This window comes from Bidens hawaiensis, unplaced genomic scaffold (genome assembly GCF_021521415.1).
Source record: "Bidens hawaiensis isolate Kalapana, Puna unplaced genomic scaffold, B.hawaiensis_p1.1 tig00003488_1, whole genome shotgun sequence".
Classification (NCBI taxonomy): Eukaryota; Viridiplantae; Streptophyta; class Magnoliopsida; order Asterales; family Asteraceae; genus Bidens; species Bidens hawaiensis.
Genome location: NW_027491195.1, coordinates 2,349,389 through 2,421,477, shown reverse-complemented (window position 1 = coordinate 2,421,477; position 72,089 = coordinate 2,349,389). Strand labels below are relative to the sequence as shown.

At 37.6% G+C, this 72,089-nt stretch overlaps 3 protein-coding genes and 3 pseudogenes across 4 annotated transcripts; 4 read left to right on the top strand and 2 right to left on the bottom strand.

Moving 5' to 3' along the window:
* Positions 1-2,195: 2,195 nt before the first annotated feature.
* On the top strand, positions 2,196-4,656 carry LOC143623517 (receptor-like protein kinase FERONIA pseudogene; annotated as a pseudogene).
* Positions 4,657-31,132: 26,476 nt separating this feature from the next.
* LOC143623533 (COBRA-like protein 1) lies at positions 31,133-34,831 on the top strand. The gene is made up of 6 exons (XM_077094420.1): positions 31,133-31,225; positions 31,883-31,962; positions 32,405-32,861; positions 33,541-33,700; positions 34,178-34,455; positions 34,548-34,831. The coding sequence occupies exons 1-6, from the start codon at positions 31,135-31,137 to the stop codon at positions 34,829-34,831; spliced, it is 1,350 nt and encodes a 449-aa protein (XP_076950535.1). The 5' UTR covers positions 31,133-31,134.
* Positions 34,832-34,929: 98 nt separating this feature from the next.
* Positions 34,930-36,831, bottom strand: LOC143623534 (COBRA-like protein 4). The gene is made up of 6 exons (XM_077094421.1): positions 36,706-36,831; positions 36,556-36,635; positions 36,008-36,464; positions 35,764-35,911; positions 35,410-35,687; positions 34,930-35,325 (listed from the first exon to the last, which is right to left on the bottom strand). Exons 1-6 carry the CDS (start codon positions 36,755-36,757, stop codon positions 35,048-35,050), a joined length of 1,293 nt encoding a protein of 430 aa, XP_076950536.1. The 5' UTR covers positions 36,758-36,831; the 3' UTR covers positions 34,930-35,047.
* Positions 36,832-40,240: 3,409 nt separating this feature from the next.
* LOC143623516 (uncharacterized) lies at positions 40,241-41,138 on the top strand. The gene is made up of 3 exons (XM_077094406.1): positions 40,241-40,264; positions 40,445-40,533; positions 40,810-41,138. The coding sequence occupies exons 1-3, from the start codon at positions 40,241-40,243 to the stop codon at positions 40,955-40,957; spliced, it is 261 nt and encodes an 86-aa protein (XP_076950521.1). The 3' UTR covers positions 40,958-41,138.
* A 469-nt stretch (positions 41,139-41,607) lies between these two features.
* Positions 41,608-43,757, top strand: LOC143623515 (putative UDP-arabinopyranose mutase 1; annotated as a pseudogene).
* A 202-nt stretch (positions 43,758-43,959) lies between these two features.
* Positions 43,960-48,797, bottom strand: LOC143623514 (tRNA (guanine(26)-N(2))-dimethyltransferase 2-like; annotated as a pseudogene). Its single transcript, XR_013151908.1, has 12 exons — positions 48,654-48,797; positions 47,813-48,070; positions 47,655-47,742; positions 46,830-46,951; positions 46,609-46,748; positions 46,411-46,483; positions 46,221-46,309; positions 46,041-46,146; positions 45,205-45,416; positions 44,921-45,115; positions 44,299-44,376; positions 43,960-44,196 (listed from the first exon to the last, which is right to left on the bottom strand). The product of XR_013151908.1 is annotated as a tRNA (guanine(26)-N(2))-dimethyltransferase 2-like (transcript).
* Positions 48,798-72,089: the final 23,292 nt, after the last annotated feature.

Sequence of the window (72,089 nt, the reverse complement as noted above, 5' to 3'; positions counted from 1 at the left end):
ACCCACCGTTCGCCACCACCATCGTCCCCCCACCACCGCCCACCGTCCACCACAACCCACCACCACCGTCCGCCACCCAGCGCTCACCACAACCACCGTCTAACACCACCATTGTCCGCCACCCACCACCGCCTTCTACCACCACCCACCACCGCCCACCACTACCTTCTACCACCACCACCACCCACCGTCCGTCACCACCACCCACCACTACCACTACCACTACCAAAGTTCGTACACCACCACCAGCTTATTTTAGCAATCTGAAGACGTTAAAAAATAAACAGTTTTCTTTTTGCGGACTGCAGAGGCTTGGTCCACCTCTTTTTCTACAAATGTCTGCAGATGTGGTCCATAGACCGCAAACATTTTACCTCTGAAAAAACAAACAGCACTTTAGCTCATCTAGTTCTGAGATCTTCTAAGGTCTGCAGAGGGTTAAACACCACCACCTCCCAACACCCACTGTCCACCACCACCCATGTCAGCCACCACCATCCATCACCCACCACCCACCACCCATTGTTGCTTGAAGTCGTAGCATAGAAATTAAACTTGGAGTTTCAGACGATGTTGTTGTGACCGAACCGGACCGGCCGGTCGAACCAGTCCGACCGGGATTCGGTCAACCGACCGGTCCGGTTCTATATAGTTCGCTTGGCTCTCAGAGAATCGGCCGGTCTGAACCGGTTCGGCCGGTCGGACAGGAAAACCGGCCCGGTCGAACCGGTTTTCTATTAAAAAGATATTATTATTTTTTTTTGGAAAATCATTTTTTCAACCTGACTCTTCGTCTTTTGACTAAAGTTGTTAGGCCAGTCGGACCGGTTCGACCGGTTGAACCGGTTGGCCTTCCGGTTCGATATTCGGTCCGGTTATGAAAACATTGGTTTCAGGCAAAATTAGATTTTGGTTGGAATGATAATCTAAACTAAGGTAACTGCTATGGCATGAAAGTAAATTGCAGGAAAGGGATCTTGATACTTGACTTTGTGATGATATGTAAAAACTATGATACTAAAACTCTATTAACGATATCTCTATTACTATTAGTAGTCTTAAGCCATCCTTAGCAAGTGTGTTTCTGATTGCAAATATGCTTATCATTGGTGTGATGATATGACATGTTATCACATTGAAAGCATGTAATTGCTTATCATATTGTTTTGAATCTCTAATCTATGAGTCATGTAATTGCAAACCGGTTTTATGAGAAACCCGTTTAAAACCGGTTCTAAAATCCTATTAAAATTCGAACCGACCCATATGTAAATGGTCCAGTTCTAGATTTGAAAATCTCTTCTAACCGGTTCTGGTCCGGTCGGTCCCGCTAGAGTCACCCAAAGACTTTATTTTAAAAAGGAGAAGGAATTAAGTTCAAGTCTCACATATGACAAAAAAAAAGTGATTTTAGGTTGGGCTAGGGAGTTTTCTCACAAATGGTGTGTTTCCTCTTAAGAGTGAAATGTAGATGGTCGGTTAGGTCAGTGATCCGTCAGCCGTTAGAAAAAATATGAAAGGGTATATTTCAATTTGCAGGGCCGGCCCATGGGTGTGGCTGAGTGATCGACGGCCACAGGCCCGACACCCAGCTAGGCCCGAATTTTTCTTTTTTTTTTGAAAAAAATTATATGTGTTTTATTAAAAGCAGGATGTATATTTAATGTTTAAACTAATTTACATAACAACTTGCATGGTCTAGTGGCAAATGAGTATTATTCACAATCAAAAGGTTGTGGGTTATGCACTCCCTTGAGACATGTGTAATCCTTTTTTTATATAAAAGTTTTTTACACAATTCAAATTATAGCCAATTAAGCCCATATAAAAATTAGACTGTTTAAACCCAACAAAATACTTATTTTACTTAAGGCCTAAAAAAATTTCCGTCTTTAGCCTAAAATTTTTTTTTGCTTTCTCGGAGCCGGCCGTGTCAATTTGTTTTGCTTATACTTCAATTCATTGCCAAACAATTTTGTATTATCCTCTTTAAATTATTGACTCATTCAAATGACTTTTCCTTGTGGACATCGAGTAATATAAACTATATACTCTTACCACAAGCATGTCAATTTATTTGGTATTCCTCGAAGACTTTGAACCTTCAAGTCTACTCATAGCAAATTTATGACGGGTGCCATTTATAATATATTAAAGAACAATAATCAATACTCTTCTCCAAGAATACATACTACTCAACTATGATGCTCGACTTCAGTATACCATTTTTTTTGGTACTCCTCTTCTCCACCTCCACCACCAGCACAAAACAATATATACCCACTGATCGCTTCTTCCTCAACTGCGGTTCATCCACGTCTTCAAACTCCAATTCCAAACAGAGATATTGGGTCGGTGATGAACAATCCAAATTCATGCCTTCCAACTTCCTCACCACCTCCTTCTCATCCACCCCCGATTCTTCACTCCATGATATTATCCCTTACAACACCGCTAGAATTTTTAACACTTCTCCATTTACCTATACATTTCCTGTCGTACAAGGCCCCAAATTCCTTCGTTTACATTTCTATCCTACCACTTACTCCAACCACAACACCCAACAATCTTTTCTCTCGGTATCATCCAATGGCTACTCTCTTTTAACCAATTTTAGCGCTTTCCAAGCCCTCGGAACAGATGCACGAGTCCTCAAAGAATTCCTCATCTATGTAAAAGATGCAAAAACCCTCAAAGTTACCTTTACACCCTCACCCAATTCACATGCCTTCATCAATGGTATTGAAATCGTTTCTTTGCCTGACGATCTGTATTATACGTCCAAGAGCCTGAACTACGTTCAACTAGTTAACAAGCCAGCTTTTGATAACCAAACGGCACTTGAAAATGTTTACAGGCTAAACATGGGTGGGAGACAAATATCGGTTCAAGAAGATACAGGTATGTACCGGTCATGGTATCAAGATGATAACTACATATATGGAGCTGGATTTGGGTTAGTACCTTGTTCTGTAATTCCGATCATGTATACCAAGGAGACACCTGATTATACCGCACCTGAGGCAATTTATAAAACCCAGAGGAGTATGGGCAAGCCGTCTTATCATTACAATCTGACTTGGAGACTTCCGGTTGATTCTGGGTTTCATTACATGCTCCGACTCCATTTTTGCAACATTATACCACAATATTCCAAAATGAGTCAGGTTATTTTTAAGATCTTTATCAATAATCAAACTGCAGAGCAGGAGGCTGATGTGTTCTACTGGACTAAAGGTAGCGGTTATCCTGTATTCAAGGATTACATTGTCTTTGTCAATGATCCTGATGGCACACGAAGCAAGCAAGATTTGTGGCTTGCGATGCATCCTAGTCCGAACTCTGAACTATATCGTGATGCTTATTTGAACGGTTTGGAAGTGTTCAAGCTGAGCATGAATAAAAATCTTGCTAGCCCAAACCCGGAACTTAGTTCTACAACCACACCAACAGGGCAGACACCGAGTGTAAAAGGTAACAAGAAAAAACCTCCGTATCCCAAGATAATGGGAGGAATTGGTGGAGCCTTAGTCTTGTTCTTTATTTTAATTTCTATAGTTGTCTGGCACCGAAGGGGAGCCAAAAACTATGGTTGTGCCAAGGACAGGTCATTAACTCCATGCCGTCGTTTTTCACTCAAAGAATTGAAAGAAGCTACAGATGAATTTAGTGAAAATTGTGTCATAGGCAACACAGGTTTTGCTAAGGTGTACAAAGGGAGCATGGACAATGCAGCAACCATAGTTGCAATCAAGCGGCTCTACACGTCAACCAGACAAGGTTTTCAAGAATTTCGTACAGAAATCGAGATGTTGTCTAAGCTACGCCATGCCCAACTAGTGTCCCTGATTGGATATTGTGATGACGAGGGAGAGATGATACTTGTGTATGATTACATGGTATATGGGACCCTACGAGAACTTCTCTATAACACAGACAAGCCTCCTCTGTCATGGAAAAGACGTATGAATATTTGCATTGGCATAGCCAAAGGGCTGCATTATCTTCACTCGGGTGGAATGCGTGCAATAATTCATGGTGATGTCAAGTCCACAAATATCTTGATGGATGAGAACCAGGTTTCTAAGTTGTCTAATTTTGGTCTATCAAAGCTAGTCTCCGAAGATCAATCAGAAACACATGTTAATACCGTGGTGAAGGGTAGTTTGGGGTATGTTGATCCTGAATATTGTTGGACACAACAACTCACAAAGAAGTCTGATGTGTATTCATTTGGAGTGGTTCTATTGGAAGTGTTGTGTGCAAGACCTGTTATCGATGCGGGGTTGAGCAATGAACAAGTTAGTTTGGCAGAATGGGGAAAGATTTGCTATCAAAAGGGAACCTTTCAAGAAATTATTGATCCAAGACTAAGTGGTGAGATCGCACCTGATTGTTTGAAGAAGTTCGGATATGTAGCAACTAAATGCTTGCATGAGGATGGGAATGAGCGACCTGCGATGGAGGAGGTCATTTGGCGTCTAGAGTTTGCATTGCAACTACAAGAAGATGCTGAGCAAATGGATGGTCTTGAGACAATAGCAAAAAATCAACAACTTTCGATTATTATGTAAAATTGTAGAAAGAACTTGGTAAAAAGAGTTCCAGCTTTACATAACATAACTATGTTAGTCATAGTTTATATTTATTTATTGAACCTAGTGAATCTCGGATAATAACACACACACATATATATATATATAATACTAGATTTTATCCCCCGTATTACGGGGGTTATTTTACATTATTCCTTTTCAATATTTATATATGTATATTTGGATTTTAATTTTATTTGTTGTAAGAAATTTAACAATTAATATACTTGAGGTTTGATGATGAAATGGTTTCACAAATAAATGATATGTTATAATCCGGTTTAAAAGCTATCTGGGTTTGGTGATACCCATTACCCATTTATTTTCTTTATTATAAATTTGTTTCTTAATTATAAATAATATATTTTTTTAAATAAAATAGGATATTAATTTTAGTATATCCCTATTTTATAGGATTTTCATATCAAATATTTGATGAGATTAATCTACCTATTCTAATAAAGTAAAATAAATGTGGACACTTGTCATGTTTTGGTTAGTTACATAATTTTTTCCCTCCAAAACTAATATACCCTAATATATTTAATAAATCAATAATTACTCACTTTCCTTTTACACTATATTTATATAATATCTATATATATTTATAAATATAATTATTAACATATTATTTTACTATATATTCAAAATACTTGGTGAATTTCAAAAATCAACAACAAATCATGTTTTTCAAATGAAAATTGTTGCGGGTTTTTTTGTGGAACTTAAATTTGATTTTATTGGTCAAAAGTTGGTAAATAGATTGTTTGATACAAGTTAACTACATTTGGTCAAAATCTGTTAGGGTCAAAAACGAAAATTTTGAGTATTTTAAAAGTTTGAGTATGTAAAATAGATTTATCGTCAAATTTGTTATGGGTTCAAAGTGTTGACTTAAAAATGTCAAAAGTATGAAAGTTAAAATTATAAACATGATTCGGGTTTCAAATTTATTTTAAAGGGCATTTTTTGAAATAATCAAAAGGTTCGGATTTGGCAAACTGACTATTTTCCCCTCGACTATTAAAATTTAAGAAAACATTGCGAACACTTTCGACATACCACCCCCATGCCTATCAATGCTTAACTTTTGCAAAAACATACCTAGCATCTATTGGAAATTTGATTCTCAGTATCATATATAAATATATAATTGAGAGAATTTTGATTATGAACCAATTTCAAAAAAGACTTTTCATACAATAATAGTTATAAGCTACACTATGTTCATAACCAAAATTCTTTCAATTATGCATGTATATATGACACCGAGAATGAATTTTTCAATAGAAAGAGCGTTCTCGGGTACGTTTTTGCACGGGTATTTTTTTATTAAGTTCATTTAAAAAATTCATTTTGTGATATAAATAAAATCAATTTATGTACACATTGTATAGATACAAGCATAGATGTAATACATTTTTTTTCATATACGCTATGTAATTATTTGTTTTACTTATAATTTTATAATTTGAATTATCCCGTGTGTGACACGGGCTCTAAAACTAGTTTTTAATATAATGAGATGTTATAACCCATTTAAGAGCTATATGGGTTTGGTGAGACCTTTACCCGTGAATTCGAGTCAAATGCGTGAAAAGCCTTCATTTACAAATAAAACAATCTGATGGCTTGAGAGAATGATTGTTTCACATTTTTCGTTTTTTAATATTTACTTTTTGAATTTTAATTCTCTTTATTATAAGAAAGTTAATAATATACTTAGGGTTTGATGATGAAATGGTTTCATAAAAAAATGATATGTTATAACCTGTTTAAAAGCTATCTGGATTTAGTAACCCATGACCCGCTTATGTTTTCTACTATAAAATTGTTTATTAATTACTAGCAAAGAGCCCGCACGTTGTGGCGGGGACATAGCACAGATTCAATCAGTAGGGGATTGGTTCATTATGGTACCAACATTTATGATGTAAAAATTTGTAATCAATATAATTTATCACACAAAAATAAAAAAGAAGTTTGCATAACACTATCATAATAAATAAATAAATAAAGCTAATCATAATTAAGTTTTTTTAAGTTACCAACATCAATATGTAATACTGATTAAAAAACTTGGATAAAAAACGCAACTTGCACCCTTAGGTATTATGTCACATAATCCCGTGTAGTTTCGTGGTTTCCATCCATGCTCTCCTTGATACTGGAAAAAATGGGCATGTTTATATCCATTTAAATTTCATAATATCGTATATATCCTTTCAAATGGGCATGTTTTTAAGTGAATGGAAAAAATGGGCATGTTTATATCCATTTAAAAAAATGGGCATGTTTTTAAGTTTTCAACCTGACGATCTCGCAACAAACACCAAGTGCACTCAATCCTAAACTTTTAATTCTTCTACAAACACGAGCTTGCCGGATCTGGAAAAAATGAATGGGCATGCTCTCCTTGATACTGGAAAAAATGGGCATGTTTATATCCATTTAAAAAAATGGGCATGTTTTTAAGTTTTCAACCTGACGATCTCGCAACAAACACCAAGTGCACTCAATCCTAAACTTTTAATTCTTCTACAAACACGAGCTTGCCGGATCTGCTGTCGAGCCGCCTCCTGACGCTGCGTCACCACCCACGGCCGCCGTAAAAGTCGCCGGAATTGTTGGTTCACCTTGTTGGTTTGTCTAGCTCGATTCGTTATATCTCGGTGGTCTCCCGGTTGAGCTGTATCTGCCTTCATCATCTTCACGGTATACTCGTTCCTTTCTCACTATTATTATTATTAGTATTATTATTATTATTATTATCATTAGAACATACGTGATCCGGATCTTTGGAGTTTATTTTCATTTTAAGATCTCTTGACTATTATTGTTATTGCTACACACTATTATTATTATTATTGTTATTATTATTATTAGTTTTTGTTACTAGTATTATTATTATTGATTTGGTGTTCTATTGCTTGTGTTTGTGTGATTAGTTGCAACCATAGAGCGTAGGAACCATGACTATTACTTGAGACCATGTCCTGAAACGAGGGGTGTAGGAAAGAGTAAAGATAGGGACCGTATATTGCGTTTGGCTTCTTGGAATGTAGGAACTTTAAATGGTAAGTTGCTAGAATTGGTAGATGTGCTTAAAAGACGTAGGGTTCAGATAGCATGCCTCCAGGAGACTAAGTGGAAAGGACATAGAGGGGCTGAGTGTAATGGGTATAAGTTGTGGTACTCGGGGTCTGATGGAGCTAGGAATGGAGTGGGGTTTCTAGTGGCCAAGGAAATATACACTAGTGTGGTGGAGGTGATAAGACATAATGACAGGATTATGGTGTTGAAATTAGTACAAGGAGAGGAAGTAGTGGCAGTAGTCTCCGCCTACGCGCCTCATGTAGGCCTAGGGGATCAGGAAAAGAGAGAATTTTGGGATTGCCTAGACGCAGTGGTAGGGGGCATACCTAGGGGGAGAGGATTTGCATAGGAGGTGATTTTAATGGACACATTGGTAAGGCTAACGATGGTTTTCAAGCCGTTCATGGGGGTTTCGGTTTTGGTGATAGGAATGAGACCGGAACAGATCTTCTAGAGTTTGCGGTGGCACATGACCTAGGTATTATAAATTCTTTTTTTAGGAAACAAGATTCTCTTTTAATCACTTTTAGCAGTGGCGGACGCGACACGCAAATTGACTACCTTTTGATGAGGCAAGGGGAGACCGACGTTGGTGGAAGGACTGCAAAGTCATACCTGGAGAGGCAGTTGTGACTCAACATCGACTACTAGTGACAGATATAGCCTTCAGAAATAAGGTGACTGTTCGAGAGAAGAAAGGTACACCGAGAATTCGATGGGAAAATTTGAAGGATGAAAATCTCCTACTGTTTAAGGATAAACTCATGATGCATACGCGGGCTCGACTAAATGGGGACTCAACTCATATATGGGAAGCTATGGAGACAAAGATCATCCAAGTAGCAAAGGAGACTCTCGGGGTCACAACAGGAAAGACAAGTGGGCATAAGGAGTCTTGGTGGTGGAATGACGCAGTGCAAGACAAGATAAGGGACAAACAAGGATGTTTTAGGGAGCTAATGAGATGCACGAATGAGGAGGAGCGAGTGGAATTGAGGGACAACTACAAAACGGCCAAGATAGAGGCGAAGAAGGCAGTGGCGGAAGCAAAGAAGGCGGCCTTTAAACGGATGTATGAAAGTCTAGAAACAAAAGAGGGGGAACATGCTATGTTTAAGATTGCCAAAGCCAGGGAGCGTAGAAGGCAAGATCTAGGACCGGTGAAGTTCATAAAGGATACAGATGGGCATGTACTGGTCAAAGAGCAGGACATTAAGCTAAGATGGCAAACCTACTTCCACAATCTTTTTAACAATGGGACAGCTTTCCAAGAAGAACATGACAACACAAACTTTCAACGACAACAATCGAACAACTGCTACTGTCGTCGGATCACACGAGAAGAGGTGAAGGATGCACTTAGGAGGATGGGAAGGTCTAAGGCGGTTGGCCCAGACAACATACCCATCGAGGTGTGGAAGTGTCTGGGGGAGGAAGGAGTCATGTGGTTAACTACTCTGTTCAATAGTATTCTCAAATCAGGTAAGATGCCAGACCAGTGGAGGAGCAGCGTTGTAGTTCCTATCTATAAGAACAAAGGAGACGCCCAATGTTGTGGTAACTACCGAGGAATCAAACTACTAAGTCATACTATGAAGCTATGGGAAAGAGTGATTGAGGGTAGACTTAGACGAGAAACTCAGGTTACGGTCAACCAATTTGGCTTCATGCCGGGGCGTTCCACCACAGAGGCAATACACCTTATAAGAAGATTAATGGAAAAGTATAGGGAGAAGAAGCGTGATCTACATATGGTGTTTATTGACCTAGAAAAGGCCTACGACAGTGTGCCACGACAGGTGCTCTGGGAGTGCTTGGAGGGTAGAAGAGTGCCCAGGAAATACATAGAGATAATTATGGATATGTATACCAGGAGTGAAACAAGTGTCCGTGCGCCAGTGGGGGATACTGATTTCTTTCCTGTAGAGGTAGGTCTTCACCAGGGGTCAGCGTTGAGCCCGTTTCTTTTTGCAGTAGTCTTGGATGAGTTGTCAAAGTCGATTCAGGAGACTCTCCCGTGGTGCATGATGTTCGCAGACGATATTGTGTTACTTGCTGAGAAAAAACAAGATCTAAACATGAGGCTTGAGGAGTGGCGAACAACTTTAGAGACAAAAGGTTTAAAGATTAGCCGATCTAAGACGGAGTACCTCCACTGTGATTTTGGTGGGATAAACGACAATGAAGACACACAGATCACAATTGAAGGGCAGGTGGTCCCGCAGGTAACGAAGTTCAAGTATTTAGGATCTTTTGTACAGAGCGATGGGGAATTAGACAGTGATGTGACCCACCGAGTTCAGGTAGGATGGTGTAGATGGAAAGCAGCCACAGGTATATTGTGCGACAAGAGTTTCCCGACTAAACTAAAGGGAAAATTCTATAGGGTGGCAGTTAGACCTGCAATGCTATATGGAACAGATTGTTGGGCCATCAAAAAGGCACAAGTGCGGAAGATGGAGGTAGCAGAAATGAGAATGCTACGTTGGATGTGTGGGCACACAAGGCTAGACCGAATAAGAAACGTTGTGTTTCGCGAGAGATTAGGGGTGGCGAACATAGCAGACAAGATAAGAGAGTGGAGATTGAGATGGTTTGGACATGTAAAGAGAAGACAGACGACGAATCCTGTTAGATCCGTAGAAAACATTACTATAGAGGGGAGGAGGGGTAGAGGACGACCGAAATTGACTTGGGATGAGAGGATTAGGCATGATTTGATAGACCTAAACCTCTCCGAGGACATGGTTGAGGATAGGAATTCGTGGAGAAGTAGAATTAAAGTTAAGGATTTTTAGAGAGAATTGAATACCTTAGGGCTTAGACTTAACTTATTTAGTCCACATACCATAATGGTATTTCCCTTGCATATATTATTATTATTATTATTATTATTATTAGCTTTTATATAGCTGTTAAACTGTGATCTTATTATTAATATTATATAATAATATTAATATTAATATTAATATTATTATAATTAGTAGTAGTTTTTAAATAACTGTTAAAATTTGATTTCCTTTATTTTGCTTTATTTTCCTTTATTTTGCTTCATACGCATGTTCTTAGAGCCGAGGGTCTCTCTGGAAGCCACCTCTTTATTCCTTTGGATAGAGGTACGGTGTGCCTACATCCCACCCTCCCCAGACCCTACTTATAGCTTTGCTGTCGGTGGGATTTTACTGGGCATGATTGATTGATATATTGATTGTATATATCCTTTCAAATGAATAAAAACATTGTACTTACGTATTCAAGAGTAAATAAAATAAATCAGTTGCTTGTTACAGTTTTCTTTCACTGAATAATCGAATAAGAAAACTTCATTATGCTTAGTTGTGTCACGCATGATGGCTCTTTGTGTATTCGGTGAAACATACTGTTATAAGTAACTGATTTTTTTTAAATTTATTATGAAATGGGTATCTATAAATATTCACCAACACAACATTAAAATTACGGTTTCAAAATATTAAATTACCTTAACCGCAAATTGTCCGGTCTCTCCTGCAGCAGCAGTGACAAGATCCGTCTTTCCAGGCTCCATTTGTTCTAGTAGCATAAAAAATGATTCACTCTAGTATTGTAACTAAAGCATAAAATATGTTGAGTATAACATTTTTATAATTTTTTTAAGAAACAAACCTTTTCTAGATAAATTGAAGCTGTAAGTCCATAAGTAAGCATGGCAACAACTTCGGGGTTAAGGTAAAGTTACAACTTTTCTAATAACATGGCGCCAAAGTTACATATAGATGATTAAAACATAAGATAATTAGTTCGCAAATTAGATTTAACAAAAACAAAAACTTAATTTTACATTTTTAAACAACTATGTCAGTGTGGTCCATTTTTAAACATCTATTTCTACAAACTCATTGAAACTAAACAATAAACCAAAAAAAAGAGAGTATTTTAACATAAGTTAAAATAAAAATGAGAAACACAACATGCATTCCATTCAATTCATTTCTAACCTTAGAGATGGGACCATAAGAAATATCAATTGAGTAATAATTGAATATGCCTTTGATGAATGCTGACCTGTTGCATGTATAGCTATTTTCCGCATTTCTAGTTCCTGCAACCATTATGAAAGTAAAAATGACCATTTCATGAATATATAGGCAATGAACATCTAATAAAGAATTATAGTTTTAATTGTGAAACATGGTGATGGCTTTTACTATGTTGACTATTAGTTACAAACAAGAGGTATTAACATCAACCCATGAAACCCACCTGCCCTTCCAAACCCAAAAATCCATGACTGTCACTTTTGACTAACTGGTCAAAATTAACCTGATTAGTCAACCAGTTCTAATTATTAAATCTGACCAATTAGAAGTCAAAATTGATTATTAGATCAAGTTTTCAATAAAATTCAGTTTCAGATTTCTCAACATAAACCAAATCAGCCTTATGACACTTGCAACATTCAAAATTCTTTTCACGTGTTGACCTCCCATCTTCTATTCTTGTAATACTTCCAAATGACCAAAAGTGCCCAACACACTTCCAATATGCAAAACCTCATCAACAGCCCACAAAATTTGATTGACCATATCATTTGTAGTTGGCAAGTAACATGCATTTACCAAATGCAAAATAGAAGGAAGTAAATGAAACATTTGTTGCTGCTACTTTAAAAATAAACTAATTAAGTGTCATTAATGTACCTCCACAAATAAAGTTGGCTCTATTCTTGGTTTTAATTGCTTACAAGCTTCCAAAACCACAGCCCCATTCATATTAGAGCTAACAGAACTTGCTGTGAGGGAATCACAAACTGCCAAGATCCACCCCTCGTTGCCTCATGCCTGTAAAAAGCTCCATAAGCCAGCCACAGTTAACTCCCTCATATAAAGCTCCATAAGCCGGTCAATTTCAAACTCCTTTCCACAACTTTGCTCAGTATTCTTTCCCTTCCTGAACCCTTCAAGACACCCACCTGTTTGGCATCGTGTTTTAGAAATGAGTATTTAGTTATTAGGTTTCAAGTGCATTTGCTTACAGTAAAATTGGCTTTGAAATGTAAATAAAATATGTTGTCAAATAATCAGATTAATTTGCAAAGGCTTATTTTGATCATCAGATATCTTTTTACATGTATAATGTTAAATTATAAGAATTTTCAAACACTCAAAAGAAGTAATTATCTTATTATAAGTTTATCACAAAATCAAATAGCATAAGCATATCCAAATACTATCTCCTACAACGACATTCCATTTCATTAAAATTGATTATCTGAATCTTATTGATAGGAATGCCAAACATAAATGAATGCAAGAACCAAAAACTACACCGACATGTAACTAATGGGACGAAGTAAAGGTGTAAAACGCATAGTTTTCAGTGAACCGAAACAAGGCGAAAACCAAAGCATAATTAAACCAAGTACCTGAATATGTATGATCGAGATGAACCGTAAGTATGAATCGGTAAGATCGAGATTTGCTAGATTTGAGAAACTGTTGTGGAATGGTTGGTAACAGAAACCTGAAACATTAAACCTGCAATACTGATAATTGAACCTTCGACTTTGATTTTTGAGTGGATATAGATGTTGAATTAAGATTCGATTTTGGATGTCAATAGACACATCAAAGTGAAAGTCGATTTAGATGGAAGAAATATTTACCTTTTGCGAGCTCCCCTGAATTGAATTGAAACCCTAGAGGAAAAAAACTGGTGATTCGATTGAATGACTGGTGGTGGGAGCGTTGTATTATGTAGGATTGAATGATTCATGCGTTAATTTCATTATATTCGTTCCATTGATTGCAAAACTTATCAGATTCCATAATTGATTTTAACTACCAAACGGTATTGATAGCAATTGATTAGGAATGCAGAAGGTGATACGGGCAACGGATGATGCCTTGAATATAACAATTGATTGGGGATGCAGAAGGTGATATGGGCAACGGACGATGCCTTGAATGCGCCGGAGATCAACAGTACGTCGAAGACTTTGCCGGAGATTTAATTGATTCATTCAATGTAACGGCGTCTCGGAGAGAGAAAAGAGTGGGGAGGGTGGAATTACTATTTAAATCTTTTATATGTAATATAGATAAATAATATTTTTTTCTTTTTAAATTGGATATTAAAATTTAGTATATTTCTATTTTATAGGATTTCCTTTCAAATAATTAGTAAGATTAATTTTTAATTTAATGAGATGTTATAACCCGTTTAAGAGCTATCTGGTTTTGGTAAGACCCATACCCATGAATTTGGGTTAAATCAATGAGAGACATCCATTTAAAAATCAAGCAATCTGGTGGCTTTCATAAAAAAAGAGAGCAACCATATCGCGACACGTAGGATTTTAGGGGTTTCATTTATATATATTATAGGTAGATAGATAGATATAGATATGCATTATTATTCAAAAAAAAACTTTTTGCCTGCATAACAATGGAAGAACAATATCAAAACACGGGAAAGTCAATATTCATATGCAATGTCAAAGTATTATCTGATTTCCCATGCATTACAAATTGCACTATATAGAACACCAAAGTGAAAGATTTCTATTTCGATACAAGAAATGATAATTGTGTTGATAAATTTAGTCAAAACGAAATGAATGATTGCTTCCTTGTCCCAAATTAATTTAGGTTTGTGCAGAAGATCTCCATGCGTCGATCGAATCCTAACACATGTACAATCAAAAGGATTCCGAACAAGGATAAAAACAAATCCAATAGACTACCCTAAATTCTGAAACAATTATTTCCTTAATATTAATTTCTCGCATTTAGATTATTGGAACCTAATTTAATCGCTAGATGTTTATATAATAGTAGTTCGAAAATTGTTTATGATAGAATTGGAATGATTTATAGGTAACTGGAATTTAAAGCCATTGGAATTAATTTCAGTATCACTTTGTACTATGTTTGGTTTATTAAAATACAAATGGAACTGGAATGTTAATAATATGAAATGACAAAATTACCACATATCTAGTCACTATCCCATTGCCGCTTTCAGTTTTTGTAAATATTAACTCAATTTTTTTTAACGATAAACGTTACTTCTTTACATCACATCAAGTAATACGCTCTATCCACATTTGAACTGTAACCTCCCATCTAAATGGTATGTGCCTTTAGACTATGTGTTTTGGGCGGTGTGGGGGAGCGGTTTTGGCCCTATACTGCACAGCTAACCATGCCGAGGCGGCAAGGAGGGAGGGGGGTTCGGATGACAGCCAGTTGGGGAATTTGGTGGGGGCCTTCCTTTTAACGGTTATATTACGGTTCCGAATAAAAAAATAAAATTTAATTAATTAGTTAATTAATTTAACTCACATTCTTCTTCTTCTTCAACACACATTTTCTTCTTCACATCCAACAAACAAACAATATTTTCCTCTAAAAAATCAAGTACTCAACTTTCCACAATCATGAATCCAAACTCAAACCCGAGCTTGAACTAGAACTGGATTCCAAACCCGAACCCGTGGGATCCGTCACAAATTCGGTGGTCTCAATTGCTTTCAAACAATAATGACCATACCAACCCTTTCTTTTCCAACCAACAAGGGTTTTATCAACCACTAATGCCACCTCCTCAAATGTCGCAAACATTCCTCGATATGCCGGGGAACATGTTTTATCGACCGTTAATGCCCGAATTTCCTTTCCCCAAAACCCAAGTGGACCCTGAAACCGAACAAATACCTCAAACCGAACAAACCACCTCAAAACGTACCGCCTCGAAACGAAGTCATAAAAAAACCGGCGAAGAAAAAAACAAAGAAAGATTGAAAGAGTACCGTGAACAAACGAGGAGGAGCTAGCGTTGGCACGTGCATGGATTGATTCGTCCGAAGACTCTATTCAAGGTCATTTAAAAATTATTATTTATATATGTTATTTTTAGAGAACTAAATTATGTGTTGTTTGAAGGTAATGGTAAACCTTCCCGGTGTTTAGGGCGAGTATACGTTCAAAGTTCCACGCGACAACGTATCGAGGTGAATACTGCAACAACTACTCCGTCAACAGCAAATTAAAGGCAATGCAAACAAAAGTAACCAACTTCGCTAACGCGTAAAACCGCATTGCAAACAGCGGGAGAAAAAGCGGCATGAGAGATGCCAACGTGATGGAGTTTTGCTTTAAAACAGTATAAAGCGGAACCAAAAAAAGTGATTTTGCTATGTTGGACGTTTGGAGGAAATGCACTAGCTCACCAAAATGGGCAGCCGTCCCAACACCTCTTTCTCGACCGTCCAAACGGTCAAAATCAACATCTACTTCAACCGAACGAACATCGTCTTATGGCACGTCAGATGCTCGTCGTCAACTTGACTTGAACGACTATGATCCCAAATTTGTTTTTGTTGAACCGGAGGAGCTACCACGCACGGTGGGAAGAGATAAAACCAAGGCGGCGGCGAGAGGTGAAGGATCTTCATCTAGAATGGCATCCTCAATGAGTTCCGAAGTGAGCTCGCGCTTTGACAACTTGGAGCTTAAACTTTCCGAGATTGTCATGATTAAGAAAGAAACAAAAGAACAAAATATAAGGATGCACGAAAAAAGAAAAAATAGTGCATGCGGAATACATCGCATCTAGAAACAAAATACAATTGTAACGGAAATCAGAAAAATAATTTGAAGTTCCTCGCAAAGTATCTATCGCGTCTAGATTCGGTTACACAAGCTTTTTTGGAGAAAAAAGAGGCAAAAATCCTAGCCAAATATGCGAACAAGGACGAAGATGAAGACGAGGACGACGAGTAGATTTATTTTAGTTAATTTATGTTGTTTATTAGTTTTTATGTTTTTTATATTAAATCTAATTTATGTATTGTTATATTAGTTATATATTATCATTTGTGTTAGCTAAAAATATATATATAATAAACAAAACAAAACAAAAACAAAATCGGGTCTTTAAACCACAACGGGGCAACAAGGCAAAGAGGCTTCAAAACCCCTAGTGCCCACGTGACAGTGACGTGATACTATGAAGGGACTTCGAAGCCTCATTCACAACGCATAGCCTTATCAAGTAGGCTTGCCCTATGTTAAAGACTTGTTAACCCTAATACATCTGCTCCTCCACTTAACAAAATAAATTCAAACGAAATGAAAATTGAGCGAAAAGAAGATGAAAGGCGAGAATTAAAGATACGTGGAACTATGTTGAAATCTAAACCAACAGTAATCCAATACTTTATAAGTTTATTTTGTATAATAATGTAAACCCCGTAAGATGTAATGTGTTATTGATCAATTATATATAAAAATATAATAAGATGAATACAAGAAAGCATAATCAAATAAAATCTCCTAACTACGGAAATAGAATAATAATCAAACTCTAATAATATATTCTATAATATTCTCTTTAATATCCTCCCGTAGTCAGAGGGGTAGGAAATCAGATGCTCAGACGGGAGCGCAAAACTTGTGAAGATACTCAATCGACTGTCACGTAAGCATGAACTCGATCGGTTGTAGGATCTAAGAAGATTGGTGGAGTCTTGACTATGGTCAATCGATGACTATGCATGATGACAGAAGCTTCGCATGTGACGACAAAAGCTATGACAGAGTCAGCCAAATAAACATCCTGCAGCACGTGGCGGCAAATTTTCTTTTCCAACTAAAAAATAAAACTGAATAGATAAAAAACTACTTTTAACGAACTAATGAAGGACAAAAAAATAAAATAAAAGCTAAAAAAATTACATAAGGAAAATAACTTTTTTGAATGGGAAAAAACAGAAAAAAAAAGGAAATAGCAAGTTGTAAAAATCGCAACGACGGTGTTGGTAGATCGTAATCTATGCGGCGGCAGCAAATTATAATCCACTGCGAATAATTCGAAAGCGGCGGCGATAGGGTAAAGCGTAGTAAACTATATTTGTGTGTATAAGCGTCCCCACGGTAGAATGAGAACAAGAAGAAGAGAAAGAAACATACCAGAACTTTAAGGCTTTGATATCATGAAGTATAATGAAAATCTGTTAAGATGTAATGTATTATTGATCAAATATATATAGGAATACAATGAGATAAATACAATGAAACAAAAATTAAATGCAATCTCCTAATTATGATAGCAATATAATAAGCAAACTCCAATAATATATTCTATAATATTCTCTCTAATATATTTAACTTATGTATTAAGTTTCCATATGAATTTTGCGAGTTAACACTCCTGACGTATGCATGGCTCAGCATTTCCACATCTGTTATGTGGGCAGTTTAATGCCCCTGTCGTAACGCGTATCATTATTCATATTATGATTTTTGATGTAAAACACATGTCTATTTCTTTTGTAACATAGACACATGTGTCTATATTATTATTACCGGTATTTGTTTTTAAATGTTTCGCTTGTATATACTTTATAAGTTAATTTAATTTTCTTTTACAAGTTACCGTATGTACGCGATTCAATGTTTTTACGTTTAACTTTTTGGCGGTGCGGGTCTTAAAAACTAGTTTGTTTTTAAATAAAACTAAGTCTTAGTAATATTTTGACATACTAAGGTACCATAACTAAAGATTAAAAAGTGAAAAGAAAAGAGAAAAATACGCGGAGAAAGACACATAAATCCCGAAAGGCCCACACGTAATTACCAGGGTGAGTTGGTTTTGCACTGTCCAAATAAAATAGAAAAATATTCAAAAGAAGCATGAAGCATCTCACACGCAAACAAATCTCAAAAAGGTGTGTGATGGACTAATGGTTTTTGACTTGACTAAGTTAAAAGAATTTTTTAAAGGCCATAAAAATAAGAACATTTCATTTTATTTTGTTTTTGAATCTTAAATATATATAGACAAAACCTTAAAAAGTTTTCTGGTTACTGTTATTGCATAATGCTTAATCTACCAGATTACTTTATTTGTAAATGAAGTCTTCTCATACATTTGACCTGAATTCACAGGTATGGATCGCACCAAACCCAGTAGCCCTTAAACGGGTTATAACATCTCATTAAAAATTAATTTCACCAAATATTTGATATGAAAATATTATAAAATAGTTATATATTAAAAATTAATATCCAATTCTTTTAAAAAATATATTAGTTATAATTAAGAAAAAATTTTGTAGTAAACAAATAAGCGAGTCATGGGTCTCACACAAACCCAGATAGTTTTTAAACCGGGTTATAATATCCCATTTATTTGTGAAGCCCTTTCATCGTCAAATCTTAAATATATTATTAACTTTTTTCAATAAAATAAATTAGAATCCAAAAATTATATAAATATTAAAAACGAATAATATAAAACAACCCCGTAATACAGAAAATAAAAGCTAATTATTTATATTCTAAACTTTTAAAAATTGAAAAGATCAAATATAAATTGATCAAAAGTAGATTAAAAAGAAGACCAAATAAATAAAAGTTTTATCATCTTTCTCTCTCCGCGTTTGAATCGGTAAAAGTTGTATTTATTTTGTGTTCTATTTCAGTTTTCATTGAATATCCAATTTGCTTTCTAAGCTAATTTTATATTTTATTCATTTGGTTTTCTAAATATAATTTTTATATTAAAAAGAGAGTTATATCCAAAATAATGTACGGATATAACAAGACAAAAGATATTTTACAACGCATACAGCTTAGTTTTCTGCCTTTTACATCTATATTTTATGAATTTTATGCATCTATTTTATTTTTATGTATTTATTTTATGTTTTATGAATTTTTATGTATTTATACGTACATTTTATATATTTATACTTTCATTTCATGTATTTCTATGCAAAAAAGTTGGCCCAAGTTCTGTTTTAGTTATTAATCGAATATATAACTAAAACGAACTAAAAGTCGACAAGCTGACTGAACCTTGTGTAAAAAGAACTATACTTTAAATATGTAAAAAGAACAAAAAAAAAAAACCTTTAGGGGTGTTTGGTACAGAGAATGGAATTGTAGAGAAATGGAATAGAGAAATGGAATTGCAGAGAAAGGGAACTGGTCTGGAGAATGAGAATTGACTGTTCTGTTTGGTAGTACAGAGATTTCAGTAGAGAAATATAGCTGAGAATCATTTCTCTTATTTGGTACATAGGAAATAAACTGAGAATTATAACAGTTAACGCTATGCACGAATGAGGTGATTACCAACCGAATCCAGTAAAAAGAAAGAAATAATACAAACACTTCATAAGATACTATCCACTTACAAAACTTAGTTGGTTTTGCACAATGGCAACACCAGCCCGTTTTTTTGGGCTTAGTCACTTATTATTCATTTTACAACAATGTGTTCGTTTTCAAAGAAACATGCCTGAAGATGGGAGAACAAGTCATTTTAATGACATCTATTTTTAGACAGTTACTGTGTATACACTGTATCTATGATGACAAATTGCTATTCAATCTAGATATTTCCTACCAGTCATGGAGTCGTATGTTGCAGAGCAGATGCATCAAAATTCCCTTCAGCCAGAAGCCGCATGGCCCCGTCTCTAGAGAACTTGCGAGCAAACATAAAACAGGGGACCAATATTCCATTAGTCTTACACCATTCTGTTCGGTGTTCAGTCTCATAATACAGTTTATACTAGGTGTTTGAATGGAAGTAATTATCTGATTACTTCAACTACAAGTTGCAATAATCAGTTTCGAGTATTTGGGCAACCTACGTTTGTTTATGATTTTCTGGTGTCAAATAAACTAACTAACTATTCAAAGCAGCTCGAATACTAAACAACTATCAACCTACGATTTCTAACTTCACGATTGAAATCAACATAATTAAGTACAATTAGGTCAAAATTAACAGCAATAGAACCACAAATTATGTACAGTACAATTGAATTCTGCTTTAGAAATGATCTCCAAGCTCATGTACAATCAAATTAAGCATCATAAACATAATTCAAATCCGATAATAATAACAATAATAATAGATAGAACAACCTAACGATAAGCTTTTGGATGAGTACAATGTGACATCTGCCCGATCCGACCCGACCCAGGTACCCGTTTCTCTTACCCGATCTCTTTCTTTTATGATTTAATATTTATACTTATATTTTACTTTTAATAATAATAATATACTTTTCCTTCCCGCCTCTTTCTCTCTCTTTCTTTCCGCCGTCCCGTCCCTCTCCTCTCTTTCCGCCTTCTTTTCCCTCTTGTCGCCGTCCCGCCCTTAAGCCTTGTTTCCCTCTTTTTCTTCTAACTCTTTGCTTGTCCTTTGTTCCTTCCCGCCTAAGGTTGTCTGCGCAGCTCCACGCGCCAGACCCCTTACAAGGAATCCTGCGTGAAGACCACCTGTTTCAGCGTTACGCGAGACGAACTCTTCTCGCAGCGCGCTAAGAATTGTAATTCTTCTCGCAACGCGCTAAGAACGGTAGTTCTTCCCGCGACGCGCTAAGGATTTGTAGTTCTTCTCGCAGCGCGCTAAGAATCGTAGTTCATCCCTCGACGCGCGAAGAATTATAGTTCTTCCCGCGGCGCGCTAGGAATTTTAGTTCCTCCCGCGGCGCGCTAAGAAATGTGATTCTTCCCGCGGCGCGCTTAGAAATGTAGTTCTTTCCGCGACGCGTTAAGGTTAGTTCTGTCTGCCTTCGCGCTCGCGCTCTCTTGACCTTCTGTGTCAGCCTTCTCGCGCTAAACCCTTTGAGTTTTCTTCTGTTTAATCTAGCCGTTTGCTTTTGTGTTGTCTTATCTTTTGAGCTGTTGACCTAATCTGCTTTATGTCTGAAAAGCCACTTTTGGCGCAGCATGCGCACCAACCCCATTGGTTGGCAGAAAAAGTGACTGACATTATCTTTGGAGATCTGCTTTTTCCATGCCTGACCTGCACCTTTATCTGAACCGCCCATGCCTTTTTTTTTACTGTTCCCTGTCAGCTTTATCTTGCCTCTGTAGCTGCCATATCTTTTGATATCTTTTGCTTTTGGATTCTTATGTTTTTTGATATCTTTTGCTGATCCTGTTAAGATCTTTTCCCCTTTTCTAGGGATTATGTCTCCTAGGGTTTTCCTATAAATAATAATAATATTTTAACACTACACACACAAAACACTTAATCTCTCCTGTTCTCTTGCTCCTTGCTCTCTCTGCCGTCTTCCTCTCTGCCTCCGTCTTCCTCCCTGTTCTGCCCTGCTTTTCCGGTAATATATATATATATTATATATAATAATTTACTTATTAATTATGTTAACTTATAATCAAGACTTAAAACAAATCATTAAAACAATAATCTTATTTATAGGTTAACTTGTGCTTGTTTAAAGTTGGTTCTTGCTTTATCTTACACCGCATCGTTTATCAAGTGAGTAATCTCGTACCTAATCCCTTTTTGCTTTTAATGTTTTGGGATGTTCATGTGTTCATACAAACTTAGAGTCTTAAACTGTTTATGAACTTTAGTCGCGCAGTATCCCATGTGTTGAGGACGTAGACTTGGCTGTTTATTTGTATGTGTGGATCATTAACCGTCTTGTCGGTCTATTCCGCAGTTCTCATGGTACCATTAGATGAACACGGGAGAACTATCGTTTATGATTTTCTCTTTTGTTTGCACATGCACAGTTTGTCTTGTTTGTGAGCTCAATTGTGAGCACTGGCAGTCTTATGAATCTTAGAGTTGGTCCCGATCAGATTACACCCTTGTTGAAAACCAGACATACACATGTTGCGCGCAGATTTATGGTTATCTATGTATTGTATTAAACTTGATTTCTCACCAACACGCAAGTGTTTGACGTTTATTTTAACACATGTTCAGGGTTGCAGTAGCTGTTTTGGAGCTTGTGAACACATAGGAAGTTTTCTTTATTTTGGACCTAGATTAAAATGTATCAAGACAAGTTATTGCTGTTCGAATATTATGATTTATAATATATTGATTTATGATGATTTATGTTATCTTACTTTTACTTTGCGCGTGCGCGAATGAATGTATTTATTAAATATTGACACCCAATAGTGTCACGAGTAATGAAACAATATGTGGCGCCCCGATGTATAATCCGCCTTTGGTCGGGGTGTTACAGATTGGTATCAGAGCTCATTGACTTTAGGATAGGTGGTTAGACGTAACGGCCTAGAATACCTAAGAGTCCCTTCTCGCGCATGAGAGAAATCTCATGTTTGCGCGCTTATTGTTAATTACTCGTTATTTATGAATATGCTCGCGCTTGCGCAGTATATGATTTTATGTTTTATTTCGCGATATTTCGATTTTTTTGTTGAATTTCGATTTTTATTGATTTTACTTACATATTCGTTTGTTGGGTTTGAAAATCCGAAAAGTCATGGTGATACATGAATAGTTGATTTTCAATTTTCATTTACGATTATGTTCTGAGGTTGGAGACTTGAAAAGTCATGGTGATACATGAATTGTCAACCTCCAATACTCATTTCCTTGTATATTTTATATTGAAGATTGAAAAGTCATGGTGATACATGAATCGTCAATCTCCAATACTTGTTCGCTCGTATATTTTAAATTGGGAATTCGGAAAGTCATGGTGATACATGAATTGTCGATTCTTGATTCGAATTTGCTACCTTTATTAAGTCTGCATTTAGGGTCATTTATTTTACTTTAACTTTTGATAGTATCTAACTCTGCGAAACCAAGCTTTATAAAGTTATACTTTGCGATAAAACCAAGATATTAACTAAAATTAAAACTTTTATAGAATGCCTCCGCTATCTCGCCGATTTCAGAGAAGAGAAGCCTCGCGCATGCGTAGACAGCAACGTTCCCAGGAAATGGCCGCCGCAATAGCCCAAGCTTTGAGCCAAAACAATACCAACACCTCTGGTTACAACATTAAGTCCTTTAACGCGGGTAACCCTCCAAAGTTCACAGGTCTTGAAGGAGCCACCGTGATGCTCCAGTGGCTTGAGAGAATAGAAAACGCTTTCCTCCACACCCAATGCCCCTCAGACAGACGAACCCTATATGCTTCCAGTGTCCTGGAATCTAGAGCGCTTACATGGTGGAATGGAGTAGCTCATGCGCGTGGCGCAGAAGCTGCTTCCAGCATGCTCTGGGAGGAATTTAAGGAAATTCTGACGCAAGAATTCTGCCCTCCCAACGAAGTTAAGCGCCTGGAGGAAGAATTCTGGAACTTGAAGCAATACAGCGGTGAAGCGCGCGAGTACGCGACGCGCTTCCATGAACTAAGCCTGCTTGTCCCTCACCTTGTTACCCCTTCCCGCCGAGCCATAGAGAAATTCCTTGGGGGTCTCCCCATGGAAATTCAAGATTCTGTATGGGCCAGAAACCCAGTTACCCTCTCTGACGCCATCGAGTTGGCCGCTGTGCTCAGCGACAACCATGTCAGAGCAGGAACCCTGTTCCTGCGGGGAACTGAGAAGACCAAACTCACCAAGACTGCCCCTGAACCAATAGAAACCAAACCCGAACCCTCAAACCGTAACAACCTCAAGCGCAGGCGCAAGGCCTATGCGCTTACCAACCCGCCCATTGTCCAGCAACCCATTTATCAACCTCCAGTTTACGCGCCTAACCCTCTGTCAGCCTACCCAACACCTCCTGTAGCCCACAACTATGCCTTAACCAATCCAGCACTCCCTGCCCCGCCAACTAAGAAACCTTACACAGGAAACCATCCCTTTTGCCCAACCTGTAGACTCCACCACCCACCTCAAGTCCCATGTCGACTTTGTACCCGATGTGGCCGTACTGGTCACCTTGCAGAAAACTGTAGAGTCCTTCTCGCCAATCCAATTGCGCCAACACCACCAGTCTACCCGCAGAACCCACAACTAACCTACCAAAACCCACGACCCAGATCGTGCTTTAACTGCGGTGATCCCAGTCATTTCCGGAACGCGTGCCCAAGGCTACAAGTTCAGATTACGCAAGCGAATCCGGTGAACCAGATTTCGAACCAAGTAACACGTGGACGAGCTTTTAATATAACCGCGCACCAAGCGCAAGCGAATAATGACGTAGTTAATGGTACATTTTTGCTTAACGGATTTTATGCTTCTGTACTTTTTGATACTGGCGCCGATCGAAGTTTTATCTCTCGCGCCTTCGAGCAGAAGCTTGCGCGACCGCGCAGCGATTTAAAAGAAGATTTTTCAGTTGAATTGGCTAATGGCGAAACTGTTTTAATTAACTCTGTGATCAAGGATTGTACACTTAACCTTAACGAAAACGATTTTCTGATAGACCTCATCCCCATGCCTCTTGGAAGCTTTGATGTTATTATTGGTATGGACTGGCTTTCGCATAATCGCGCCGAAGTTATTTCCGCGAAGAAGATGTTCCGAAGACTGCTTTTCGAACTCGTTATGGCCATTTTGAATTCTTGGTCATGTCCTTCGGTTTAACCAACGCACCCGCCGTTTTCATGGATCTAATGAATCGGGTGTGTAGGCCTTTCTTGGATAAATTCGTGATTGTGTTTATCGATGATGTTCTGGTGTATTCTAAGACCAAGGCCGAGCATGAGCAACATCTTCGGTTGGTGTTGCAAAAGCTTCGAACCGAGCAGCTCTTTGCCAAGCTCTCCAAGTGTGAATTTTGGTCGGATGAAGTACAGTTTCTTGGCCATGTTGTGAACAAGATGGGTATTCATGTCGACCCATCCAAAATTGAAGCAATCAAGAACTGGATTACGCCATCCACTCCTACCGAGATCCGTTCCTTTCTGGGCTTAGCTGGTTATTACCGGCGTTTCATTTCGAACTTCTCGAAAATCGCTTTGCCTTTAACAGCTCTAACGCACAAAGGTACACCATATATTTGGGGCTCGAAGCAAGAAGAAGCCTTTCTAACGCTCAAGCGTCTGTTGTGTGAAGCTCCTGTTCTTGCGCTACCTGAGGGTAATGATGATTTTGTCGTGTACTGCGATGCCTCCAACCAAGGTCTCGGTTGTGTTCTTATGCAACGAGGCAAGGTTATCGCTTACGCATCAAGGCAACTTAAGGTTCACGAAAAGAATTATACAACTCACGATCTCGAACTTGGTGCAGTTGTTTTTGCCTTGAAGATCTGGAGACACTACTTTTATGGTACTAAGTGTATCCTTTACACTGACCATAAAAGCCTTCAGCATATCTTTGATCAAAAGGAACTCAACATGAGGCAACGCCGATGGAACGAACTCATCAGCGATTACGATTGTGAGATCCGGTATCATCCTGGTAAGGCTAATGTGGTAGCCGATGCGCTCAGCCGAAAACCCTGCCAACTTAACTGTATCTTGCCGCGCACCCAGCTTCACTTCGCGCCGATTCAAAGCAACCTTGAATCGCGTATTCGTGACGCGCAGCGCGCATCCATCAGTAATGGTAACCTTCGCGCCGAGTTAGCGTGTGGCGCGGAAGCGCATTTTGTGCCCAATCTGAGTGGAATTCTCTGTTATCTTAATCGCATCTGGATTCCCTTTGATGAGAATCTTCGCGCTGATATCCTGAGTGAAGCACACAAATCTCGGTATTCTATTCATCCTGGCGCTGATAAGATGTACAAGGATTTGCGCATTACTTATTGGTGGCCCGGTATGAAAAAGGATATTGCTGTATTCGTAGCTAAATGCCTGACTTGTTCTAAGGTAAAAGCTGAACACCAACGCCCATCTGGTTTGCTCGAACAACCAGAAATTCCTACGTGGAAATGGGAATGTGTAGCGATGGACTTTATTACCAAGTTACCTTTGACAGCAAGCAAACATGATAGCATTTGGGTAATAGTGGATCGTTTGACTAAGTCTGCTCACTTTCTGCCCATTCGTGAAAACTACCGTGTTGAGCAACTCGCGCAGCTTTATGTCAAGGAAATTGTCTGCCGCCATGGTACTCCTTTGAGCATCATATCCGATCGCGATGGCCGTTTTATATCTCGCTTTTGGAAATCTCTCCAATCTGCGCTAGGAACTCGCTTGGACATGAGTACGGCATATCATCCTCAGACTGACGGACAGTCTGAGCGAACTATTCAAACTCTTGAGGATATGCTCCGATCTTGTGTTCTTGATTTTGGAGGTAATTGGGATTCACACCTGCCTTTGATCGAGTTCTCTTATAATAACAGCTATCATTCCAGTATTGGTATTGCCCCATTTGAAGCACTTTACGGTCGTAAGTGCCGCTCCCCGATTTGTTGGAACGAAGTGGGTGAAACTCAAATCACAGGACCCGAACTTGTTCAAGAGACAACCGATAAAATCGCCAAGATCCGTGATCATCTGCTGACTGCTAGAAGCCGACAGAAGAGTTACGCAGATCGCAGACGAAAGCCTCTCGAATTTCAAGTTGGTGATCTTGTTCTCCTCAAAGTGTCGCCCTGGAAGGGTGTTGTCCGCTTTGGGAAGAAAGGTAAGCTTGCTCCTCGATATGTTGGACCATTTAAGATTCTCGCGCGTGTAGGAAAAGTTGCCTACAGACTTGACCTGCCGCCCGCGCTCAGTAATGTGCATCCAACGTTCCATGTATCCAATCTCAAGAAGTGTTTAGCTGACGAGAACCTTCACATTCCACTTGATGAAGTTCAAGTTGATGAAACTATGCATTTCGTTGAGAAGCCTGTTGAGATTATGGATCGCGAGGTAAAGCAAACCAAGCGCAGTCGTATCCCTATTGTTAAAGTTCGATGGGAGTCCAAGCGCGGAGCCGAGTTTACATGGGAAAGGGAAGATCAAATGAAGATCAAGTACCCGCACCTGTTCTCTGCGCAACCTACTTCGAGATAAATTTCGGGACGAAATTTCTTAAAGTAGGGGAGACTGTGACATCTGCCCGATCCGACCCGACCCAGGTACCCGTTTCTCTTACCCGATCTCTTTCTTTTATGATTTAATATTTATACTAATATTTTACTTTTAATAATAATAATATACTTTTCCTTCCCGCCTCTTTCTCTCTCTTTCTTTCCGCCGTCCCGTCCCTCTCCTCTCTTTCCGCCTTCTTTTCCCTCTTGTCGCCGTCCCGCCCTTAAGCCTTGTTTCCCTCTTTTTCTTCTAACTCTTTGCTTGTCCTTTGTTCCTTCCCGCCTAAGGTTGTCTGCGCAGCTCCACGCGCCAGACCCCTTACAAGGAATCCTGCGTGAAGACCACCTGTTTCAGCGTTACGCGAGACGAACTCTTCTCGCAGCGCGCTAAGAATTGTAATTCTTCTCGCAACGCGCTAAGAACGGTAGTTCTTCCCGCGACGCGCTAAGGATTTGTAGTTCTTCTCGCAGCGCTCTAAGAATCGTAGTTCATCCCTCGACGCGCGAAGAATTATAGTTCTTCCCGCGGCGCGCTAGGAATTTTAGTTCCTCCCGCGGCGCGCTAAGAAATGTGATTCTTCCCGCGGCGCGCTTAGAAATGTAGTTCTTTCCGCGACGCGTTAAGGTTAGTTCTGTCTGCCCTCGCGCTCGCGCTCTCTTGACCTTCTGTGTCAGCCTTCTCGCGCTAAACCCTTTGAGTTTTCTTCTGTTTAATCTAGCCGTTTGCTTTTGTGTTGTCTTATCTTTTGAGCTGTTGACCTAATCTGCTTTATGTCTGAAAAGCCACTTTTGGCGCAGCATGCGCACCAACCCCATTGGTTGGCAGAAAAAGTGACTGACATTATCTTTGGAGATCTGCTTTTTCCATGCCTGACCTGCACCTTTATCTGAACCGCCCATGCCTTTTTTTTTACTGTTCCCTGACAGCTTTATCTTGCCTCTGCAGCTGCCATATCTTTTGATATCTTTTGCTTTTGGATTCTTATGCTTTTTGATATCTTTTGCTGATCCTGTTAAGATCTTTTCCCCTTTTCTAGGGATTATGTCTCCTAGGGTTTTCCTATAAATAATAATAATATTTTAACACTACACACACAAAACACTTAATCTCTCCTGTTCTCTTGCTCCTTGCTCTCTCTGCCGTCTTCCTCTCTGCCTCCGTCTTCCTCCCTGTTCTGCCCTGCTTTTCCGGTAATATATATATATTATATATAATAATTTACTTATTAATTATGTTAACTTATAATCAAGACTTAAAACAAATCATTAAAACAATAATCTTATTTATAGGTTAACTTGTGCTTGTTTAAAGTTGGTTCTTGCTTTATCTTACACCGCATCGTTTATCAAGTGAGTAATCTCGTACCTAATCCCTTTTTGCTTTTAATGTTTTGGGATGTTCATGTGTTCATACAAACTTAGAGTCTTAAACTGTTTATGAACTTTAGTCGCGCAGTATCCCATGTGTTGAGGACGTAGACTTGGCTGTTTATTTGTATGTGTGGATCATTAACCGTCTTGTCGGTCTATTCCGCAGTTCTCATGGTACCATTAGATGAACACGGGAGAACTATCGTTTATGATTTTCTCTTTTGTTTGCACATGCACAGTTTGTCTTGTTTGTGAGCTCAATTGTGAGCACTGGCAGTCTTATGAATCTTAGAGTTGGTCCCGATCAGATTACACCCTTGTTGAAAACCAGACATACACATGTTGCGCGCAGATTTATGGTTATCTATGTATTGTATTAAACTTGATTTCTCACCAACACGCAAGTGTTTGACGTTTATTTTAACACATGTTCAGGGTTGCAGTAGCTGTTTTGGAGCTTGTGGACACATAGGAAGTTTTCTTTATTTTGGACCTAGATTAAAATGTATCAAGACAAGTTATTGCTGTTCGAATATTATGATTTATAATATATTGATTTATGATGATTTATGTTATCTTACTTTTACTTTGCGCGTGCGCGAATGAATGTATTTATTAAATATTGACACCCAATAGTGTCACGAGTAATGAAACAATATGTGGCGCCCCGATGTATAATCCGCCTTTGGTCGGGGTGTTACATACAATATCAACGAATACAATTCAATTCTGCTTAATCAATGATCTCCAAGCTCATGTACAGTCAAATTAAACATCATAAAGATAACTCAATTCTAATAATATTAAAATAACCTAACTATAACAGCTAGAACAACTAAATAACTTCATGATTAAAATCAACTGATTAAGTACACTCAGGTAAAAATAATAGAACAATCTAACGATAAGCTTTTGGACGAGTACAGAACTCAATAAATACAACTCAATTCTGCTTCAGCAATCATCTTCAAGCTCGAGTACAATCAAGTTAAACATCACTAATATAATTCAATTCTGACAACAACAATAATAATTAAATAACCTAATTACAAAAGTTTGAATAAGTAAATAACTATCTACCTAACAATTTCTAACTTCACGATTGAAATCAACAAATTAAGCACAATTAGGTCAAAATTCGCCAAGCTCATGTATAGTCAAGTTAAACATCATAAACATAATCCAATTCCAATAATAACAATAATAAGTAATAACAACTACCTGACTACAACAGCTTGAATAAGTAAATAACTAATAACTATCTGCTATGATTTCTATCTAACATCACGATTCAATTCAACATAATTAACTCCAATTAGGTCAAAACTAACGGCAAATAAGCCGTACCTTTTGAGACGAAGAGCCAATTAGCGCGTTCGCAAGAGCACCGAGCGGATTTGACGACGAAGAAGAGCCAGGTACGGCACACGCCGCACCGCCGGTGACTAAATCACGCATCGCCATCGGTCAATTGACTGTGAGCTCTGGTTCGATTGAGCTAGGGTTTGGATAGCAATCGATAATCTGTTTGGACCTTTATAGAGGAGGATGTTTGATCACGTTATGTATTGATGAACAAAACAACAAAGCCGAACAATAATAGGATCGTTGGAGAGAGTGAGGAAGAGGCGTGAGAGAGTGAGGCTGAGAAATGAAATCAGAGAAATCCAATTCTCCACTTTTTGTAGAGAAATGAAATCAGAGAAATGGAAATGGTTTATTTCCATTTCTCACCTCTTTCTTTCATAAACAAACAAGAGAATTCTTTCCAATTCCATTTCTCACCTCTCAATTCCCTCTACCAAACACCCCCTTATAATCCAGCTACTACTAAAAGAAAGAAATTATTGCATTTGACCCCCAACTTTTGTTTTTCTTTTCTTTGAACGACATTTTTAACAACCATCCATGACATCTAACCGAACATATCTTATTAACCAAAAAACTCTCCTCTCATAATCAAAACTGATTCCCACCTCTCTCCTACTCCTCCTATCAAATATGCTCTTACTATACTCTAAAAAGAAATGTTTCTTACTATACTCTAAAAAGAAATAATAAATAAAAAAATAAAAACAAAATCTTTGGTAGCCAAAAAGAATGTTGGTACAAAGTAATATTTTAAACTCAAAACATCACATCTTGGCATCTTGTACAGCACTTATCTAGGGAGCTGATTGTGCAATTTATGATTATTTATTATTTTTATGATATGCTCCCACTCACTTTTCAAAACCCTTTTTATTATTACAACATCTTTCTGCCTTGATCACTTGTTCCAAGTTTGAACAATTCACCACCCCCCTTACATCACCAAGTCTTCTTTCTTCCCAACATTAATAACAACCTAATCTTATTAATGGGTTGCTTCAGATCATCCCTCAGACCATTCTCTGTTTCCGCCATTATTATCGCCGTATATCTTTCTTCCCTTCAATTCGCATGCACAGGTTTGCACTAATACTATTTCATTGTTGGGTTGTTTGAGGGTTCTCATTACCATTTTGATCGAATTGGTTTTAGGGTTTTTATGATTACTGATCGGAGCGTTTTTGAGTCAATGGTTTAGTTGACTGATGGGTCTGAAAGAAAGATTTTGAATTTATAATGTTTGATGAATGTGATGGTGATTATGTGATCAAATTGGGTTTAGGGTTTTGAAAATTGAATAAAGTTTTGATCTTTTTGTGGATTTTGGGTTCAGAGGCTCTGTTGACTGATGGGTTTTATATGTTTTAAAGATTGATGATTTTAGTGATGAAATTTTGGTTTTTTAATTTTTTTTTTTTTGATAAATTTAGTGTCATGTTTTGTATAAATTTGTATTGTAGATGAAGATTGGTAAATGCCAAGTGAATTCTCTATGATATTCTAGATTGATCATAAGCCTTAATTTATGTGTTTGATTATCTAGAAATCATAGAATAAAGAAAGTTTTTTGAGTTGACTTCATTCACTCAAGATTGATTTAGTCAATGGTTTCCAAAATCCAAAGAACAAAAGTTTTATAATTATGATTGCAAAAGTAGCTTAATACATAGAGATCTTTCATTTGAAGTATCCATCTTGATGATCATTAATGAAGCTTTCGTCTTCGTTACTTGCAGAAGCCTATGATGCACTTGACCCGAACGGAAACATCACAATCAAATGGGACATTATCAGTTGGACCCCGGATGGCTATGTTGTAAGTCGCATTAACTCGAGTTAGACCACTAATATAAACAGTACAAATAAAAGTTTATAAGTTCAATGACAAAAGTCACTTTTTTTTTTTTCCGGTTTTTGATACATGCAAAACTTAAGCCAAACCGGGAATTCGGTTTTTGAAAAACATAAAACCAAGCCATCGTTATGGGTTGGGTCAGGTTATTTCGGTTAGGGGTCTATTACTTCGGTTTCATGCAGGCCCCTACATACTGATAACACAAAAAGCATACTGATAACCCAAAAAGTTGAGAAAACTATGATATGATCACTAACGAACCCAAAACATCCTAAGAATTGAGTGAAATTCACATTTTGTCTACAACTTTTTACGTTCTTTAGGGTGCAAGAGCAGAATGTCATTAAATTTATAATTTTGAACACCTCTATTAACAAAGTTATTTAATTTATAACATGTGTAGGCTGTTGTTACAATGTACAACTTCCAACAATACCGCCACATTTCACCTCCAGGGTGGACCCTGGGGTGGACCTGGGCTAAGAAAGAGGTTATATGGACCATGATGGGCGGTCAAGCCACGGATCAAGGAGATTGTTCCAAATACAAAACCTCACCGCCACATTGTTGCAAGAAAACGCCTTCGATTGTTGATTTATTACCCGGGACCCCTTACAATCAGCAAATAGCAAATTGTTGTAAAGGTGGAGTCATAAACTCGTGGGCCCAAGAACCGAACAATTACGCGAGCTCATTTCAGCTTAGTGTTGGGTCAGCTGGAACCAGTAACAAGACGGTTAAACCGCCCAAGAATTTTACATTGCTTGCACCGGGCCCAGGGTATACGTGTGGGCCCGCTGTTGTTGGTAAGCCGACAAAGTTTATAACTCCAGATGGAAGAAGAGTGACTCAAGCTATGAGTAAGTATTAGTAATAATGCTAAATTATATGTTACTAGGGGTATCAATTGTGCCGGGTTGGTGGATTAACGGGTTGCAGGTTGAATTATTTAACCCGAAGATGACTCATATTTTTTATTCGTGTTAAAAACATCAACCCTAACCCAGCACATGCATAAAATCGAGTAACCTGAAAACGGCCCGTTTAACACATTTGTCTAAACATATTAAATGGATTGGCGGGTAATAATCAAGAAATAAACATGTTGATCGGGTTGGTGGGTTGTAAGAAAATGGGTTAAATGGCTTTGTGGGCTGACCTGTTTAGGTAAACAAGGCAACCGGAACACGGCTCGTTTGACCCATTTATCTAAGTGTGTCAGACGGGTTGGTGGGTAACAATCAAGAAATAAATGTGTTAATCAAGTTGTTGGGTTGTATAAAAATGGGTTAAACGGGCCATAAATGGTTTGGCGGATCAACCTGAATACGATCCGTTTAGTTAAACATGTCAACCCGAACACGACCGTTTAGTTAAACAGGTCAACCCAAACACAACCCATTTAATTAAACAAGTCAACTCGAACAGGACCCATTCTCTTAAATGGGCTAGATATGTCAACCCAAACCTGATTGTTTTCGTGTCGTGTATTGGTCATGTTGGAATTGCCATATCTAATTTTTACCCGTGGTGTGCCAGTGACGTGGAATGTTACATGCACATATTCTCAATTTCTAGCTCAGAAAACCCCCACTTGTTGTGTGTCACTCTCATCATTTTACAACGATACTATTGTGCCATGCCCGACGTGCACTTGTGGATGCCAAAACAATGATACTCACCCCGGAAGTTGTGTGAAGTATGTTTTAGTTTCTGTGCTTCCATTTTTACAACATTTAGGGTAAATTACAGTTTTCGTCCTTTATGCATGTGCTAACTTGCAGATCGTGTCTTTTAACTTCAACAAAAAATCCCTAATATGCTACACTTTTCGTCATTTCACTAACTGTTTTCATAATTATTTTATTCTTTTTGTTATTTGCAACTAAAGGAGAAAATGTGTAACTTTGTAGTAAAAGAAAAAAAAAAAGAATTGTAAAATTTACATATTTTGTCACAAATTGTTCACTTTTAAAACACTAACTGAAAAGTTTAATATAGTGAAAAGAACAAAAAGTGTGACAACATGTGAACTTTAGGGACATTTTTTGTAATTATTAAAGCTAAAGGACATGATATGCAAGTTACCCCATTCATAAATGATGAAAACTATTATTTACCCCAATATTTATCATTGTATCTAGTTTTTATTCAAATTTTATTGGCTGATTTGCAGCGCAAACTCACCATATCTAGCTTCAGTTGTTAATGGCCCCGGTAAGAACAGCTTAACACCCTTGGTTCAGTGCACCAAACATATGTGCCCGATTCGTGTTCATTGGCACGTGAAGCTTAATTACAAGGAATATTGGCGGGTCAAAGTCACGATTACTAATTTTAATTACCGGATGAATTACTCACAATGGAATTTAGTTGTTCAGCACCCGAACTTTGATAACCTTACTCAAATTTTCAGCTTTAACTACAAACCGTTGACTCCTTACTCTTCTATAAGTAAGTAATTATTTTCTTGGTGATTAATTTATAACTAGTGCTTAAAGTTTAAAACACGTCTAATGGTGATTTGTAACTTTTTTTATCTACAGATGATACTGGTATGCTATGGGGCGTTAAATTCTACAACGATTTTCTTAACCAAGCAGGACCGATGGGGAACGTTCAATCAGAATTACTCTTCCGAAAAGATAAATCAACTTTTACATTTGATAAAGGCTGGGCTTTCCCGCGCAGAGTTTATTTTAACGGTGACAATTGTGTAATGCCACCACCAGACGTGTATCCACATCTCCCAAATGCTAGCCCTCGGGTCAAACGGTCAATGCTTGTTTTAATCATGACATGTTTTACCTTCTTCTTCTTCCTCTTTTGAGTAACCGAGGTTCGTTTTCATCATGCAACATTTTGTATAGTAATATATAAACTTTGTTCTGCTAGAAAGTAACTACTTTTTGTTCTTAGCTTGTAATATTATTATATATTATATAATAATCAAAATTTGAACTTCTTTTTGTAACATATACAAAATTTTGTAGTACACTGTCACATGATACACGCAAACTATAACAATGTGTGTGAAAAATGGTGATTAAAACAGGAAGAACATTATAAGTGAAATTAGTAAAGTTAGCGCGGCAAGTCGGGTTTCATGAGCCGAGTTTGGTAGGAATGGGTAAGATTCTGGTGGAGGAAGCATACATTCTTCACCATTGAAGTAGACTTTCCTAGGAAACGCCCAACCTTGTTTGAAAGTGAACGTGTTTTGGTCCTTTTGTAGCAGCACCTCCGACTGTACGTTTCCTGTGGGGCCCGCTTCCATTAAAAGATCGTTGAAGAACTTCATCCCGTAGAACATTCCTGTATCATCTGCAGGCCCAAAATAACAAGACATTCGTTATCGTGTCAGTCTAGTACCCGAAGAAAACATATTATGTATTAGTGATTACTTACTTATAGACTCGTAGGGGACGAGGGGCTTGTAGTCAAAGCTAAAAACTTGAGTAACATTATTGAGATTCGGGTGTTGAACCACGAGTGTCCACTGCGTGTAGTTCATTCGATAGTTGAAGTTAGTTATCGCTACCTTGGCTCTCCAGTAGTCTTTGTAGTTTTGCTTTACGTGCCAGTGGACCCTGATGGGACACATATGTCGAGTGCATTGAAGCAACGGCGAATTGTCCTTTTTTGGCGTGTTTATTCCGACAACACTTAGAAGCTTAGAGTCACTCCTACGAACATAATCAAATCATTAGATATCATAAGTTAATACCAAGCAAACTTATGTTTAAGAATTTGTAATCTTACTTGACACATTTGTTCTTATTTTCACAACCGCATGCACAATTAGGACACGGTGTGATCGTTTCGTTGTAGAATGACGAGAAAGACACGCAACAGCTCGGATGTTTCGACGCCAAAAATTGTGAATATGTGCACGTCACATTCCATGTCACTGTGTACACATAACCCAACTCATTAGTCTTTCACCTCGAGTCAAAGTCAACATCTAAGTCAAACCATATGTTATTCAAAAACAAGGCACGCTTACTTAACGCCTGAGTTTTTCTTCGGCGATCAGCTGTGAGAAAAGTAGTTGGAGGAACAATCTTTGCGGGCCCACACGTATACCCCGGTCCCGGGCCTAGAAGAGTGAAGTTCTTCGGTAGTTTGACCGTCTTATTTGTTGTTCCGGCTAGCCCAACGCTGACCTGGAAAGATGACACCGAAGCCGATGGATCTTGACCCCATGCCGCCACCACACCGCCTTTGCAACAGTTAGCGATTTGTTGGTTGTACGGGACACCGGGCAGCAAGTCCACAACCGTAGGGTTCTTCTTACAACAATGTGGCATGTTGCCTTTGAACTTTGAACAGTCTCCTTGCTCGGTGGTCTGAGCCCCGACCATGGACCATATTACTTCTTTCTTAGCCCATGTCCACCCTAAGGTCCACCCGGGAGTTTGGATGTGACGATACATTTGGAAGTTGTTCATCGTTACCACCGCCTAACAACCACCATGTAAACATTATAAAAGTTTCCAAAAACAACATCAATAATCACTAAAAATGATAAGTTTTTAATGACAAGTTTTGTACCACGTAACCGTCTGGGGTCCAAGACATTATATCCCATTTGATCGTTATATTTCCCGTTGGATCTAGGGGATCAAAAGCCGCTGCAAAGCAATAACATCGTTAGATAAAGTTATGTTCTTGCAAGTTCAAGTATTTGAAAACATCTAGTACCTGAAAAAGAACATAGTGCGAGAAAGATCCAAGCGGAGATGACTATTCTCATATTAATGTTTCGCGTTAAATGTCGAGACAGTTGAGCAACTTGACAGAATTTTGGGTTTTGGTTTGTAGGTGTTATAGAGGACTTGAAGATGGATCACCTACTGGTTGTTAAATTTTGAAATGTTTATTTATATATGCATATAGACATTGTGTAATTTGCAAATTTGTCTGTTGGGGTGTCTGTTTCTTGAAGCAAAGACTTTGTGTGATGGGTGAAGCAGAATAGAATAAAGCCCAACGGCCACATTTTGTGTCAAGAAAGTGACAATTAATCTGACTTAAAACTGTCATTACTAAGACCGGTCGATTTTTATTTTACAAGGACGTTTGGGCATGTGAGAAACGGGTGTCGGTTTCAGGGTTTTGTTAAAAGTCTATGGGGTATAACATTTCAAATGAAAATGACATGGTAACCTTAGGATGATGTGATTATAAAGTTATAGATTGAGTAATTGAACGGATTCTTTTGGTTTCTCAATTGTTCTCGTAATGTAATGTAATGTAATGTAATTTAATTATTCTAGATGTCTCTAGCTTGAGTTAAAGTCGACACCAAAAGAGATTTGGATGAGTAAAAACTAATTTATAGAAAGTCACAAGAACATGCATGTAAGAAAATAAAGTCCAACCAAAAGGAACTGACTGAATCATTTGTTTCCATGTCTTGGGCCCAAGGAGGTGGGCCAGACTGCGGTTGGGTACTTGGGCTGATGTCTTGTCCGATATGAGTTGGGGTCCGGCCCATATCTCTTGACTTTCGTACCTAATGAGGCATGTTAAACATAAAATATGAGCTTTTTACCTCTTTAGCCATTAATTTTTAGATAGTAGTTTGTCAGTATGCTCTCCTACACTTGTAACTCCAAGATGATAATTTTGAGTAAATGATGAGAGTAATATGAGAGTTTAATACACCCATAAGATTTTAAACATTGCTAGGTAACACAAAAAAACACAATTTAAATCTACGCCACTAATCTAGAATACGCTAATTACTAATATGAGACCCTCTTCTCTCTCTTAAACCGCTTGTTAGTATTCTAATATAAGAAAAACTTGCTTCTTCATTGTGGAAGATCTGTGTTCATAGAGAAAGTCTTTGAAGTTTTGATTATAATCACGTAACAAGTTAATTTTATGAACTAAATAAAAAAAACTATAACAATACTATACTGAAATTAATTAACGAGAATAAAATTATCATTTTATGATGTATTTAAAAAAAACTATTAATGCATAAAATGCTTGTTCTTATATAAGTATTATGATATAAGACAACACATGATTATCGAGTTTAAAGATTAAATACAAATACTTCTTAACATGAAAACAGTAAGAACCAATTTGCTGTTATAAGTATTTTCTGTTATTTTTTGTTCATATTTATTGATTTCCGATTATGAAACGTTATAAGTATTTGTTTATTTATATTTTGTTGGTATTATTATGTTTTATTCTTTTGTTGGTAGCCTGTTATAATTATATTATTTGTTATTATTATTTTGTTGCTGCTTCTGATTCTTTTGTTATTATTAGGTTTTTTCTTATTATTACAAAGCATTGCTTATGTAGGCATTCTCATGTTTGGCAAATTGATATTATTTTTTACATTACCCTCTCCTGATTATCAACGTAGCTAAAGACAGTCTATTTTTATGGATTATTATTGTATACAAATATTGTTATATAAATAATATGGATATGGATTAGGTTTCTAAAATCTCAATGTATACAAAAAAAAATTATGGAGTATTTACATATATCTTTATTCTAAGTTTTCTTGTTATATATTTACCCATCTCTTAAAAATCAATTATATATTTCCACTTTCTAAACCACATATATTACATATCTTCCCATTTCATTAAAATTAACTAGTTAAATGACTTTTTTACCCCTTAATGAACCAATTAAACAACAATTTTCATATATCTCCTTTCTAAATCACATCAATTACATATCTCCCCAATTTAAACCTAAACCGATCGACGTTAAGATGAACGTATCGAAGCTAGCAAATTCAATTACATATCTCCCCCAAAGTGCCAAAGGAAACAAATGTTCATACTCCAAATTCCAATTGTTTAATGAGACTAAATTTCATCGAACTTAATGTGATTTGTCTTTAACTGAACAACAATAACATAGACATAAACACAACACAAATTTGAAAGAAAAAAAAAATCACCAGCTACAGTGGATTTAAACAAAATTGGATAAGAAACTAAATACAAAAACTCTTTTTGTGAATCATAACCCCACTCACTAAGTTGTCCGTCATCGCACCATTCTCCTCCACCCCAGCACATATTCCGGTTCAGAGGCGATGGTGGCGGTGATACTGCAGCGTGCGGCGGGGACGGATAGAAATTTGTATATTGTTAATGTTATGAAGAGGAAATATATAAAAATCTTAAAAATAAAATACGCACTTATTTTATTATTTTATTAAGATGTTTCATTGCTTACTTTTTCAGAGAATACATATGACCAAATTAGGCCCTTTAAATAAGAAGCCATGTAAAGAATGAGATGTACAGCTTAACGCGTATAAAAACGTTGACCGTGGTCCATCCATCACGTTAGTTGACCCGCAAACAAATCAGTTGGCTGTTGCACCTGGTTTTCGTTTCCTACAACATGCATTTTTCTAAAACAATTTATATATTATTTTCATACCTTAACTTGGATAAAATATACTTAATAATGGTTAGTTGATGTAAATGTTATTAGGAATTTTTTTAATAAACATTTTAACCGAAAATTCTTAATTGTCTTAATAAGTAGAGTGACTAACACAACATAGAGCCGATACAAATATAATAAGGTAACGGGCTTTTATGTCAACTTGTTTAGTTAAAAGAGTTGTTCTTAGATTGACTTGTTTAATCTTTTCAACTAAACGAGATGTTTAAAACTAAAATTTAAATATACACTTCAACTAAAATATCTTAATTGTTTTGATAACTAGAGTGACATTTTTTGACATAACCTAAAACCCATCACAGATCCGACACGAAAATAATAATGTAGTGAGTTAATTATTATGTCTAACTCATTTAGTTAAAAAAGTTCGGTCTGTTCGTATTAACTTGTTTAATCTTTTTAATCAAATGGATAGACCTGTCGTTTTGTTAAACTAAAATAAAATATATATTTTACAAGTCCGAACCGTGATAGTCTATTTACTTATTGATAGTAAACTTTTAAAAAGATAAACTAAAGTTAGTATAAAAAGAATAAAAAGTAAATTTATTTAAATACAATGTTGCATTCATAGTTTTACAAACCAAATCTGTTGGCTTGAATATTCATCTTATTGGACGTAGTCAAACTCAGTGACCCTCTCTCTGTATAAATAGTTAAATAGTCTCCTATGCATTCTTCATTCTCACATTTCCAAATTGATTGCGACTAGAATCAATCCTTTCATAATATTTCTGACATTTTTGGAGTTCCAAAAGTAGCAAAAACTCTTTAAAAAATGCCACGTTGGGTGCGACCTGAGGTAAACTGACCGCAAGTCATGTTTTAATGTGTTAGCATTTACAGTTATATGTGTAATATTGTTATATGTTGTGATATGAGCATGTAGAAGTTAGAACCCACCCACAATATATAGTGTTCCACGTGAATATCCTTGACATCCCTGTGCATATTCTAAAAATGCTTAATTTTAATGATGCAGGTTTATCCTTTAATGGCTGCGATGACGTTTGTGACGAGCATATGTGCTTTCCAGCTCACTAGAAATGTCTTTATGAATCCTGATGTCAGGTAATTATTATTATTGTTGTTGCTATGATTATCAATACATTAAAATCAGTTAAAAAAATAAAACACATTTGATCTTTTAGTTTGATAATTAAAAACAAATTCGTAAGCTTCTCTTTGATAAACAGTTAAACACAGACGATATTAGTTGATACTTTGGCATGAAGGAACCGCATGTTACAATTAGTGACCTCTAGGTTGCTATATAGATGTTGTGGCCTGCTTTGCTTGTTCTTCTAGTTTACGAATTTGTAGATAAATCGGTGCATGATGTTACAGGGTAAATAAGGTGCATCGTACCATGGGGGTGCTTGAAAATCATGAAGAGGGTGAAAAATACGCTGAACATGGACTTCGGAGATTCTTACGTACACAACCACCTGAGGTCATGCCAACTGTCAACTCCTTTTTCTCCAACACCAAATAGACATCGCTACAATCTCCTTTGGAATGACACATTCGTGATTTGGTTTTTGTTACATAATTGTTACCCATGTATTAATTCGTCTAGTACTGTGAATTATGAGATTTTTCCTTGTGCAAGTGTGTGATGGTTTTTGTACCATATAAATTCCATAAATTAATATACTTATATTACTATATTAGCTTGTTTGTTTGTTGGTTTTCGGAGCAACTTAGAACCGGTTCAGTTCAAGTTTACGGTTTGATAAACCGGATATCATGGTTTGGTTTACGTACGGTTTGGAATGGGCCGGGTAATTTCAAGATATAAAGGCATAATTTCGTACATAAAAAAAAACACCTGACCAAAAACCTTTTTTCCATAAACCCTTGAATACTCATAAGGTAAATATGTTTGATAATTTCTTAAAACTGCGAGTTTACTAAACTTTCAAAAATATAATGGTATGGTTTCATGATTAAGAAAAGATGAAAGATTTGTCAAGCTTAACGATCTTGTAAGTCGAATTTGCACGATCGAATTGGAGATGATTTCTGAACAATTATTGAATCTTTCTTAGAAAATAAATTACATATTAATTGTTTCAGAAAAAAAAAATGAAGATGCTATAACTTTTAAGGCATTCACAGAAGATGAAACTTATAAAATGTGCATTTTAGTTTGACTACTTAACCAACCCAACATCTCATAAATCTGAAACAGTAACTTAAACCCCTTAAACAATATTTTTGAACCCTCCACTTTCGGTAAGTATAACACTAACACAAGGCAAACCAAAAAAACCGGAATATAAATCTACTTTGAACAAATCCCAGCCGTTACAACCTCTGACTCCACTCTTATATAACACACTAACACTCTCATTAACTCAAACCATCAACCACTGTTTTCCCCTATATCTTTTAAACCATGGCTGCTTCAGCATTCCCTCTAAAAGATGAACTCGATATCGTCATACCCACGATTCGAAACCTCGAGTTTCTTGAAATGTGGAGACCGTTCTTTCAACCGTATCATTTAATAATCGTTCAAGATGGTGATCCGTCTAAGGTCATCAAGGTCCCGGATGGGTTTGATTACGAGCTTTATAATCGTAATGATATTAATAAGATCTTGGGTCAAAAAGCGTCATGCATCTCGTTTAAGGATTCGGCTTGTCGGTGCTTTGGTTACATGGTGCCCAGGAAGAAGTATATCTTCACCATTGATGATGATTGCTTTGTGAGTTGTTTCAATGTTTTATTTTTTTTTTCTTTTTCATTTCTATGTTTCTTTTACATGTAAATACGGATAAACACAGCTAGTAATATCTCACTCGTAGAGTAGGATTTAAGGAGGGTGAGAAAAGAGAAATATTGAATATATCCTTGAAAATAGAGGGCTGCTTCTAATAAGAAGCTGACTAAAGAAAAATAAATAAATATAATCGTATCATTTTAATTAGATCAAATGGTATCATCAATCACTGTCTAGGGGTTTTTATCATTAGTTTGAAACTGACTAAATCAGTCATTGGTTTGGCTTTACCGTTGGTTTTCAAAACAATTTCAACCGGTTGTTTTTTTTTCTTTTTCCAATTTTTTCAGCCGGTTGAAATATTGTTAACCATACCAAACAATTTGGCTTACGATGTATACTCAAAAAAACCACTTGGAAAAACCAAACCCGAAAGTAGAACTATATATCGAATTTTAAGTGTTTTGATGATTTTAAGTTGAACTATACATCGAATTTAGGTTTACAATAAACTGAGTATGTCTTTCAACTGTTGGAGCTTTATTGTCTTTTTAGTTAGATTGTATTTTATGCTTTGTTTTATTGTAAAGACGCACCCGTTAGATACAATTTGGTTTGATATTAACTTTAAACGGTTTGGTTTTTATTTATAACAGTAAAAAGCTGTTACTAATGGTTTGGCTCATAGGTTGACTTAAAATCCGTGAAAACCTTAAAAGTAATGATTTTGACAATACGTTGACAGGTCGCAAAACACCCTACCGGAAAGGACATAGACGCACTCCGACAACACATCAACAACCTCCTCAACCCATCGACTCCCTATTTCTTCAACACCCTTTACGACCCCTTCTCAGATGGTGCGGACTTTGTCCGTGGCTACCCATTTAGCCTTCGCGAGGGTGTCCCAACAGCCGTGTCCCACGGGCTATGGCTCAACATCCCTGACTATGATGCACCAACACAGCTCGTTAAGCCCCGAGAAAGAAACACAAGGTACATTGCAAGATCCCTCACTATAAACCCGAGTCCAACAAATTCTTGGTTTTTTAAACTGATCCAGGCTCTTTTCCAGGTATGTTGATGCAGTCATGACAATTCCAAAGGGTGTTCTATTCCCTATGTGTGGAATGAACCTCGCCTTTGACCGAACACTAATAGGTCCCGCTATGTACTTCGGGCTCATGGGTGACGGTCAACCCATTGGCCGGTATGATGACATGTGGGCCAGATGGTGCGTGAAGGTGATATGTGACCATTTAGGGTTCGGGATCAAAACGGGCTTGCCTTACATTTGGCATAGTAAGGCGAGTAACCGTTCGTTAACCTAAAAAAAGAATACAAAGGCATATTTTGGCAAGAAGAGATGATACCCTTCTTTCAAGAAGTTATCCTCCCGAAAGAGTGTATAACGGTTCAGTCGTGTTATAAAGAGTTGGCGAAACAGGTTAAAGACAAGCTCAGGAAAATTGACCCGTATTTTGTCAAGCTTGCAGACGCGATGGCTACATGGATTGACGCTTGGGATGAGCTCAACCCGCGTGCTAAGACTGTTAATGGCAAGTGATAAGAGGACAATAAAAAAGACGGTTCAGTTAGGTTCGTGTTCGCTATTAATCTTTTTGCAAACCCTTGATCAAAAACCGGGTCAGGCCCGGTAGGATTGGACTGAACGTTCGTAACATTAGTGTCTGTAATATTATTAAGTTCAAAATTTCAATTTATAAGAATGAAAACAAAACTGAAACAAGAACAAAACTTATAGGTTGTTAAGAACTCGGGTCTTAGGTCTTTTGACGCTTCACTTGTGGCTCTTCGGCTTCTTGTTCATTATTGTTAAGAACCTCATCGACTGCGTCCACGCCCAATAACGAGACGTGTTTGCTGGTTATGGTTCGGCCCGCTCTGAGTTTCGGGCCCCAATGTCTTTCCGGGTTTGGAAGGAAACGGGCCACCTTCTTGGCTTGAGCTTTGCTTAGAGATGCCACTGCTCGTGCAAAGTTAGCCTGTTTGACGAATCGAAAAACGAAACGTAAATTTGTTAAAAAAGAATAAACGAAGAAAATGGTTCGATAAATATATAAAAATAACAAAGCGATGCAACGAACCTGAAGAACGGGTTCTTTGGCGAGGATTACACTTCCCGACTGATCGGACGATTGCTCCTTCACGGGATGATTTTTAACCTTGATAAAAAAAAATTAAAATAAAAAAATAGATTAATTTTAAAAGAATATGCTGGAAAATGCACACTTGAAATAATGATTAGAATTATGTGCATGGCTGGTCTCTGTGATTTAGCCGTAATACGACTTGATACATACTTTTTGGAAATTACTCCTTCAGTCCCGTGATTTTCAAAAAGTAACAGGTATGCAGGAAATGCATTCTTGAAATGATAACGATTAGAATTAATTACACGGTTGGTACCTGTGGTTTACTCATTACGGATTTGATATATTTCTTTGGAAATTACACCTTCAGTCAAATGGTTTTCAAAAAGCAAATATATGCTGGAAGATGCATTCTTGAATAATAATGATTAGACTTAATTACACGGTTGGTCCTTGTGGTTAACTTACATTACGGATTTGACGCCTTTTTTTTCAAAAATTACACATTTAGTCCAGTGAAGTTTAAAAAGTAACGCATTTAGTCCGTGTCGTTGAATGGGGTAATCTTTCTGTTACATGTGTAAGAAATGACCAAAATGGGTAAAAACATACTCACCCAACAACGCATGATATCCCATATAACATCCATAGGAGCATCGGATTTTAACCCCAACGGGTTAACATGAGTTCCCGATATACGATAACCCGCATTAATCACAGCAGATCTGAATATTACAGCTGACGGAGACGTGCATTTTAGGGTCCCACATAGATTGTGCAAACTCAGGAACAGAGGAACATCAGGCAGTTCCTGAATAGTTGGAGTTCAAGTAAAACAGGTCAAGATAATGCAAAATGGGTCAAATATTAGTAGAGTCAAGTTAAAGCTGATAACCCGACCTCTGAAATAGTTGTCAGAACCGCAGAAATCCGACCAAATGCGGGATACCGATTCTTCATAGCTTTCACGTTTGATAATATTGATGCCACCCAATCTTGATCATGAATTGGGTTGGACCAAATGGCCCACCCATGTTATATTTCTTCCCGCAATCACTGCACTCTTGTGGGACCACAGGCCCGAACCCGGGAAGATATCTTACACTAGTATTCTTCAAAAAGACAATAACATAAAGAAAGTTAATTAAATTCAAATTCAAGATAGTCAAAAGTAAGCCTGCCAAAACATGCGCTTCGAGTTGAGCGTCCAACTTGGGCCGAATCAAAAACGGGTCGTTAAGAAAAGTTTAAGTTTGACTCAAAGTAGGGGTGTGCATGAGTCATTTTGGGTCGGTTTTGGCCTAAAATCGTCACCATAACTGAGCTTTTGGCTAACCAGAAAATGATAACCAAAAGTTTTCGTTAAGTCAGTTATAGTTAATCGGTTTAACATGGTTCAGTTCGGTTATGGGTCAGTCAACTGTGAACTAGATTTGGTCTTGAAATGTTTGGGCGTGAAAGTTTGGGCTTAAAATTTTTTAACGACTAAATAAGTTGTTATAACACATTTAAGCTTGAATAATTGGCCTTTATCATTTGACATTTGTATTTATTACTTAGCTAATTTCAGTTTAAAAAGAATAAAGCCATTACACCGACCCATCGTTTTTTGGTTAGGTTTGGTTATATCGGGTTGGTTAATTCAGTTATGGATCGGTTAATTTGATTTTATGCACACCCCTCAAATGTGTTGATTCCTATGTACAAAATTCAATGGCTGTTAAAAAAAAGCATACTTTAGAAACGGTCCTTCCAATTGGTTGGAGATGAAATGAATCACAACCGACACATTGATACACGTATGAGAGCTTAAGAGGCGTATTCTTCATTGCACTTGCTGACCTGGATTTATTTTATATCTTGGTAAAAATGCTAACCTGTAACGGTATATTAGTATTTGCACAAAGGACACTCACGTGTAAACTCGAACGAATACGCGAACATAAAAGTCCATTTGAACAGATAACACAGGGACAATGTATCGCTTGTACCGATTTGCATGACTCTGCACTCAAAGATGGTATCAAAATGTTGAAATTATTATTATATTTTTAACAAACAATATTAAATTACAAATTAAACGAATCCACTTTTCTAGATAAATACCTCAATGCATGCAAGAACGATCCGCAAAGCCATTTCGTGACAATATTTTCCTCTCAAAGGGTACGAACCATATCTAAGTCACAATTAAATATTATTTAAGGGCGTCAACGTCGAAATGGGTAAATATGATATTTTAAACATTAAGCAAGTTTTCAAGAATATATACGTAATTTCCCCAAGCAAAAGAAAAAATCTTACTTTGAATAACAGACTTCGCCATTGCTTCCACATAAAACTGCCATATCTGTTGCAGTGCACATTAGCAGCCCGCCATCTGTAATTGATTGAACCGCAGAGTCCAGAAATACAGAGGGCGAACCATACGGATCAAGATCAACCTAAAAATTAACAAACAATGATTACAAACAATAATAAATGAATTATAATTTGATTGCTGATAGATAAACACATATACATACCACATCAAATTCCTTAGGATTTGTCATCATATAGACTCGAGCATCAACCAGATTCGATTCCACCTTCGCACTCGCGACCGCACCATTGAACTTTATGTTTCTCCTGCAAGCTTCAACAGATCCTGCACAAAAGCAATAACAGATATCAAAATCTAGTATTTTTGCTTTTTTTAACCAAGATTTGCACTATCACAATTAGGCCTGCAAACGAACCGAACGAACACAAACGAGGCATGTTCGTGTTTGTTCTTTTAACTATAACAAAACAAACAATCAAACATGAACAATTATATGAACAGGGTTTTCTTGTCCGTGTTTGTTCGTCAAGAAAATGTGTGTGTCCATCTTCGTTTATGTTTAATTGTTAATAATATAACCAAAAAGCGAACAAGCATAACTGAATACATATGAACGAACAAATTGAAAGTAAACGTGAATATCAATTTGTTGGGCCTAAAAATCTAATAAAGCTATACTAAGTTTTAAGGGATAATATCTTAATATTATAACACTAGACTCAATTGTAATGTGCCTAAGAAAATTTAATGATTATATAAACTAATGTAAGTGAACGAACTTAAGCAAACGTAAACGAACATTCACAAACACAAATGAACAAACGCAAACGAACATAAATGAACGTTCGCAACATAAATAAACGAACTGAACATGTCTTCATGTTCGTTTTATAATAAACATAAACAGACTTCTCACCGAATGATTCTCGAACGATTCACTAAACGTTCGTTGTTCGGTTCGTTTACAGGCCTAATCACAATGAATTAATTCAAGGAATGCGCTAGAATAACATTTTTTATTCCCCACCTTTATCGTTGTCAAGTGCGACAACTTTTCCAATCTCTTCCACTTCTCTTGCATATCTAAGAGCTCTTAGTCCCGAAGCTGACAGAGCCTATAAATCCAAGGATAATATAAATAATAAATAAATAAAGCGTGCAAATACAAATGAAAAAAATGGGAACCTCAAGAACTCTCGGTGGCTTAAGTTGCCCTTGAGCTTTCCCATCTGTAGGTTTCTCGGGTTCATCACCATTGCTGCACGGCTCACCATCAGGTATCTCCTTTGAAGCTTCATTTTCACCATTGGAGATTCCATTAGAAGAATGGTGTTCCTTTTTTGATGCTTTGTTCATTCTTTTAGACATCAATGCTTCATGTTCTTCTTTACGCTTTGAAATGAATGTCCTCAATACAGCAATTGACATGTCTCGGTTGTTAACCTGATATACATATAACTATGATGTCACAACTCTATTTAACCATATTTTGAAAAACAAAATAATAATAATAAAAAGACTTATCTTTTTAACTATATCTATCTAATGAAAGTTGCAACCTTTGACTTTGCGCATAGTTTAAGTCAAGCATTTGACTACTTGTCAACCATCTGAAAATACCCTTAATAAATGCTAACAACAGAATCGGGTACCCTCAAATCAAGGGCATCAACAACAGACACATGTATAACTTAACTACTTGATTCATATGTATATGTGACATTGATTCCTAAATTTAAATGTCTATTCGGTCGGCTGTTTTGAATAAAAAAGGAATAAAAGTGGACAATCTAATCTAAAGTAATCAACAAAGTAATGCAATAATTGCAATAAACCATTACATCCCATCAGACAAAACAACACATTAATTCCAATAAAAAGCCCCAATTTGCTTGTATCAAATGAGGCATCCTATTTATAGAGCCTAAATTAACAAACTTTAACCATGAAGGCACACAATACATCACACCCACAACATATTTTCAACAATTAACAGCATAAAAATGTAAAAAGATTAATGATTGACCTGGGCTTTATTGTAAAAGACTTGGTTTTTCTTGTGCATCAAAATCTCAGCTTCACCTTCTTTGATAATGGTGTAATCATTGAGATCAAAAGGCGGCTGGGTCTTGTTAACCTGTTCATCCGCTGCTTTTGGCTCCTCAACGCTACCCATGATTGGTGGTGGTTGCGGCCGCCGGAGATGTGTTTAAGATGGTTAGAAAGTACCGGGTTTTGCGGAAGAAGCTCAAAGCATTCAAGTTGAGTGGTTTATAAAGTGGGAACTGATAGAAAAAACCCCTATTTTTAGATTCTAAGCAATTTTGTTTGCAATATTTTCACCACCAGGTTATACGAACATCCTACGTGTTATGAGGCTTGGTTAAGGGCTTAGTTGAGAAAAAAATGTTAGTTTCATACAAATACTTTTTTCTTATTCATAAATACCTGAAAATAGTGTTACGGGAAGGGCTTGATTAGTGATTAGGTAATTATTATTATTATATTTTTTAATTAGTTCAAATGTTCATTAACTTTATAAATACAATCTATTTTCATATATTAGTATTTTTTATTACTATGTAAAAATCCAACAAACCATGTTTATTACTAGTTAAAGCATATAAGTTAACTATATGTTATGCTTTCATCCAACTTACCAAAGCCCAATAACCAGGGAAATAGCCCAAACAATTTTTTTAGTAGCAGCCCAAATAGTTAAATTATATGTTATGCATTTAAGTTTCCTTTCTATAAAATTAACCTAGCAGCCGCTACCAAGTTTCCATGAAGAAGAAAGCGGCCATGGATTTTGCAGGTTAATAGCTTGTTACCGCTGCGTCGTCTTTGCGTCGTTTCCGCGCCCCTTTCGTGGCTGTGTGTCACGGTGGTTGGGGCGTAGTTGGCTGATGTGGCGAGCTATCCAAGCCATGGGCGCCATGGTAACGCATGGTCTAAGGGTGTTTCACGATCGGGTGCTGAATTTGGGGCTGGCATATCGTGTATACCCATACACGATTAGACACGAACATGATAAGACACGAGCACAAAATGTGTATACTTGTACACGACACGAAAACTTATGGTGTACATGTATCCCAAACACGAACACGAACACGAACCTGTTACTACCTGCTATACACGATAAAGCACGATAATACACGATAAACTATAAAGATCTAAAAACTAGATGAATAGTAGGTAGGTAGTAAATTGGATTTCAAGGAGAGAGATTAATAACTTACTAAGTAGGGCTAGTGATAAGGGCAGCAAGTTGTGACGCCCGAAGGAAGCATGGGCGGCTGCTGGGCCGAAGGAAGAACCGACGGCGACGCTGATGGCTGGAGAGGGAATGTCGTGAGTTTTATGACGGCTGAGAAACATAGAGTGAGAATGTTTTAGGAATTTAGGGTTTAGGATAACTTATAATTATATATATATAGGGAGAGGATCAAGAGAAAACTCATCTTTAGAGAGAAAACTTAAAAACTCCTAAAGAATTATTTTTAATTAAAAATAAAAAAATATTTTCAAATTCTGTTTTAGCTATTATTCTTATATTTTCTTATGTACGTTAATGTTGTATTACACATACGTACTAATGTGTATTCGATGTGTGTATTAGTCTTATATTGCATATATACAATAGTGTGTATCAAATATGTGCAATAATGTTGCATTCTATGCAATACAAACACTTTTGTATATATGCAATGCATACTATTACACATGCGCACTATACCGACAAGTTGTTTTTTTTTAACCAATAACAACATATAAGAATAATGGAAAAAAAAAAGAAATTTCAAATAAAATTTTAAAAAAAGTTTAAAATAGTTTTTTAGAAATTTTTAGGAGTTTTTAAGTTTTCTCTTTAAGAGGAGTATATATATATATATATATATATAGAAAGAGAGAGAGGGAGAGAAAATGGTTCAAATAAGAATAAAGAGTTTCCTAGGAATGGTAAGAAGCAATAGATTTTTTATATGTGTTATTATAACCTATAGTGAAAGAATAATTTTAGAAAACTATGTCGGTTATAATGGTGAAAGAGTAATTCTAGGAAACTATGTCGGTTTTTGGTAATTTTAAATCTCAACAATTGATTAACATGATCCAATGGCTATGATTTATTCCTTCTCTTCCTAGGAAACTACTTATTTTTAGGATAACCCTCCCCTATATATATATAATTATAAAAATCTAACCAGGTACTTACAGGTAAACAGGTATTTTACATGTTTAGTACACGAAACATGTTAAGGCCTTACCTGTTACCTGTTAAAGTCGTGGAGGTATGGGTCGTGTATTCGTGTCTCCTATATAAATTGCCAGCTCTAGCTGAATTGATAAGAGGTCTTTCTAATTAAGAAGTAGCATTTGAATCGTTCACATGACTCCGAAGCTTAATCATTGTTCATGATCCGTGAAGAGATAGATGTAAACAAACACACTCTACATTTAATGGAATTATAATTAAGAGGCTACCATTCTACCAAACAACCCCTTAATGTTATACGATTCGACTTCCAGAATAGTTAAAAAATTTTGGACTGAATATGAGAAAAAATTTGGGCCTTAAAGCAAAAATGGTTTTTTTAACACTTAAATTTTTAAATAAGTTCATTGGGTTATGATTCGGGTTGTTTAAAATTTATTATTATTTGTTTTTCACAAAAGTGGGTTTAAATAAATTAGGTAATTGAGTATAAACATTAAGAATACATTATTTTTTTAAATATATTATATAGGATTAAGTTCATGTAAGAAGTCATATTAGTGTGAGAAGTGTGAAAAATAATTTAAACTAATCAGATTTTTTCTTTTCATTTTCTCATTTAATTATATGAAAGAGTATAATGGTAAAGGCTGTAATTTTTTTATTTGGAAACTATTAATGCTTTTTTGGAAGTTTCACTTTCACTAAGTTATTAATTTAATTCTTTGTTATTTTTTAAATTAAAAAATAACAACATTTTATGGAAGAATCCGCTATAATTTATTAGATCCAATTTTTTTTCTTATTTTATTATAATTTATTAATCTTTTAAACTCATATATATTCTATTTATTTGATGTGTTAATTAAATTTAAAAAACATTCTAATTATTTTATTTTAGTTATTCCTATAAACACATAACTTTTTCTTCTTTTTAATTCTTTATTTCTTAATTAAGTTTAAAAAAAACATAAAGATTCTTTATTAACTCAAAACCGAAAACCAAGTAACCCTATACATCTAACATCTAAGGCAATTCCCTACACCACTGTAGTTGTTCATACACAAAAAAACTTGTACAAAACAATTATACAATATTTAATTAACAAAATAAACCATTAAATATAAAAGAAAACATATACACACTACACAATCCATAACTTTCCTTCAGAACATATATATTAGTCTACACCACTAACCAACTTCCCTTCACAACATCAATAGTTTTCGATCTTTCTTAGTTGAGTCCTATGCAAACCATAATCCCAATTTATTATCGCCATCCCGCATAAGCATCAATAGTTGTTGATCATGTTTGTTAAGTCATCTGCAAAACCACAATCGCAATTTCTTATATGTTAATCCACATAATACAAGTTACCTACACAACTTTCTTATATATTACTACAAAGAATACATGCTACATAAACAACTTACATTATGAGCCTACATAGTCACCACATGCATTCAAATACAAAGCTCACATATGCATTCAAAGAAATTTCAAACACATACGATCCATGCAATCCTAAAAATAACACGATAACAACGCACTACATGCACATACATGAATTATATTATCAAACGATTGTACCTTTAACATGGGACGCGACCGGTGAATTAAATTGAACCTTCTTCGAAGCTATCATTTCGCTACTTCGTATTGCACAAAACTTACCGGATTACATGTCTTTGATTATATCAATAAACTCAATCAATTTTACCATGAACAACAACCATACCTTCCTTCAATTATAGATTAGCTTTCATCATGGAATTACCTACACATAGAGCAAAAAAAATAATTCAAAACGTACACTTCCTCATATGTATGTGTTCCCTTCCCTTCCCATTAGTTTCTAAAATTTCAACTAACAAACAGCTTCAACCTACACACACATGATTTTCTGCACATTATTTGGTACCAAACAACAAGCTTTCTCAGTTACTTTCTATTATCATATTAGGATTCATCTTAATTAAGTTTTATTATCAGAATCGATTTCAACAAACACATACAGAGGATTTCAACAGATCTAACTAACTTATGAATCCCAAAATCAAGTTTCTCCTACACATACTTAGCTCATCATATCCCAAAATTCGACAACTTTAAATGAATAAGTTACAAGAAATGCAAACCCTAACCTCTGTCAAGCTTCCAAGATTATCAGAGCTTCAATGCCAAAAGGTAGGTTTTCATAAACGAAATTGGACTTATATACGTAGTGGAAAACCAAATCTTTTCACAAGCTGAGAAGATTTGTAACAATCGCTTGAATAACTTCTTGGATTTAGTCAATTCTCTCCAAATTTGGAAGATACCAAATTTTAATGATGGTGGCGTGATATATGCTAAATTGAATGATCAAGCAGACAGGGACCTGTTAGCACAAGATAAGAAAGCCTATCTCATATTGACTGTTTGTCTTTCAAATGAAATCTTTGAAACTCTTCGTGAACACACAAGTGCCAAGGGTTTGTAGGAAGCACTTGTTGAAAAAGTTGAGGGCAATGCCGAAATTAGGGAAAACAAAAAGGCCCTTTTAAAAGACGAATTCAATATGTTTAATCATCGTCAAGGTGAAGCTGTTTTGGAGTTGGTAAAGAGATTTGAGAAGTTAATGGTAAGAATTAGGGCTACAAGTGTCAACATTGCAAATGCTGAGGTCAACCACAAGTTGATGAATTCATTGCCATACAGCTGGAGTACCAACACTGTCACAATCAAGAGAACTACCAATCTAAATATGATGTCAAACACTGACTTGATATCCAATATCAAGTCATTTGAAATGGATGAGCAGATGAGAATGAACAATCATCTAAGCTCTCTGAATCAAGCTGGAGTGAGTTCTGCTTCCTCGATGCCAACTGCTTTCGTAAGCAAAGCTCAACAGAATGTGTATCCCGTGACCACTCCCAAGTACTCCCCAAGTGTACCTTCACAACCAACAGCATTCATCTCAACAACTAATCAATCAGATTCTTCCAATACAAGTTCGTTTCAAAAGGCGGTCGACAGTGCGGTTGCCCAACCATTGAAAGCTCAAGGGATCTCCTCATCATCAAAATCTCAACCAAGCAAACCTTCAAGTTTCTGTGAAGCACTACCCATGTTGAATGACTCCAACATCGCAATAGTTCACGCTTTTCTGTCAAGCCATGAAGAGTTGATGCAAGGAAATCTATTTCCACCACAGTTTGAAGCTGGAGATCTGAGAGATATCAATCAGAAGGATCTTGAGAAAATGGATATCAAGTACCAGATGGCAATGGCGGTGCAAAGGGCTACTAACTTCATGAAGACGTACGGGAAGGAGAGCTTCAATGATTCAGACAGGAAAAGGATCGGGTTTGATAAGTCAAAGCTGCGTTGCTACAACTGTGGTGAGATGGGCCATTTTTCACGAGAATGCACGAATCCGTCAAAACCTGCCAATGATATTCGTGTGACTGAAGTGACAGAGGAGGAGAACAACAAGGCTGCAGGAAAAAGGTATGAGGTGCAGAAACCAAGCAGCTCATCACAAAGAATTGGAGGTCATCCACACAAGGGCAACTCAAGCACAAACTCAAAGGCCCTTGTCTCCCAATCGGAGGTCCAAGTTGGTGTGGATTGGGATGTTCAATTCCAAGAGCTGCAGAATCCTCTTAACATGGCTGGCATGGCTCTCACAAACAATGAAGCTTCCTCATCTGTTGCTGCAAGTTCCGATGCGTCACCATCTGATGAGATAAAAAGAAATCTCTGCTCTCAAGCTTGCGTAAATAAAGTTACATATTATAGATATCTTCAGGACGAATTTTTGAAAGAAAATGCAAAACTTCATCAACTAAATGCTGAATATGTAAAGGCTGATAAGATATATGTTGAAAAGACTAAAACACATCACGATGATGTTGCAAATCTTAAACTTAAAATCTTTCAAGGAGAGCATAATGTCATCTATTACAAGGACTTTGTAAACAAATTAAAAGATGAAATTGAAAAGTTAAAACTCGATCTTTCTGATAAACGAGAAAAGGAAAAACAGAGTGAAAGATTTGAAGCATCATCTGAACAATTAGATGATCTTATCAGAGCTCAGAGAAGTATTAAAGTTAAATCGGGACTAGGTTGTGATTATTCAGCGGTGCCTCCACCAATGAATGATAATTACACTTACCTACCCCATTTTAGCTATAATACTTCTCCTGATGAAGAGATGGCCTATGGTATTGGCAAACTACCAAAACCAGTGAAATTTGTTTCAGCTGCCTCTCCATCAACAGCTCAAATTTGGTCATCTGATAATTCTAACGTCAACATATCTTGTGTAGCAGGTGATGTAAGTGGTGGGAAGGTTAACCAGGGTTGTAAGCCAAAGGGAGAGTTAGAACCACGTTTTGAATCCTGTGTGGGTCTAACAAAATCAATTAACAATCCTGTTTGTAACAAAGTGTGTGAATCAATGATAGGAAGTTTAACGTCTAGATCAAAGGATGTATTTTGTGAATCATCAAGTGATGATAGTTGTATAAATGTTAGCAATGAAAGTGAATTTTCCTCTTCTGATTCAGAATGTGAAAATGTATTTGATGAAACTGTCAAAGTCAAGGTTAATGAACAGACTAGTCAAAGCTGCTCATCAACTGATAAGAAAATTGAGAACTTAATAAAAGAGAAAATTTGCTTTGAAAATGAAAAACCAAGTACTTCATGCAAATATGTGCCACCCAAGAAAACTTCATTTTCTCAAAATACAAATTATAACAATAGTTCTCAATATTATGATCAATTTGATAGTGACTTTTACTACTCTCGACGCAATCAAATTATTTAAATCATCATTCAAATGCTTACAATTATCAGTTAGATAGAGGTTACCAACATGTTAACCAAACAACATCACCTCATCCCACATATCTCAGGGAGCAAGATGTCTATAAATGCAACCAAAGAAAATGTTGCTTCATTTATGGAAATCCGTCTCATCTTGCAAGACATTGCAAGAACTGGCACAAACAACATAGAGACTTCAACAGTAAGTTTGGTCAGACATTTCCTAGGTGTAATGCTCAAACCAAGAGAATGCCTCACCAAACTTACACTCCAGCCAGTGAGACAAATTTAAAGTCCAAAAGAACCGAAAAAACCAAGAAACCATTTTGGCTAACCCAAAGAGAAAGAAAGCGGTTAGCTAAGGGTTCTGAAGCTGAAAAGCCCAAGAACCCTTCAAAGGTTTTCTCTAAGGCTAATCAAGAAGATTTTGTGGTTAAGTCTAAACCAAAACGAAGGCAATCCAGAAAACTTTTCCAAAACTGAGGAAACCATAATTCAAGTTCCTCGAGGGATAATTCTTCAGATTCTGATTCACCAAAGGATTATATTTTTAGAAATCATAAAATTAAACTTGGTGATTTTGTGTTTAACCTTCCCGAGACAAGAGTGTCTCGGAAACCCTCCACTAACTGGTTCTTCGTGTGTGCAGGGACAGTCTGGACGGCCTGTCAACAGTATTTGGTACTTGGACAGTGGCTACACCCAACACATGACAGGAGACGTGTCGCTATTGTTCGACATCAAATCGTTAAATGGTGGTCACGTTTCTTTTGCCGGTGACATTGGAGGAGAGATAACGAAACAAGGGAAGGTCTCGAATGGCACTTTGACATTCAATGAAGTCAATCTGGTGGAACAGCTCAATCACAACCTGCTCAGCGTCTCTCAAATCTGTGATAAGAAATTTGCAACCCTTTTTACTAAAAATGAATGTCTCATTCTGAAACCAGGTTTTAAAGCCACTAAAGAATGGATTATGATGCGTACTCCGAAGCACAACGATGCTTACATTCTGGACATGAGAAGCAATTATTCCATGCGGTCTGCTTCTTGCTTGATGTCCAAGGCCTCGGAAAATGATTCATCCTTATGGCATCGACGGTTGGGTCATGTCAACTTTAAGAACTTGAACAAGTTGGTTAAAGGCGACCATGTGAGGGGTTTGCCGGTAAAATCTTTTCACTGTGCTGAAAAATGTTTATCTTGCTCTAAATGCAAACAGCACAAACTCCCTCACAGGCCAAGCTTGTCAATTCCATCAATTCCACTCTTCAGTTGTTGCACATGGATCTTTTCGGTCCAATTCAACCAATGGCAATAGGTCGAAAAGCCTATTGTTTGGTTATTACTAATGACTTTTCACGTTTCAGTTGGACATTTCTGTTAGGGCACAAAGACGAGACGTCACATTTTCTGCTCAGGTTTATTGTGCTGGTTGAGAATCAAACTGATAAGAAAGTAAAATGTATCAGAAGTGACAACGGGACAGAATTCTGTAACAAGGTGGTGAATGAATTCTGTCAAGACAAGGGAATTGTCCATCAACTCAGCGCACCTTACACTCCTGAACAAAATGGGGTAGCTGAGAGAAGAAACCGTACTTTGGTGGAAGCCGCTAAAACATTGCTCTCATATTCCAAACTACCATTGATATTCTGGGGTGAAGCTATCAACGCTGCTTGCTTTACCCAGAATCGTGTGCTTCTGAACAAAAGACTGAACAAGACTCCGTATGAAGTCTTCTATGGAACGAAGACTTCTATTGAAGACACGACTGATTCAGATTCTGATTCATATACGTCAGCTGACAACAATTAAAATGTTCAAGTTGATCAAGCAGAGCCACCCCTTGCAGAACCAAGTTTGGTGGAATCGGTCCCCACACCTCCCTCAGAAAAAGGAAATCAAGGTCTTGCAATGGAGATTGATGCATCAAGTGTGCAGGTTGAACCAAGTCCGAATGAAACTTCTGATAACACCAACACAACTTCTGTTCCAGCTGTTGCTGTTCCATTCTATGACAACCTATGGGAAGGTCCTATTGCTACAGAACATTTGGTTGAACCACAAGAAGATGGAACGAATCCTCAACCGAGTGTTTCTTTCCCTGCGACCACTGTCTTCCATCCCATAGAGAGCCTGACCATCCAATTTCAGGCCACACCAGTCGAGCATGTTGACCAAATTCTATAGCTGCCAATTCATCGTCGACATCCGACTGAGAACATCACCAGAGATCCGTCCGCTGGCATCCAAACACGCAGTACTTCCGGTAACATTAACAGATGTCTTTTTGCTTGTTTTATTTCACAGGTAGAACCCAAGGACTACAAAGTCGCACTGAAAGACAACTCCTGGGTAGAGGCCATGCAAGAAGAGCTGTTACAGTTTTAGAAGCTGAATGTTTGGAGGCTAGTAAAGAAACCAGAAAATAAAAGGCCAATTGGAACGAAATGGGTGTTCCGAAATAAAAAGGATGACAAGGGGGTGATCATCAGAAATAAAGCCCGGCTTGTTGTACAAGGTTTTTGGCAACGTGAAGGTCTTGATTACGATGAAGTCTATGCACCGGTGGCCAGACTTGAAGCAATTTGCATCTTTCTGGCATACGCCTCGTACATGAACTTCAAAGTGTATCGAATGGACGTGAAGACTGCTTTCTTATACGGAAAAGTAAAAGAAGAGATCTATGTCAGTCAACCTCCATGTTTTAAGGATCCAACTCATCCTGATCATGTTTACCGCCTTGACAAAGCACTATATGGTCTTCACCAAGCACCTCGTGCATGGTATGCCACACTGGCTGATCATTTAGTGAAGAATGGTTACAAGAGAGGAGTCGTCGATCAAACTCTCTTTGTCAAGAAGGTCAACAGTGATTTGATTCTGGTTCAAGTTTATGTCGATGACATTATCTTCGGGTCCACGAATGAGGATTTGTGCAAGGAGTTCTCTGAGGTTATGCAACAGCGATTTGAGATGAGTTCCTTAGGGGAGATGACTTTCTTCCTAGGCTTACAAGTTGAGCAAAAGAAGGATGGGACTTTGATTCACCAAGAAAAGTACGTTCAAGACATTGTTCAGAAATTTGGTTACAAGGACTCGTCATCATTCATGACACCAATCGAACGCGACCTGTTCTAGGTCCTAATCCATTGGGAAAACCAGTCGATCAACACCTTTACAGGTCAATGATTGGTTCCATGATGTATCTCACTGCAAGCAGACCGGACATCATGTTCCCTGTTTGTCAGTGTGCCAGATATCAGTCAGACCTGAGAGAATCCCATATGACCGCTGTCAAGCGTATTTTCAGATACTTGAAGGGTAGACCACGTTTGGGTCTTTGGTATCCAAAGGAGTCTCCCTTGGAACATCAGGGATGCAACATGGACAGTGTGACATTTGAGCCAAAACAAGGTACACCTCAGTACGTATTTACCGATTAAGCAAATAAACGCTTTTTGCGTAACAAACGAACGATTAACCGAACGGGTCGGGTTATGACCCAGGTATTCCGGGGGGCCATATATAAGTGATATACGTTTAATATAAGCTAAAATATTAGTAATATGGCCTTAGTTCGATAGCAAACAAGTTAAACGAAAACATGCTCGTTATAGATTTAACTACCCGCTATAGATTTAAACGCGAAAGATAGTTACAAACCAAGCATTGTATCATCCGTTAAGCCAAAAAAGACTTACCAAACACTTATTTGAAATGTTTTAAGTGATCCGTGAGAATATTTTCGATTTTTACAAACGTATAGTATGTTTTTATAAATTTACACAAAACTAGCCGAAAAACACTCGTTTTCGCATTGTTTAACGCACCCGATATGTTTTTCGCGTCAAAAACCGAACCCAAAATAAATTTGGAACTTAGATTTCGTGTTTGGGCCTTTAGATCCAGATTATAAAGCCAAAATGGGCTCATATCCACTCCCGGCCGCAAGACCCCACCCCACCCCAGTTTTGTATAACTTCTTGTTTAAGACATCTTAAAACATCATTTTCACACATGTTGAACTTCAAAGCAGCTGAAAACTCTTTCATATTCAGCCATACCCCAAGAACCCTAGGTATTTGATTAATTTTACCATTTTTAACTTGATTTAATTATGATTAATACCATATAAACATAGTTTGGTTGCCAAAAATCATTCCTAACCATGTAAAAATCCTAAAAATGGTCCATAAACATTTTTTGATCATACACATGGTAAGGAACCTGGTATGATAGTTTTTTTTTTGGCCATAAACACAGATTGAAGGGTTGAAACGACATTTTTACGGTTCAAAAGTTCGTTTTTGTGCACTAGCCGAAACCCTAAGTTAAGGGCTGTTATGTTGATAAATATTTCTTGGTTTGTGATATAGGACTTGTATCTAGCCTACATGGGAGAACCAGAGCTTGAAAAGTTGATTAGAAAGGCGGAAACGAATCAAAACCGCTAAGGTAATGCCGAAACACTCGCTTACGGGCTGTTTAGGTAAAGGTTGTGATGTGCATATTATTAGGCCTTGAAAATTTTCAGGGACATCAGGGACCATGTCATTGAGTCCCTTTTCAAATTTGGTAATCTTTCGATCATCCGAGAATATTTGGCGAATTTATTACTGAATTGGGACATTTAATGGGGAAAAATAGTTAAAATACTTCAAAAATTATGAAATTTTTCTGGGAACTCAGATTTAATGTATTTTGATCACATATTAATTTTGGGATTATTTGGAGAAGTTTAAAGGTGTTTTGTGTATATGCGTTCGTGTGAATTTTTATAGCCGAATTTGGGCCGAAAAGAATATTGCACGAGCTTTTTACATTCTGGAATTGATACAGATTCTTTTGGGACATAATTTGAGTATTCAGGAATTTTTGTGGAATTTTTGGAATTTTTTTGGGATAAACGGACGACTTTCAGGCGAAATATAGCTGATAAAATGAATTTTTATAAATTAATAAATCAGTAAATAATTCCAGAAATATTTTTATAAAAATCTACATATTTTAATTGATAAGTGGCTAAATTTTCATAATTTAATTCTTAACGGTTATTTAATTATGCTAATTTGAAGATTAAACAAATTCAGTTTTCAAAAAAACCGGCAAGTTCGCGATTAACGAACCTGCGGGAATATCAAAACACCAAGAGTGATCAAAAATCATATCTTTGGATTAATTAAGTAAAAAAGAAGTTTTCTATGAGAAACCTGGACAATCCGGATAGATTGTGCGCGTTTCTTCTTAAATCAAACTGAATAAACGGAAACAGGCCCTGTGGCTAATCCGGGACCCCAATATGTGATCTTTCTTTATAACTTAATCATTTTATTAACCAATACATTTACCCATGCTTATTTCCCCATAACTGTTTTCTGAACGTGTAAATAAACAACTTGGCCCAGCTGGGAAAACGGGAATCTGAGCCAAGTTCGGTTTTAAGTATTAGACATTGAACAACATTACAACCTAAACCTATTGCCACTTTCTGGGCGTTCCAGCTATACCCAGATTAGTTATAAAGCCCAGTTTAGTATTGAGATTATAATAATATTAAAATATTAATATTATTATAATATTGATTATAGGAAACCGTGATTGCAAGTTATACAAACCTCGAACCGACGTGCTACTGATTATCTACTAAACAGTGAGTTTCATGACCCCACTTTCTGAACTGTTTTACGAACTTTTGGGGTGAAAAGCATGTTTTCTTATATCTATATACTTATCTGAAACGTATGATAATGTGAATTATCTAAGTACTAACACATGAAAGTCCTCACTAACACAGTGATTAACTTCGAGCCGGTGGCTTGTGAATAGTACTATTGGTTTGACAAACCCAAACGGAGCCAGCATGTGTTGTTGAGACTTTACCCCATTTGCACATGACCATAATTATACAACACTTTATGTAGTGTTAGACATAGGTATTGGGCATATTGTGGGCGGAAAGGGGGCCACAGTGGTTGATTGGGCGTGGGAAATGGATGCACGCAGCACAAATAGTCAAGTCTTCACTGTAGCTTAGCATAATTACATCATTTACATACATACATACTTATTTCATGATTACAAGTGTTAACTTGTGAATACTCATAACTGTTTTCTTAAAACTCGTGAAACTCACCAACTCTAGTAGTTGACCCGTTTTAAATTGCTTTTCAGGTGTATCTAAAACGGAATGATTTGGTGATCTGTTACTTGCCCAAGGTGTGTGGTTGATGCTATGTGAATAGAAGCAAGGGTGTTAGTAGTAACATCGTATAGTTAACGAACTAGTTTTGTTTGTATCGCCTAAACTGTAAAACGATGATAGAACAATGAATTGTAATATATTGTAAATTAGTTTGTGATGTTTCTTTATAAACAATGTGTTGATACCAGAGGTGTCTGTTACATTCTCGTTTTACGCTTCCGCATTGTGCTAGTCGGGGTGTGATAGAAGTTGGTATAAGAGCCATTGGTTATAAAGGATTAGGTTATCCCTTAGGGTACCTAAAATATAACCATAGGCTCGATTAACTCTGGGAAATATTTAAATAATAATTTAATATTATATACTGATGGATGTCGGGATGAACTTGTAGGGCAAGTGAGTTATTGTGGTCCGGAACATAATAACAGACTTGCTTGTACGAGGGAATTCGGGGAGAAGTCGCGGAACGTGTGGTTAGGTAAAAGTGGCAACATATTTGTATAAAAGGTAATGGGTAAGTATATATATATGTAACACCCATACGTGCTTATCTGAATCAAGGTGTATAAATACGTATACGTACGATACTGTTGATGACGGTAAATCTTATTATGAATATTATATTCATTTATATTTAGTATTAATTTTAATAATAATTAAAATTAAAATTTTAATAAAACTAATATTATATTCTAATATAATTAAAATTAAATTTGGCTTAATTAATTAATCTCCCCGACAATAGTTAGCACTAGCAATAGATATTATTTTTATAACTAACTTTTGTGCAGAGTCATGTCAAGAAATAACGACTACATACCGGAAGAAGAACCGGTAATCTTTGCTGAGGATCCATAGGAGGAATCAGAGGAGGATCCAGAGGAGGAGGACCCAGAAGAGGAACCGGAGGAGGATGAGAAAGAGGTGGAAGAAGAAGTTATTTGTAGAGAGTTACCCAGAAATGTGGCTGATCTGTCTGGCTACAGATGCGATAGTTATCCACTCAGGTCCCCATACAGGGATCAAAACGAAGTTAACAGTCAGTATCGTTCACCTGCTAGAGTAGCCAGATCACCCACTCCACCTATTCACCTGTCCCCGACGACTTCAGCTACTGCACGAGTCTGACAGACAGCTCGTATTCGGGTAACCCCGATTGACCCTACCTCAATTCCATTCAGATCTACCCACTACCGGGGAGGACCTTCACGTCCTAGGGAAGATACTTCATCTTCCCGTTCGTTGAGTATACCTACTCCTCTCCCTGACCTCCCAAAGGTAGGAAACAACTCTTGGATGGCTGTCCTGACTGACTGTGTGATAGACCACTTGATAGCCATAGCTAACATTAAACAGGAGAAGAGGGACGTGACCCAGTGCTTATTAACGTTACAACAGATAGTACTGAACTTGCAGCAATCAGATGCTTACCACCACTGGTGCTTGGGTAGGGTGACAGTTCGACTGTGGAACTGTTACTGGGTGATTACAGTGTTGTTGTTTTTATGTTTGTGGCTAGCCTATCGTTTGTACATATAGAGGCAGGATGTTACAGATATGTGTATGTGATCTTTTGATACTCCATGTATGTATATAGTAGTATGCTATGTTAACATGGGACACAATTTTGTACAATATTACAAGCACTGACCATTACAGGGTTAAGTCTAACAGTCACTTAGTGACAGATTTTGATATATACATGCAAGCACTGGCCTTGATCAGGCTAAGTCTATGTACCTCTTATTATCAATGTACAGAACAATTTGTGAAATGTCAGTATGTTATATGGTTTACCTGTACAACATTTATTGTGAATATTATTACACAGTGCCGTAGACTGAAATTAGTATTAATTGGCTTATATTTGTTTATCATTATAGAATGGCCCCAAAGAAAGCAACCCCCATGACTGAGGCAGAAATAGCCGAGATGATTGCTTAGCAAATGCAGGCAGTAATTCCACTTATTGTAACACAGGTGACTGCCGGTGTAAACGCAAATATGCAAACAAACCAACAACCGATTAATAATGCTCCTCCAACCAACAATGAAACAGTTACAAATAACAATCCCCACCTAATACAAATGCCCATCCCAATGCAAATAATCCCCCACCGGATACAAATAATGTCAACAACAATAATCCCCCACCGAACCCAAACAATAGCAATAACAACCCTAATCCCCCTCGAAGAGAATATTCGATTAAAAACTTTATGGCCTGTAAACCGATTGATTTCAAGGGCACTAAAGGGCCAAATGGGTTAATCAAATGGATAGAGAAGATGGAATCTGTCCTCAATATCAACAATTGTCCACCAGAAAGCATTGTCAAGTATGTTGCCTCTACGTTTACGGATCATGCATTGATGTGGTGGAACATCACAGTGCAAATAAAAGGTCAAGATACAATTAATCGCATGACATGGGCTGAACTTAAAACATTAATGCTAGCTCATTTCTGTCCAAAGAACGAAATACAAAGGTTAGAACACGAACTCTGGAGTCTGGAAATGAAAGGAGCGGATCATTTGGGATACACGAACCGCTTCAATGAATTGGCCTGCTTAGTACCCTGGTTAGTAACTCCCGAGGACAAAAGAGTTGAACGTTATATTTGGGGTTTAACCCCGGAAGGGAGGAGTTTGGTAAACTCTGTGGGTCACACATCGTTCGAGAATGCCGTGACTCAAGCCGGCATTGTGACTTTTGACTTGGTAAGAAGTGGAGTGTTGTGAATGACTGGGGAATCATCGGGTATGAAGTGAACCAATTATGGATTAGGATCACAAGGAATGCCAGCAAATAAACGTGCACGCCCGACAATACAAAAGTATGTCATGAGTAGTTCTGAGGTGAAACGAGATAGGTACACGGGACCATGGCCAAAATGTGATAAATGTAGTTTTCATCACGTGGGTGAGTGCAGACTGTTAATTTGTCAGAAGTGTGGGAGAACGGGGCATAATGGTCCTAGTTGTAAAGTCAGTATAGGAATTGTCAACCGACCAACCCAAGAAACTCAACCTCGTCGTCCGCAACCACCTAGACCGCAACCGATTCGTAAACAACCTATCCAACAAATCACAGCACCAGCAAACTGGCGTGCTTGCTATGAATGTGGTAGCACGGAGCATTTTATAAAAGACTGCCCCAAGCTGAATCAAGGACAGTCACCAGTCGAAACCAAGCATTGACTTCTGGGGCGCCTCGGGGACGTGCGTTCGTTATCGGGTCTGGAGAAGCACGACAAGACCCGAACGTAGTAACAGGTACATTTGTTGTTTCTGATCAATATGCTTCTGTATTATTTGACACGGGTACCGATAGAAGTTTTGTTTCCACTAGCTTTGTATCCCTGGGTAATATGCCACTTAGTGAACTAAGAAATCCCTATACTATAGAACTCGCTAACGGTAACTCTATAACTTTCAACCAAATAGTCCAAAACTATTCCATTATTCTTAATGACCACTCATTCTTTATTGACCTACTCCCGGTTGAGTTAGGAAGTTTTGATGTTATTATTGGCATGGACTGGTTAACCAAGTATAAGGCGGAGATTGTGTGTAACGATAAGACGGTTAAAATTCCCCTTCCGGAATGTGAAATGATTATGGTACATGGAGAGAAGTCTGGTTCGATATTACCGCTCGTGTCTCATCTTAAAGTGTTGAAATGTTTACGCCAAGGTTGTATGGCATTTTTGGCAAACGTGACTATAAAGAACCCTGATGAGAAACGCATAGAAGATATCCCCGTTGTACTTGAATACCCCGATGTCTTTCCCGAAGATTTACTTGGATTACCACCGAACCGACAGGTTGAATTCCGTATTGACTTAATCCCAGGATCAACCCCCATTGCTAAGGCACCTTATCGACTGGCACCCTCTGAAATGCAAGAATTATCTAACCAATTACAGGAGTTGTTAGATAAGGGCTTCATACGTCCTAGCTATTCTCCTTGGGGAGCACCGGTATTGTTTGTAAAGAAGAAAGATGGAAGTGTTAGAATGTGCATTGATTACCGGGAATTAAACAAAGTTACCATAAAAAACTGATACCCTCTTCCACAAATAGACGATTTATTTGACCAACTTCAAGGGGTAAACTATTTCTCGAAAATTGACCTTCGATCCGGTTACCACCAAGTTAAAATTCAAGAGGAAGATGTGTCTAAAACGGTGTTCCGAACTCGTTATGGCCACTACGAATTCTTAGTTATGTCGTTCGGACTGACTAATGCTCCCGCAGTTTTCATGGATCTTATGAATCGAGTTTGTAAACCGTACCTTGACAAATTCGTTATCGTGTTTATTAATGACATTTTGATATATTCGAAAACCAAGGAGGAACACAATCAGCATTTACGAACTATCTTGGAGCTGTTGAGGCAGGAAAAGTTGTATGCCAAGCTGTCAAAATGTGAATTCTGGCTACAAGAGGTACAATTTCTAGGGCACGTTGTTAATTGACACGGAATTCATGTAGACCCGAGAAAAATTGAAGCCATTAAAAATTGGCAAGCCCCAAAGTCACCGAAAGAGATCCGCCAATTTTTGGGATTAGCTGGGTATTACCGGCGCTTCATTGCTAATTTTTCCAGCATTGCCCAACCTTTAACTCTTTTGACTTAAAAAGATCGTGCTTATGCTTGGGGAGAGGAACAAGAAGCGGCTTTTCAATTGCTAAAACAGAAACTATGCCAAGCCCCGATACTGAGTCTTCCAGAGGGAACTGATGATCTGGTAGTTTATTGTGACGCGTCCCGGAAAGGTTTAGGGTGCGTACTTATGCAAAGAAACAAAGTCATAGCATACGCTTCTCGACAATTAAAGGTGCATGAGAAGAATTATACCACCCATGATTTGGAACTGGGCGGGGTTATTTTCGCAATTAAGATCTGGAGGCACTATTTGTATGGCACCAAATGTACAGTATACACCGACCACAAGAGCCTACAGCATATTTTTGACTAGAAAGAGCTAAACATGAGGCAAAGGAGATGGGTAGAGTGTTGAACGATTATGACTGTGAGATTCAATACCATCCGGGCAAGGCTAATATAGTGGCAGATGCTTTGAACAGAAAAGACAGGATCAAACCACTACGGGTCCGAGCACTTGGAATGATCGTCCAAACCAGTCTCACCGAACAAATTCGTATTGCTCAAAACGAAGCTCTGAAAGGAGATCACTTGGAAGATGAAAACTTGCATGGGACCGAACAAAATTTTGAAGAAAGAATCGATGAAATTTTATATTACAAAAACCGAGTTTGGATTCCCACTTTCAACAATCTGTGTGACTTGATCATGGACGAAGCCCGTAAGTCCAAATACTCCATTTACCCAGGAACATATAAGATGTACAGGGACTTGAAGAAGTATTATTGGTGGCCCGATATGAAGAAGGATATAGCCACGTATGTCAGTAAATGTTTAACTTGTGCGAGGGTTAAGGCCGAATATCAAAAACCTTCGGAAATGTTGCACCAACCGGAAATACCACAATGGAAATGGGAACAAATTACCATGGATTTTGTAACACACCACCCTAAAATTTCCCGAGGAAATGATGCAATATGGGTGATAGTTGACCGACTAACCAAATCCGCACACTTCCTTCCAATCCGAACCACTTACACAACCGAAAAACTTGCTCACATTTACATAAATGAAGTCGTATCCCGACACGGTGTACCCGTTTCAATCATCTCTGATCGTGATAGCCATTTCACCTCTCGTTTCTGGCAAGCCGTGCAAGAAGCATTGGGAACCCGAATTGACCTAATCACCGCCTACCATCCCCAAACCGATGGTCAATCTAAGCGAACCATTCAAACCTTAGAAGATTTGCTTCGCGCTTGTGTACTAGACTTTGGTGGGAACTGGGATCAACATCTTCCACTGGTTGAATTTTCGTATAATAATAGCTCACAGTAGCATTCAAGCGGCACCATATGAAGCGGTGTACGGGCGGAAATGTAGATCACCTTTGTGCTGGACTGAAGTCGGAGACACTTAAATTATTCGATCTGACTTGATTCAAGAAACCACCGATAAAATCCGTAAAATTTCTAATAAATTGAAAATCGCCCGAGATCGACAGAAAAGCTACGCCGATGTTCGCAGAAAGCCGTTATCCTTTGAAATAGGTGATAAATTATTCCTCAAGGTATCCCCATGGAAAGGCGTCATTCGATTCGGAAAACCGGAAAACTAACTCCGCGATACATTGGACCGTATGAAGTAATTTCTAAGATAGGTCCTGTAGCAACTTGGACAGTGTGACATTTGAGCCAAAACAAGGTACACCTCAGTACGTATTTACCGATTAAGCAAATAAACGCTTTTTGCGTAACAAACGAACGATTAACCGAACGGGTCGTGTTATGACCCAGGTATTCCGGGGGGCCATCTATAAGTGTGACATTCGTCAATTTCCGATTCATATTCGTATTTGTAAGCCCGTCCCGTTGGGTCATTTTGATGTATATTCATTATTATTTATCATTAATAAAGTATTTCCGACATTTACGTTCAACGTTCGTTCATCTATTACTATGTTCAATTTATTTATGAAACCTCGAGCCTTAAACGTTAAGTGAGTTAAAACGCGTAAATAATCCAAAACAGAAAACCATTTAATTCGATTATTAAGTTTAGGGTCAAAAGTGTAAAACTTGTAAACTTAGTTTAACTTAAAAGAATTTAAATTACATTTAATAAGTTTGATAAACATAAGGGGCTGAAACTGAAACTTTTATTTAAATCATAAAACCCTACCCGCCTCCCCCCCCCACCCCATTTTTCCGGCCACCCTCCGGCCGCCGGAAGCGGTGCCGGAGGTGACCCAAACACCACCCAAAGTTATTATTTTAACCAAATATTTATATAAACGTGTTTCTCCGTTGACCTAAAGCATTAACCGACTAATTAATTGTGATTCCTTGCCGTAAAACACCCCGTAATCGTCACGGAAATCACGGATTCACCATTAATGCAAATATCGCGTATGCACTCCACCCCGTAGTATAAATAGATGCCCAAGCTTCATTACAACTCGCTCATTCCTCTCAATCCCCCTCTAATACACTGAGTAATCTGTAATTAGGAATTCTTATAAATTCTTTTCTGGCAACTGGGTTTCGGCAAAATCTTAACATCTAAAGGTAATTGATATATGCTTTTTAATGTCATTACACCAATAAACAAAACCCCTAAACTAATTGAAACGAACATGAAACAGATTCCTCAATTGAAATATTAGGGTTCATGTTCTTATGATGAAGAAGATGAATATGAAATACTATATATATATATATATATATATTAGGGTTCATGTTCTTATGATGAAGAAGATGAATATGAAATACTATATATATATATACATATATATATATATATATATATATATATATTTTCATATACCCAAGCTTACCAAGCCTACCAAGCGATTCAGCCATAAGTTCCTCAATTGATGGCTAATAAAGTTCCACCACTGCTAGCTATTTAAGCACCTGCATCTCATGAGGCTCAAGCCGCTCAAGTCGCTCAAGCCGTTCAAGCTCCTCAAGATAACCGCGGGCGTGCTTTCATGATGAATGCCCACCAAGCGCAACAAAACGGCGATGTGGTGAACGGTACGTTTCTTGTAGACAACCACTTTGCTACCATTTTATTTGATACCGGTGCCGATATGAGTTTTGTGTCTTTTGAATTTGAGTCCTTGCTTGCTAAGCCCCGATCTAGACTTAAGAGCTCATACACTGTTGAAGTAGCGAATGGTAAATCCGTGACGATCGACTCTGTTATTCGAAGTTGCAAGATGAATCTTAATGGCCACACGTTCTCAATCGACCTCATCCCGATGCAATTGGGAAGTTTCGACATCATTGTAGGCATGGATTGGTTGTCCTCTCACCGTGCCGAAATTGTTTGCTTCGAGAAGATAATTCGTATTCCGATTGCTGATGGTCAAACCCTTCGTGTTATTGGTGAAAAGCCTTCTCCTTCGAGTCTTAACCTCATAACGTGTTTTCAAGCCCAAACATACTTGCGCAAGAAGTATGTAGCGTTCGTGGCTCACGTTGTTGAAAAGAAGAAGAAAAAGATTGAAGACATTCCGGTTGTTCGCGACTATCCCGAAGTGTTTCCCGATGACGTTTCTGGTCTTCCTCCCGTTCGAGAAGTCGAGTTCCGCATCGATCTTGTGCCTGGGGCAACTCCGATTGCGAAGGCTCCTTACCGTATTGCACCCTCCGAGATGCAAGAATTGTCTACCCAACTCCAAGAACTTTCGGAAAAAGGGTTCATTCGCCCTAGTTCGTCTCCATGGGGCGCACCCGTTTTGTTCGTCAAGAAGAAAGATGGTTCCTTCCGTATGTGTATCGACTACCGCGAGCTTAACAAGCTTACGGTCAAGAATCGTTACCCCTTGCCTCGCATCGACGATCTCTTCGATCAACTTCAAGGAGCTTCTTGCTTCTCCAAGATTAATCTTCGTTCGGGTTATCAGCAACTACGCCTGCGTGAAGATGATGTACCCAAGACCGCCTTTTGGACTCGATACGGACATTACGAGTTTAGGGTTATGCCCTTTGGGTTAACCAATGCATCCGTGGTATTCATGGACCTCATGAACCCCGTGTGCAAGCCATACTTAGATAGATTCGTGATTGTCTTTATTGATGATATCCTCATATATTCTAAGTCCAAAACCGAGCATACAAAGCACCTTCATTCCATCCTTGATCTCTTGAGGAAGGAACAACTTTACGCGAAGTTCTCGAAGTGTGAATTCTGGTTGAGCGAAATTCCGTTCTTGGGGCACATAGTAAACGAAAAGGGAATTCACGTTGACCCAGCCAAGGTTGAAGCCATCAAGAATTGGAAGACTCCAACCTCTCCTACCGAAGTTTGTTCGTTTCTTGGTCTCGCAGGTTATTATCGTCGCTTCATCCTCAATTTTTCCAAGATCGCTTTGCCCCTAACCGCTTTGACTCACAAAGATAAGCCTTTCGTGTGGGGGCCAAAGGAAGATGAAGCATTCGAAACTCTCAAACGTATGCTTTGCGATGCACCGATCCTTGCTCTCCCCGAGGGCAACGAGGACTTTGTTGTTTATTGCGATGCTTCTAACCAAAGCCTCGGTTGTGTCCTTATGCAACGAGGTCAAGTCATCGCCTACGCTTCACAGCAACTCAAAGTTCATGAAAGGAATTACACGACGCATGATCTCGAGCTTGGTGCTGTGGTTTTTGCGTTAAAAATTTGGAGACATTACCTTTATGGCACAAAATGTGTGGTATTCACCGACCACAAGAGTCTTCAACACATTTTTGACCAAAAGGATTTAAACATGTGGCAACGTCGATAGGCCGAATTACTTAGTGATACGACTACGAAATTCGCCACCACCCCGGTAAAGCGAATGTTGTAGCCGATGCCCTTAGCTGAAAAACTCATGTGAAATCTATCTTGCTTCATAGTGTGACCGTCCAAACCGATCTCCAACTCCGAATCTTTGAAGCTCAATATGTCTATCTCACCGAGGGTAATATGCACGACGAAATGTCTTGTGGCGCTGAGCTTCAACTCGAAACTAAGCGCAATGGTTTGTTGTATTACCTTAATCGTTTGTGGGTTCCCAATCGTGACGATCTTCGTACTTTCATCATGGACGAAGCTCATAAGTCACGATATTATATTCATCCCGGTGCGGATAAGATGTATTTCGACTTACGGTCCACATTTTGGTGGCCCGGTATGAAGAAAGACATTGCATTGTACGTCGCAAGGTGCCTTACTTGCGCTAAAGTTAAGCCCGAGCATCAGCGACCATCTGGTTTACTCGTGCAACCGCACATCCCGATTTGGAAATGGGAAGATGTGACCATGGATTTCGTGTTTAAACTTCCAACCACTCGAAACCGCCACGATGGAATTTGGGTTATTTTGACCGTTTGACTAAGTCCGCGCACTTCATTCCGATCAATGAAAAATTCTCGGTTGATCAACTCGCTCAAATCTATGGTCAACGTATCGTGTGCCGTTATGGTGTACCCTTGCGTATTATTTCCGATCGTGATAGTCGTTTTACTTCTCACTTTTGGTCATCTCTGCAAACCGCGTTGGGAACTCGTTTAGACCTTAGCACCGCCTCTCATCCTCAAACCGATGGGCAATCTGAGCGGACGAT

Coding starts and splice junctions, on each gene's coding strand:
- LOC143623533 (XM_077094420.1), top strand. CDS start 31,135: ATGGGTTGCTTCAGATCATCCCTCAGACCATTCTCTGTTTCCGCCATT. Junction 31,226..31,882: donor CCTTCAATTCGCATGCACAG/GTTTGCACTAAT, acceptor CGTTACTTGCAG/AAGCCTATGATGCACTTGAC. Junction 31,963..32,404: donor GGACCCCGGATGGCTATGTT/GTAAGTCGCATT, acceptor TAACATGTGTAG/GCTGTTGTTACAATGTACAA.
- LOC143623534 (XM_077094421.1), bottom strand. CDS start 36,757: ATGAGAATAGTCATCTCCGCTTGGATCTTTCTCGCACTATGTTCTTTT. Junction 36,636..36,705: donor CGCACTATGTTCTTTTTCAG/GTACTAGATGTT, acceptor ATTGCTTTGCAG/CGGCTTTTGATCCCCTAGAT. Junction 36,465..36,555: donor GGACCCCAGACGGTTACGTG/GTACAAAACTTG, acceptor GGTGGTTGTTAG/GCGGTGGTAACGATGAACAA.
- LOC143623516 (XM_077094406.1), top strand. CDS start 40,241: ATGCCACGTTGGGTGCGACCTGAG. Junction 40,265..40,444: donor CACGTTGGGTGCGACCTGAG/GTAAACTGACCG, acceptor TTAATGATGCAG/GTTTATCCTTTAATGGCTGC. Junction 40,534..40,809: donor TTTATGAATCCTGATGTCAG/GTAATTATTATT, acceptor ATGATGTTACAG/GGTAAATAAGGTGCATCGTA.